Raw genomic sequence first — 72,089 nt, 5'->3', positions numbered from 1 at the left:
TGCTGTGCAGATAGACTGACCTAATGTTGAGCTGTAGATCTGTACCTCACTCTGCAGTCTGTACTCGCCTATCAAAATCAGCTCCCTGTGCTGTGCAGTGAGATAGACTGACCTAATGTTGAGCTGTAGATCTGTACCTCACTCTGCAGTCTGTACTCGCCTATCAAAATCAGCTCCCTGTGCTGTGCAGTGAGATAGACTGACCTAATGTTGAGCTGTAGATCTGTACCTCACTCTGCAGTCTGTACTCGCCTATCAAAATCAGCTCCCTGTGCTGTGCAGTAGAGACCTAATGTTGAGCTGTAGATCTGTAATCACTCTGCAGCTGTAGATCAAAATCAGCTCCCTGTGCTGCAGTGAGATAGACTGACCTAATGTTGAGCTGTAGATCTGTACCTCACTCTGCAGTCTGTACTCGCCTATCAAAATCAGCTCCCTGTGCTGTGCTGTGAGATAGACTGACCTAATGTTGAGCTGTAGATCTGTACCTCACTCTGCAGTCTGTACGCGCCTATCAAAATCAGCTCCCTGTGCTGTGCTGTGAGATAGACTGACCTAATGTTGAGCTGTAGATCTGTACCTCACTCTGCAGTCTGTACTCGCCTATCAAAATCAGCTCCCTGTGCTGTGCAGTAGACTGACCTAATGTTGAGCTGTAGATATGTACCTCACTCTGCAGTCTGTACGCGCCTATCAAAATCAGCTCCCTGTGCTGTGAGATAGACTGACCTAATGTTGAGCTGTAGATCTGTACCTCACTCTGCAGTCTGTACGCGCCTATCAAAATCAGCTCCCTGTGCTGTGAGATAGACTGACCTAATGTTGAGCTGTAGATCTGTACCTCACTCTGCAGTCTGTACTCGCCTATCAAAATCAGCTACCTGTGCTGTGCAGTAGACTGACCTAATGTTGAGCTGTAGATCTGTACCTCACTCTGCAGTCTGTACTCGCCTATCAAAATCAGCTCCCTGTGCTGTGCAGTGAGATAGACTGACCTAATGTTGAGCTGTAGATCTGTACCTCACTCTGCAGTCTGTACGCACCTATCAAAATCAGCTCCCTGTGCTGTGAGATAGACTGACATAATGTTGAGCTGTAGATATGTACCTCACTCTGCAGTCTGTACTCACATATCAAAATCAGCTCCCTGTGCTGTGAGATAGACTGACCTAATGTTGAGCTGTAGATCTGTACCTCACTCTGCAGTCTGTACGCGCCTATCAAAATCAGCTCCCTGTGCTGTGCAGTGAGATAGACTGACCTAATGTTGAGCTGTAGATCTGTACCTCACTCTGCAGTCTGTACGCGCCTATCAAAATCAGCTCCCTGTGCTGTGCTGTGAGATAGACTGACCTAATGTTGAGCTGTAGATCTGTACCTCACTCTGCAGTCTGTACTCGCCTATCAAAATCAGCTCCCTGTGCTGTGCTGTGAGATAGACTGGCCTAATGTTGAGCTGTAGATCTGTACCTCACTCTGCAGTCTGTACTCGCCTATCCAAATCAGCTCCCTGTGCTGTGCAGTAGATTGACCTAATGTTGAGCTGTAGATCTGTACCTCACTCTGCAGTCTGTACTCGCCTATCAAAATAAGCTCCCTGTGCTGTGCAGTGAGATAGACTGACCTAATGTTGAGCTGTAGATCTGTACCTCACTCTGCAGTCTGTACTCGCCTATCGAAATCAGCTCCCTGTGCTGTGCAGTGAGATAGACTGACCTAATGTTGAGCTGTAGATCTGTACCTCACTCTGCAGTCTGTACTCGCCTATCAAAATCAGCTCCCTGTGCTGTGCAGTAGACTGACCTAATGTTGAGCTGTAGATATGTACCTCACTCTGCAGTCTGTACGCGCCAATCAAAATCAGCTCCCTGTGCTGTGAGATAGACTGACCTAATGTTGAGCTGTAGATCTGTACCTCACTCTGCAGTCTGTACGCGCCTATCAAAATCAGCTCCCTGTGCTGTGAGATAGACTGACCTAATGTTGAGCTGTAGATCTGTACCTCACTCTGCAGTCTGTACTCGCCTATCAAAATCAGCTCCCTGTGCTGTGAGATAGACTGACCTAATGTTGAGCTGTAGATATGTACCTCACTCTGCAGTCTGTACTCGCCTATCAAAATCAGCTCCCTGTGCTGTGCAGTAGACTGACCTAATGTTGAGCTGTAGATCTGTACCTCACTCTGCAGTCTGTACTCGCCTATCAAAATCAGCTCCCTGTGCTGTGCAGTGAGATAGACTGACCTAATGTTGAGCTGTAGATCTGTACCTCACTCTGCAGTCTGTGCACCTATCAAAATCAGCTCCCTGTGCTGTGAGATAGACTGACATAATGTTGAGCTGTAGATATGTACCTCACTCTGCAGTCTGTACTCACATATCAAAATCAGCTCCCTGTGCTGTGAGATAGACTGACCTAATGTTGAGCTGTAGATCTGTACCTCACTCTGCAGTCTACGCCTATCAAAATCAGCTCCCTGTGCTGTGCAGTGAGATAGACTGACCTAATGTTGAGCTGTAGATCTGTACCTCACTCTGCAGTCTGTACTCGCCTATCAAAATCAGCTCCCTGTGCTGTGCTGTGAGATAGACTGACCTAATGTTGAGCTGTAGATCTGTACCTCACTCTGCAGTCTGTACTCGCCTATCAAAATCAGCTCCCTGTGCTGTGCAGTAGATTGACCTAATGTTGAGCTGTAGATCTGTACCTCACTCTGCAGTCTGTACTCGCCTATCAAAATCAGCTCCCTGTGCTGTGCAGTGAGATAGACTGACCTAATGTTGAGCTGTAGATCTGTACCTCACTCTGCAGTCTGTACTCGCCTATCAAAATCAGCTCCTGTGCTGTGCAGTGAGATAGACTGACCTAATGTTGAGCTGTAGATCTGTACCTCACTCTGCAGTCTGTACTCGCCTATCAAAATCAGCTCCTGTGCTGTGCAGATAGACTGACCTAATGTTGAGCTGTAGATATGTACCTCACTCTGCAGTCTGTACGCGCCTATCAAAATCAGCTCCCTGTGCTGTGAGATAGACTGACCTAATGTTGAGCTGTAGATCTGTACCTCACTCTGCAGTCTGTACGCGCCTATCAAAATCAGCTCCCTGTGCTGTGAGATAGACTGACCTAATGTTGAGCTGTAGATCTGTACCTCACTCTGCAGTCTGTACTCGCCTATCAAAATCAGCTCCCTGTGCTGTGAGATAGACTGACCTAATGTTGAGCTGTAGATATGTACCTCACTCTGCAGTCTGTACTCGCCTATCAAAATCAGCTCCCTGTGCTGTGAGATAGACTGACCTAATGTTGAGCTGTAGATCTGTACCTCACTCTGCAGTCTGTACTCGCCTATCAAAATCAGCTCCCTGTGCTGTGAGATAGACTGACCTAATGTTGAGCTGTAGATCTGTACCTCACTCTGCAGTCTGTACACGCCTATCAAAATCATCTCCCTGTGCCGTGCTGTGAGATAGACTGACCTAATGTTGAGCTGTAGATCTGTACCTCACTCTGCAGTCTGTACGCGCCTATCAAAATCAGCTCCTGTGCAGTGAGATAGACTGACCTAATGTTGAGCTGTAGATCTGTACCTCACTCTGCAGTCTGTACTCGCCTATCAAAATCAGCTCCCTGTGCTGTGCAGTGAGATAGACTGACCTAATGTTGAGCTGTAGATCTGTACCTCACTCTGCAGTCTGTACGCGCCTATCAAAATCAGCTCCCTGTGCTGTGCAGTGAGATAGACTGACCTAATGTTGAGCTGTAGATCTGTACCTCACTCTGCAGTCTGTACACGCCTATCAAAATCAGCTCCCTGTGCTGTGCTGTGAGATAGACTGACCTAATGTTGAGCTGTAGATCTGTACCTCACTCTGCAGTCTGTACGCGCCTATCAAAATCAGCTCCCTGTGCAGTGAGATAGACTGACCTAATGTTGAGCTGTAGATCTGTACCTCACTCTGCAGTCTGTACTCGCCTATCAAAATCAGCTCCCTGTGCTGTGCAGTTAGATAGACTGACCTAATGTTGAGCTGTAGATCTGTACCTCACTCTGCAGTCTGTACGCCTATCAAAATCAGCTCCTGTGCTGTGCAGTGAGATAGACTGACCTAATGTTGAGCTGTAGATCTGTACCTCACTCTGCAGTCTGTACGCGCCTATCAAAATCAGCTCCCTGTGCTGTGCAGTGAGATAGACTGACCTAATGTTGAGCTGTAGATCTGTACCTCACTCTGCAGTCTGTACGCGCCTATCAAAATCAGCTCCCTGTGCTGTGCTGTGAGATAGACTGACCTAATGTTGAGCTGTAGATCTGTACCTCACTCTGCAGTCTGTACTCGCCTATCAAAATCAGCTCCCTGTGCTGTGAGATAGACTGACCTAATGTTGAGCTGTAGATCTGTACCTCACTCTGCAGTCTGTACTCGCCTATCAAAATCAGCTCCCTGTGCTGTGCAGTAGACTGACCTAATGTTGAGCTGTAGATCTGTACCTCACTCTGCAGTCTGTACTCGCCTATCAAAATCAGCTCCCTGTGCTGTGCAGTTAGATAGACTGACCTAATGTTGAGCTGTAGATATGTACCTCACTCTGCAGTCTGTACTCGCCTATCAAAATCAGCTCCCTGTGCTGTGCAGTAGACTGACCTAATGTTGAGCTGTAGATATGTACCTCACTCTGCAGTCTGTACGCGCCTATCAAAATCAGCTCCCTGTGCTGTGCAGTGAGATAGACTGACCTAATGTTGAGCTGTAGATCTGTACCTCATTCTGCAGTCTGTACGCGCCTATCAAAATCAGCTCCCTGTGCTGTGCTGTGAGATAGACTGACCTAATGTTGAGCTGTAGATCTGTACCTCACTCTGCAGTCTGTACTCGCCTATCAAAATCAGCTCCCTGTGCTGTGAGATAGACTGACCTAATGTTGAGCTGTAGATCTGTAACTCACTCTGCACTCTGTACTCGCCTATCAAAATCAGCTCCCTGTGCTGTGCAGTAGACTGACCTAATGTTGAGCTGTAGATATGTACCTCACTCTGCAGTCTGTACGCGCCTATCAAAATCAGCTCCCTGTGCTGTGCAGTGAGATAGACTGACCTAATGTTGAGCTGTAGATCTGTACCTCACTCTGCAGTCTGTACGTGCCTATCAAAATCAGCTCCCTGTGCTGTGCTGTGAGATAGACTGACCTAATGTTGAGCTGTAGATCTGTACCTCACTCTGCAGTCTGTACTCGCCTATCAAAATCAGCTTCCTGTGCTGTGAGATAGACTGACCTAATGTTGAGCTGTAGATCTGTACCTCACTCTGCAGTCTGTACTCGCCTATCAAAATCAGCTCCCTGTGCTGTGCTGTGAGATAGACTGACCTAATGTTGAGCTGTAGATCTGTACCTCACTCTGCAGTCTGTACTCGCCTATCAAAATCAGCTCCCTGTGCTGTGCAGTAGACTGACCTAATGTTGAGCTGTAGATCTGTACCTCACTCTGCAGTCTGTACTCTCCTATCAAAATCAGCTCCCTGTGCTGTGCAGTGAGATAGACTGACCTAATGTTGAGCTGTAGATCTGTACCTCACTCTGCAGTCTGTACTCGCCTATCAAAATCAGCTCCCTGTGCTGTGCAGTTAGATAGACTGACCTAATGTTGAGCTGTAGATCTGTACCTCACTCTGCAGTCTGTACGCGCCTTTCAAAATCAGCTCCCTGTGCTCTGCAGTGAGATAGACTGACCTAATGTTAAGTTGTATATCTGTACCTCACTCTGCAGTCTGTACGCGCCTTTCAAAATCAGCTCCCTGTGCTGTGAGATAGACTGACCTAATGTTGAGCTGTAGATCTGTACCTCACTCTGCAGTCTGTACGCGCCTATCAAAATCAGCTCCCTGTGCTGTGAGATAGACTGACCTAATGTTGAGCTGTAGATCTGTACCTCACTCTGCAGTCTGTACGCGCCTATCAAAATCAACTCCCTGTGCTGTAAGACAGACTGACCTAATGTTGAGCTGTAGATCTGTACCTCACTCTGCAGTCTGTACGCGCCTATCAAAATCAGCTCCCTGTGCTGTGAGATAGACTGACCTAATGTTGAGCTGTAGATCTGTACCTCACTCTGCAGTCTGTACGCGCCTATCAAAATCAGCTCCCTGTGCTGTGAGATAGACTGACCTAATGTTGAGCTGTAGATCTGTACCTCACTCTGCAGTCTGTACTCGCCTATCAAAATCAGCTCCCTGTGCTGTGCAGTGAGATAGACTGACCTAATGTTGAGCTGTAGATCTGTACCTCACTCTGCAGTCTGTAGCCTATCAAAATCAGCTCCCTGTGCTGTGAGATAGACTGACCTAATGTTGAGCTGTAGATCTGTACCTCACTCCTCAAAATCAGCTCCCTGTGCTGTGAGATAGACTGACCTAATGTTGAGCTGTAGATCTGTACCTCACTCTGCAGTCTGTCAAAATCAGCTCCCTGTGCTGTGAGATAGACAAAATAGATCTGCTCACCTGCAGTCTGTGCCTATCAAAATCAACTCCCTGTGTGTAAGACAGACTGACCTAATGTTGAGCTGTAGATCTGTACCTCACTCTGCAGTCTGTACTCGCCTATCAAAATCAGCTCCCTGTGCTGTGCAGTGAGATAGACTGACCTAATGTTGAGCTGTAGATCTGTACCTCACTCTGCAGTCTGTACGCCTATCAAAATCAGCTCCCTGTGCTGTGAGATAGACTGACCTAATGTTGAGCTGTAGATCTGTACCTCACTCTGCAGTCTGTAGCCTTTCAAAATCAGCTCCTGTGCTGTGAGATAGACTGACCTAATGTTGAGCTGTAGATCTGTACCTCACTCTGCAGTCTGTACGCGCCTATCAAAATCAGCTCCCTGTGCTGTGAGATAGACTGACCTAATGTTGAGCTGTAGATCTGTACCTCACTCTGCAGTCTGTACGCGCCTATCAAAATCAACTCCCTGTGCTGTAAGACAGACTGACCTAATGTTGAGCTGTAGATCTGTACCTCACTCTGCAGTCTGTACTCGCCTATCAAAATCAGCTCCCTGTGCTGTGCAGTAGACTGACCTAATGTTGATCTGTAGATCTGTACCTCACTCTGCAGTCTGTACTCGCCTATCAAAATCAGCTCCCTGTGCTGTGCAGTGAGATAGACTGACCTAATGTTGAGCTGTAGATCTGTACCTCACTCTGCAGTCTGTACTCGCCTATCAAAATCAGCTCCCTGTGCTGTGAGATAGACTGACCTAATGTTGAGCTGTAGATCTGTACCTCACTCTGCAGTCTGTACGCGCCTATCAAAATCAGCTCCCTGTGCTGTGCAGTGAGATAGACTGACCTAATGTTAAGCTGTATATCTGTACCTCACTCTGCAGTCTGTACGCGCCTTTCAAAATCAGCTCCCTGTGCTGTGAGATAGACTGACCTAATGTTGAGCTGTAGATATGTACCTCACTCTGCAGTCTGTACGCGCCTATCAAAATCAGCTCCCTGTGCTGTAAGACAGACTGACCTAATGTTGAGCTGTAGATCTGTACCTCACTCTGCAGTCTGTACGCGCCTATCAAAATCAACTCCCTGTGCTGTGAGATAGACTGACCTAATGTTGAGCTGTAGATCTGTACCTCAGTCTGCAGTCTGTACGCGCCTATCAAAATCAGCTCCCTGTGCTGTAAGACAGACTGACCTAATGTTGAGCTGTAGATATGTACCTCACTCTGCAGTCTGTACACGCCTATCAAAATCAACTCCCTGTGCTGTAAGACAGACTGACCTAATGTTGAGCTGTAGATCTGGATTTTACAAATAAAAATAAAACCTGGATCTACCATCAGGGCAAGTGCTGCTTCATTGATTAGATTGAGAGAAGGGAGTATAACATATTAGTGCATATTAGTAGTGCATATTTTGTACTCCCTGTTTTAGGCACTCCCATATGATTATTAAGACAGAATGTCTACTGATACAATAATGTTGTGGTGATTGAAAGAGTGTGCTAAAAGAATATATCCAGCATCATAATTTCCAAATCACTCATGTCTTGATCATTCTTGTGTCACAATCTTATTGCCATCAGTTGATATTCTAGTGAAGAGAGATCCTACAGACCTTTTGACCTGAGTAAAGTGATGATTTTCAATCCACAGAGACAATACTTACATTCTGATGTTCTTTTTGTGGGAGAATAAAGAGAAAGTGAGAGAAAAAAGATGAGACTGAACCCAGCATTTCTAGACTGCTTTAGAATAATGAAGTATTCTCAGTATTCAAGGGGGTGAAAATTTTGGATGCACCACATTATTGTTTAAGTACGTCAGACAGACTGCAGGTAGAGTGCCTGGCTTTGTGCTGTGAGACAGTGAAGGAATGCGTACCAAATGGCACCCTATTCCCTTATAGTGCCAGATCTGGTCAAAAGTAGTGCACTATAAAGGGAAAAAAGTGCCATTTGGGACGTAACCAAGGTCTTGCCATAAGTGAGTTGAAGGGGGAGGGGATGTCTTGAAGGTTCAATCACATACCACAAGAGGGAGACAATACCACAGAAATGCATTGCTTAACCCTCACACATTTTTTTATCACTTTGGAATCTGTACATTTCATCATGATACCCTGTACAATGTTAGGATATATTTAGGATATATTAGGATATATTAACAAACCTTTCTAGAATTTTTATTTTATTTTTTAAATTCAGGATGACTTTCGAACCAATATTGAATTGTATGATCAATCGGGTGAAAAACATACTGTATTTAGAGTAAAAATACTGAAAGGAAACTCCAGCAGTGACCCTGCTCTAAGAGGGCTCTGCAGTGTGAGGTAGTTGGTTGTATTGTTTCGCATAATAAACAGCCTGGAGATAACTGTACAACCTTCTAGCTTTCCCTGCGGTGTCACCAATACATCATCAAATGGACCCCTTCTCTCGACTCCCCTGTGGTAAGTATGAAGAGTCGACTAAAGACCCCACAACAGTTCTGGACATTTAGACAGAGTGGGCCATTTAGAAAGTGTCAGCTCTACGCTACGATGCTCCATTAATCTTGCTTTTTAGTCCAGGACTAGGTTGAAACTGTGTCCAGGAAACCGCCCCGTAAAATACATTTACTATGTATTGCTCTGTCAATTTATAATGAATAATGTATAATAATGTGTAAAACCACTGAGTAAGAAATGTGAAATAGGGCTGTGTCCAAATGGCAGCCCCCAGGTGGTGAAGGTAGGAAAAACACCTCCTCTTCGCTGATCCTCAACACAGGGGCCCCACAAGGGTGCGTGCTCAGCCCCTTCCTGTATGCCCTGTTCACCCATGACTGTGTGGCCATGCACACATCCAACTCAATCATCAAGTTTGCAGACGAGACAACAGTAGTAGGCTTGATTACCAACAATGACGAGACAGCCTACAGGGAAGAGGTGAGGGCTCTGGGAGAGTGGTGCCAGGAAAATAACCTCTCACCCAACGTCCACAAAACAAAGTAGCTGATTGTGGACTTCAGGAAACAGCAGAGGGAGCACCCCCTTATCCACATCGACAGGACCACAGTGGAGAAGGTGGAAAGCTTCAAGTTCCTCGGCGTACACATCATGGACAAACTGAAATGGTCCAACCACACAGACAGTGTGATGAAGAAGGCGCAGCAGCGCCTCTGAAGAAATTTGGCTTGGCACCTAATGCTAAATAGCCATCACTAGCCAGCTTCCACCCGGTTACTCAACCCTGCACATTAGAGGCTGATGCCTGTATACATAGACTTGAAATCACTGGCCACTTCAATAATGGAACAGTAGTCACTTTAATAACGTTTACATATTTTGCATTACTCATCTCACATGTACAGTGGGGAGAACAAGTATTTGATACACTGCCGATTTTGCAGGTTTTCCTTACTTACAAAGCATGTAGAGGTCTGTAATTTTTATCATAGGTACACTTCAACGGTGAGAGACGGAATCTAAAACAAAAATCCAGAAAATCACATTGTATGATTTTTAAGTAATTAATTCAAATTTTATTGCATGAGATAAGTATTTGATACATCAGAAAAGCAGAACTTTTTCTTTTTTTAATATTTGGTACAGAAACCTCTGTTTGCAATTACAGAGATCATACGTTTCCTGTAGTTCTTGACCAGGTTTGCACACACTGCAGGAGGGATTTTGGCCCACTCAGTGAGTTTCCCCTGACTAAATAAAAGTTCAATCAAAAAATGGGCAAACACCCTGGATTATATAGCCTTTGAATTAAATGGACAGGTGACAGGTTTCTACTGTGATCTCATAAATTCGCCATCTTCCCGAGAGTCTGATGTTCTGTGTGGTTGCAGGAAGTACAGCTATTAGTACCAATATGTCCGAAAGCATGGGAGCTTGTGTTTGAGCTCCCCCACCATACTGCCTTCCCCCTCTCCTCCTCCTTGCCGTACAACCCCCCTCCACTCCCCCTAAGTCCCCCCAGTGTGTCTGGCTAGTGGCTCAGACAGTCACTATCCGCATTGCGTTACAGTGCTCGAGTAAGGAGGGGAAAAGAACATATATCATTAATCTGTGCCTGCCACTGTTTTTTCTTTAAGCACTCAAATAAATACTTGCTTGACCTCTCCTCCAACAGGATAAATATACCCAGCATGGCACTAGTGACAACTATTGTCTGCTATTTTGGAATATTGTGCCATTCATAGGTTTGTGGGGGCACTTTATTATTTTTGACTTTCTGACATTCCTTTCTGCCGTCAACCATTGATGTTTCATTCTTGATATAACCAATTGTCTCATATGACTTTATCTTGATTGTGTTATATTCATATACAACTTGTGTTGGTTTACAATTGCTACACAACTGTGGCGTGGAATAAGTGAATCAAGTAACATGAAAATAACAGTGAATCTGTTCATGTGTGCATTTAAGATAAACGTGTCCATGACAAGTAGAAATGATCAAAGAAGACATGGCAGTTATATGCATATTATAATTGGGATTCTAACTGTAAAATATTTATATTAAGAGATATTTATAAGAGGAAGATTCTTAGGGACATATTTGCTTCAGAGGTACTGAGTGTTGTTTAGATGTAGAGATGATGATAGATGTATGTTGTTTAGATGCCCAGTGTATAATAGTGAGGAGGGTGGCGGTCGAACAGAATGTGAGGTTAAATCACCTTTGGGTTGATGTGGCTTTGATCCTCATGCTGTGTGAATACCACAGCCTCAGTCTCTGTCTGCTCCTGCCACTGCCACCTTCCCCCACTCCCTCCCTCCAGCTCTCACACACATTTACTCTCTTTCCCAGATGCACGAGCACAGCAGTGTACGAGCACACACACCACACATGCAAGTGTGCGCACGCACATACGTACACATGCGCGCACACAGACTGCAAGATGGGCGAGACAAGTCGTCACGCCTGAAAACAACACAAGGGTGAGAGTATGAGCGAGAAAGAGAGAGAGAAAGTGAGAGGGAGGAAAAGGGAATAGATGGAGATGAGGGGAAAGGGGGTGAGAGACAGAGCAGGGGAGGCGGGGACAGAGCAGTGAGAATGTCAGCAGGCAAGAGAGAAAGATGGACTGTAAGCTTGCATATGTGTTTTGTGTGTGTTTGTGTGTGTGCAATGTATATAGGTGACACAGATTTATGAGGGGAGGAGGTCAGAGATGGCGGCGCTGGCTGGTGTTTGTGGTAGGGGGTTGTGGAAGTATAGCTGTAAGTACAGCAGCAATGGCATCAATGCGATTGTCTGTGTGTACCTGTCTCACACAATGGCTGCTTGGACTCTAATCGCCCGGAGAATTAGAGATCCGACTTGGCAAATGGAGACAGCCATTAACAGAGCCAGGGACAGAGCCTGTGAGAGGGATAGGAGAAGGAAAGAGAGACAAAAAAAAGAGAGAGAAAACTGGAGGAGTAGAACGGGCACCTTTTTCAAAAAGGAAGACAGTGAAGATGGAGCAGGATAGGGTTTATTGTGCTTTATTTCCTTTACCGATGGAATAATTGTCCTTTTTCTCAGTGGGGTAATAGATCAATAACTAATCGAGAGTGTGTGTGTCTGTGTGTGCTACTGTGCTACTGTGCATGTTTGCATGTGTGTGTGTGCACGCTCTTGTGTATGTATGTACAGTATGTGCATCCATTTGTGTGCATGTATGTGCACACAGTCATGTGTGTGAGTGTGTGTTTACACAAGGAACACAAATTCTACACCAGCTAACGCCGAAATGGTGAGTGGATACACTCGAGCAAACAGGCAACCGAAAAGAGAGAAGCTATCTATCTGACCTCTTTGGCTAGCCGCCGTTATTATCTTAACATTTCTTCTTTCACATTCATCCTGTTTCTTTTTGCGTGGTGTTTCTACTCCCTCTCTCTCTGGTTTTCTTCATCCACCTTCCTCTTGTGCTCTCATGCTTTGGAGAGAAAGGAGGAGCTCATAAATCTGGGACAGGGAAAACCAGAGGGACAAGAGGAAATTGAAGGGGTCTAATTTCAGACAGTACATGCTACATGCACCTTCGTTGTGTTGGATTTATTTGCATTACATGTATGTATTTCGTTGCATGAGCAGCAAACTAAGCGCTTTGGTAGTATCTCAGTAGTTTTAAGCCTTTTTTTACTTTTAAGAAAGCATATGTTTAGTTATGTTTCACTGTTGTCTAATATAGACTAGTGTAGAAATGTGTCTGTAAATCAATAATATTTCTACAAAATGTATATTTAAACTCGAATATGTGTGTGGGTGCGCAGACCCACGAACCACTGCGGCCCCCCATGAGTTACATTTTTTTGTGGCCCCCTCCCCATCAAAGTTGCCCATCCCTGGTTTAGACAATAGTATGTCAGTCTGTTTCAACAGTAACTTTTTCTCTGTCTGTCTACCACTAGGGGGTAACTATAGGAATGAAATGCATATACAATATCTTCATGTCTTGAAAGATTCAAATGAAAACACAAGAATAGTACAGGGCATCAATACCATCCAATGATTTCTTACCCCTGTCTTTTTTCATCTTTCAGGTAACATCTCTGGCAAGTTTGGAGGTTTAGAGATGAGCCATTATGAGGTGGAGCCGTTCACCAACCCAACACACAACACAATTATATGGTATCCAAACTAGTGGCAGATTGACTCTTTCTTTCAGGGATCGTCATAAGTAAGTTTCCCACTAACTGCTGTTCGCCGTTTCGCTACAAAAGCCTTTATACACCTCCCACTATCATTGTTGTGTTGTACTTTTATCCTCAAATAGATTCACATAAGTATATTTAGAGACTTGACTTATATCTAAGCATGTTTTGTTGTCCCTGAGACCCTTAACCTGTGATTACTTTAAGGTCACAGGTGAGGTCCTTGGGAACAAGGCTGCATGCAAGTTCATCAGAATTTGGGTGAATAAAAAAAATATTAGGTAGAAAGATGTAATCGGGATCAAGAAGATGTCACTGGATGAACAGCCAAGGAAACACAGAAATATCACCACCTAAAGCATCAGTTACCCTACTGGAAATATCACCACCTAAAGCACCAGTTACCCTACTGGAAATATCACCACCTAAAGCACCAGTTATCCTACTGGAAATATCACCACCTAAAGCACCAGTTACCCTACTGGAAATACCACCACCTAAAGCACCAGTTACAATACTGGAAATATCACCACCTAAAGCACCAGTTACCCTACTGGAAATATCACCACCTAAAGCACCAGTTATCCTACTAGAAATATCACCACCTAAAGCACCAGTTACCCTACTGGAAATACCACCACCTAAAGCACCAGTTACAATACATGAAATATCACCACCTAAAGCACCAGTTACCCTACTGGAAATATCACCACCTAAAGCACCAGTTACTCTACTGGAAATATCACCACCTAAAGCACCAGTTACCCTACTGGAAATACCACCACCTAAAGCACCAGTTACAATACTGGAAATATCACAACCTAAAGCACCAGTTACCCACTGGAATCTTACACAAAATAAACACATTCTGTTTGCAATTCTAACATGTTCCATCTTATGTGAAATTACTTGATTACCTGTTTCCTATGCATTTGTTATGTGTTTTGGAACTACAAAGGCACTCCAAACAACCTTTTAAGGTGTTTATGAAATCATGTTTTATGTTACAATTCGATTTGTGTTACAATACATTTTGTTATTGTGAAATTAATGTATATTCATACATTTTTAGCATGTACATTTCTGGTAGGGGACCCTCACAAAAGTGTCTTTAATAGAATAATAATATTATTTTTATTCACAAATGATAAGGCTAAACTCCAATGTATTGATAAAGGAAATACACATTTTCTTGGAAAAAATGTATAAGGGAAGACATTGACATTGTAAATAAGGACACTAAAAGTATGTCACACAAGCATATAACAAAGGTGTATGGGAGTATAACGAACTCATCGCAGCTCGGCCACGAAAATGGAAGAGGCAATTTCTCAAAATATAAAGCAATGAATTGGTTTGTCTGCCACCAATGAAAAACCATGCATGGCTTAAAATGACTAGTATAAATAGTAAAAAGAATCAGTTTCACTTAAGGTCGAGAGGTTTGATAACTACACCGCATATAATTCTAGATATTTGGGAACAGATTTTTTATGTCCCAATACCATGGCATCGGGTTTATGAACTGATTTACAAAACAACAATTGAAGCATAAATCCATTATTTTTTATTTAATGTTATTATGTAAAATTCTCACCACAAAAAGAATGATCAATATATGGGGCATTGAACAGTCAGTCCTGTGCAGACTCTGCCACGAAGAAACAGAATTAATAGATCATCTCTTTTGGTACTACCCTTCGGTGGCTCGCTTTTGGAGTCAGGTCCACAAGTGGTTGTTAATAAGTCTGTGCTCAGATTGACCTACAAACAGTACTGTTAGGAGATTTGAAAAACCACGATCAATTAATGGGAAATATGATAATACCCTAAAGTAAAGTATTTATTTTTAGGAGAATCTCGGTAGAAATGGAACAAATAGAAAGGTTCAAGACCCTCATAAAACATCACAGTAAAATAGGAGAATGTATGCAAAAGGAAATAGTCAAATGTTAGTGTATTGGGAAAGGTGGCTTAGTCTGTGGTTATCTGAGAGTAGGAATTCAGATTTTTTTAAACATTTTTACATTTGACCTTGGAGTCCAGTGTAATTAGGAAAGAAACGTCATACACTGACAAGTACAAAACATTAGTAACACCTTCCTAATGTTAAGTTGCACCCCTTTTTGTCCTTGTGAAACGCTTGACACCTTGTCGAGTCCAATCCCAGAAGAATTGATGCTATTATGAGGACTAAATGGAGTGCAACTCAATATTAGGAAGGTGTTCCTAATGTTTTGTACATTCAGTGTCATATATATATATTTACAAAGTTTAAGTCGGATGTTTACATTCACTTAGGTTGGGAGTCATTAAAATAAGTTTTTCAACCACTCCAAAATTTCTTGTTAACAAACTATAGTTTTGGCAAGTCGGTTAGGACATCTCCTTTGTGCAATACACAAGTCATTTTTCCAACAATTGTTTACAGAGATTATTTCACTTATAATTCACTGTATCACATTTCCAGTGGGTCAGAAGTTTACATACACTAAGTTGCCTGTGCCTTTAAACAGCTTGGAAAAAATGTCATGGCTTTAGAAGCTTCTGATAGACTAATTGACATTATAAGAGTCAATTGGAGGTGTACCTGTGGATTTATTTCAAGGCATTCAAACTCAATGCCTCTTTGCTGAACATTTATTTTTTCATTTTTTTATTTAACCTTTATTTCACCAGGTAGACTAGTTGAGAACAATTTCTCATTTGCAACTGCGACCTGGCCAAGATAAAGCCAAGCAGTTCGACACATACAACACCACAGAGTTACACATGGAATAAACAAACATACAGTCAATAATACAGTAGAAAAAGTCTATATACAGGCAATAAAAAGGCCATGGTGGCGAAGTAATTACAATATAGCAATTAAACACTGGAATGGTAGTTGTGCAGAAGATGAATGTGCAAGTAGAGATATTGGGGTGCAAAGGAGCAAGATAAAAAAATAAATACAGTATGAGAATGAGGTAGTTGGATGGGCTATATACAGATGGGCTATGTACAGGTACAGTGATCTGTGAGCTGCTCTGACAGCTGGTGCTTAAAGCTAGTGAGGGAGATATGAGTCTCCAGCTTCAGTGATTTTTGTAGTTCGTTCCTGTCATTGGTAGCAGAGCTGGAAGGAAAGGCGGCCAAAGGAAGAATTGCCTATGGGGGTGACCAGTGAGATATATCTGTAGCTCGTGCTACGGGTGGGTGCTGCTATGGTGACCAGTGAGCTGAGATAAGGTGGGGCTTTACCTAGCAGATACTTGTAGATGACCTGGAGCCAGTGGGTTTGGCGACGAGTATGAAGCGAGGGCCAGGCAACGAGAGCGTACAGGCCGCAGTGGTGGGTAGTATATGGGGCTTTGGTGACAGAACAGATGGCACTGTGATAGACTGCATCCAATTTGTTGAGTAGAGTGTTGGAGGCTATTTTGTAAATGACATCGCCAAAGACGAGGATCGGTAGGATTGTCAGTTTTACTAGGGTATGTTTGGCAGCATGAGTGAAGGATGCTTTGTTGCGAAATAGGAAGCCAATTCTAGATTTAACTTTTTATGTCTGCAGGGGCAGTATTGAGTAGCTTGGATGAAAAGGTGCCCATTGTAAACGGCCAGCTCCTCAGTCTCAGTTGCTAATATATGCATATTATTATTAGAATTGGATAGAGAACACTCTAAAGTTTCCAAACCTGTCAAAATATTGTCTGTGAGTATAACAGAACTGATATTGCAGGCGAAACACTGAGGAAAATCAAAACAGGAAGTGGCTTCTATTTTGAAAACTCCATGTTCCATAGCCTCCTTTTGCTGGATTTAAAGGGATATGAACCAGATTCAGATCGCTTCCTCAAGGTGTCAACAGTCTTCAGACATAGTTTCAGGCTTTTATTTTGAAAAATGAGCCAGAACGATAACATTGCGTCAAGTGGTCACTTGAGTTTTGCTCGCGCAACAGAATTTGGACAGCCATTGTTTTCCTCTCTCCTACTGTGAAAGACATTTGCGGTTAATATATTATCGATTATATATTTTAAAAACAACCTGAGGATTGATTATAAAAAACGTTTGACATGTTTCTGTGGACATTATGGAAACTATTTGGAATTTTCGTCTGCGTTATCGTGACCGCTCTTTCCTGTGGATTTCTGAACATAACGCGACAAACAAACGGAGGTATTTTGGATGTAAAAATAATCTTTATGGAACAAAATTAACATTTGTTGTGTAACTGGGAGTCTCGTGAGTGAAAACATCTGAAGATCATCAAAGGTAAACAATTCATTTGATTGCTTTTCTGATTTCCGTGACCGAGCTACCTGATGCTAAGTGTACTTAATGTTTTATCGTGCGATCGATAAACTTACACAAACGCTTGGATTGCTTTTGCTGTAAAGCATAATTTCAAAATCTGACACAATAGGTGGGTTAACAAAAGGCTAAACAGTGTTTTCCTATATTGCACTTGTGATTTCATGAATATAAATATTTATAGTAATATTTATTGTATGTAGCGCTATGCTATTCAGCGGTTGTTGATGACACTTATCCCAATATCGGGATTGCAGCCATAACAAGTTAATTTAGGATTGGAGATGTTTGATATGAGTCTGGAAGGAGAGTTTACAGTCTAACCAGACACCTAGGTATTTGTAGTTGTCCACATATTCTAAGTCAGAACCGTCCAGAGTAGTGATGCTGGACGGGCGGGTGTGTGAGGGCAGCGATCTGTTGAAGAGCATTTAGTTTTACTTGCATTTAACAGCAGTTGGAGGAGAGTTGTACGGCATTGAAGCTCGTCTGGAGGTTACCTCTCTGGGATATGTGGGCCCACCTGGCCAAAAGCCAGTGAAAGTGCAGAGCGCCAAATTCAAATAAATTACTATAAAAATCTAACTTTCATGAAATCACATATGTAAGATACCAAATTAAAGCTACACGTGTTGTGAATCCAGCCAACATGTCAAATTTAAAAAATGCATTTCGGCAAAAGCAAACAATGCTATTATCTGAGGGTAGCACCTCCGTAAACAAAGAGAGAACACATATTTCAACCCTGCAGGCGCGACACAAAACGCAGAAATAAAAATATAAATCATGCCTTACCTTTGACGATGTCACGTTCTGACCAGCATTCTATGTTGTGTGTCTGGTTTGTCCATTTCTATGTTTGGCCTGATATGGTTCTCAATCAGAGGCAGGTGTTAGTCATTGTCTCTGATTGGGAACCATATTTAGGTAGCCTGTTTTGTGTTGGGTTTTGTGGGTGATTGTTCCTGTCTTTGTGTTTGTTGCACCAGATAGGACTGTTTTGTTTTTTTCACGTTTCTTGTTTTGTAGATTGTTGTACTTTAGAGAAGAGAGTCGGCCCGAGAATTGAACCCTGTGGCACCCCCATAGCGACTGCCAGAGGTCCGGACAACAGGCCCTCTGATTTGACACACTGAACTCTATCAGAGAAGTAGTTGGTGAACCAGGCGAGGCAATCATTTGAGAAACCAACGCTGTTGAGTCTGCCGATAAGAATGTGGTGATTGACAGAGTCGAAAGCCTTGTCTCTTATCGATGGAGGTTATGATATCATTTAGTACTTTTAGTACTTTTAGTACTTTGAGCATGGCTGAGGTGCACCAGCTCTGAAACCAGATTGCATAGAGGAGAAGGTACGGTGGGATTCGAAATGGTCGGTAATCTGTTTGTTAACTTCGCTTTCGAAGACCTTAGAAAGGCAGGGTAGGATAGGTATTGGTCTGTAGCAGTTTGGGTCTAGAGTGTCTCCCCCTTTGAACAGGGGGATGACCGTGGCAGCTTTCCAATCTTTGGGAATCTCAGACAATATGAAAGAGAGGTTGAACAGGCTAGTAATAGGGGTTGCAACAATTTCGGCAGATCATTTTAGAAAGAAAGGGTCCAGATTTTCTAGCCCGGCTTATTTGTAGGAGTCCAGATTTTGCAGCTCTTTCAGAACATTCGCTGACTGGATTTGGGAGAAGGAGAAATGGGGAAGGCATGGGCGAGTTGCTGTGGGGGGTGCAGTGTTGTTGACTGCGGTAGGGGTAGCCAGGTGGAAAGCAATTATAGTGGCTTTATCGGCGGTGACAGTGTTTCCTATCTTCAGTGGAGTGGGCAGCTGGGAGGAGGTGTTCTTATTCTCTAACCTCTCTTTCATATTGTCTGAGATTCCCAAAGATTGGAAAGCTGCCACGGTCATCCCCCTGTTCAAAGGGGGAGACACTCTAATCCCAAACTGCTACAGGCCTATATCTATCCTACCCTGCCCTTCTAAGGTCTTCGAAAGCGAAGTTAACAAACAGATTACCGACCATTTCGAATCCCACCGTACCTTCTCCTCTATGCAATCTGGTTTCAGAGCTGGTCATCGGTGCACCTCAGCCATGCTCAAAGTACTAAACGATATCTTAACCGCCATCGATAAGAAACAATACTGTGCAGCCGTATTCATTGACCTGGCCAAGGCTTTCGACTCTGTAAATCACCACATCCTCATCGGCAGACTCGACAGCCTTGGTTTCTCAAATGATTGCCTCGCCTGGTTCACCAACTACTTCTCTGATAGAGTTCAGTGTGTCAAATCGGAGGGTCTGTTGTCCGGGCCTCTGGCAGTCTCTATGGGGGTGCTACAGGGTTCAATTCTTGGACCAACTCTCTTCTCTGTATATATCAATGATGTCACTTTTGCTGCTGGTGAGTCTCTGATCCACCTCTACGCAGACGACATCATTCTGTATACTTCTGGCCCTTCTTTGGACACTGTGTTAACAACCCTCCAGGCGAGCTTCAATGCCATACATCTCTCCTTCCGTGGCCTCCAATTGCTCTTAAATACAAGTAAAACTAAATGCATGCTCTTCAACAGATCGCTGCCTGCACCTGCCCACCTGTCCAACATCACTACTCTGGACGGCTCTGACTTAGAATATGTGGACAACTACAAATACCTAGGTGTCTGGTTAGACTGTAAACTCTCCTTCCAGACTCACGTGAAACATCTCCAATCCAAAGTTAAATCTAGAATTGGCTTCCTATTTCGCAAAAAAGCATCCTTCACTCACGCTGCCAAACATACCCTTGTAAAACTGACCATCCTACCAATCCTCGACTTCGGCGATGTCATTTACAAAATAGCCTCCAATACCCTACTCAATAAATTGGATGCAGTCTATCACAGTGCCATCCGTTTTGTCACCAAAGCCCCATATACTACCCACCACTGCGACCTGTACGCTCTTGTTGGCTGGCCCTCGCTTCATACTCGTCGCCAAACCCACTGGCTCCAGGTCATCTACAAGACCCTGCTAGGTAAAGTCCCCCCTTATCTCAGCTCGCTGGTCACCATAGCAGCACCCACCCGTAGCACGCGCTCCAGCAGGTATATCTCTCTGGTCACCCCCAAAACCAATTCTTCCTTTGGCCGCCTATCCTTCCAGTTCTCTGCTGCCATTGACTGGAACGAACTACAAAAATCTCTGAAACTGGAAACACTTATCTCCCTCACTAGCTTTAAGCACCAGCTGTCAGAGCAGCTCACAGGTTACTGCACCTGTACATAGCCAATCTATAATTTAGCCCAAACAACTACCTCTTTCCCTACTGTATTTATTTATTTTACTCCTTTGCACCCAATCTCTACTTTGCACATTCTTCCACTGCAAATCAACCATTCCAGTGTTTTACTTGCTATATTGTATTTACTTCGCCACCATGGCCTTTTTTTGCCTTTACCTCCCTTATCTCACCTCACTTGCTCATATTGTATATAGACTTATTTTTCTACTGTATTATTGACTGTATGTTTGTTTCACTCCATGTGTAACTCTGTGTTGTTGTATGTGTCGAACTGCTTTGCTTTATCTTGGCCAGGTCGCAATTGTAAATGAGAACTTGTTCTCAACTTGCCTACCTGGTTAAATAAAGATTAAATAAAAAATATGAAAAATAAAAATACCGCTCAAGAAGGAGGCGTGTTCTGTCTCCTGGAGATGAACGTACTTTGGTGTGAAAAGTGCAAATCAATCCCAGAACAACAGCAAAGGACCTTGAGGGGGAAACAGATACAAAAGTATCTATATCCACAGTAAAACGAGTCCTATATCGACATAACCTGAAAGGCCGCTCAGCAAGGAAGAAGCCACTGCTCCAAAACCGCCCTAAAAAAAGCCAAACTACAGTTTGCAATTACACATGGAGACAAAGATCGTACTTTTTGGAGAAATGTCCTCTGGTCTGATGAAACAAAAATAGAACTGTTTGGCCATAATGACCGTCGTTATGTTTGGAGGAAAAAGGGGGTGGCTTGCAAGCCGAAGAACACCATCCCAACCGTGAAGCACGGGGGTGGCAGCATCATGTTGTGGGGGTGCTTTGCAGGGGGGACTGGTGCACTTCACAAAATAGATGGCTTCATGAGGCAGGAAAATTATGTGGATATATTGAAGCAACATCTCAAGACATCAGTCAGGAAGTTAAAGCTTGGTCGCAAATGGGTCTTCCAAATGGACAATGACCCTAAGTATTATTCCAAAGTTGAGGCAAAATTGCTTAAGGACAACAAAGTCAAGGTATTGGAGTGGCCATCACAAAGCTCTGACCTCAATCCTATAGAAATGTTGTGGGCAGAACTGAAAAGGTGTGTGCGAGCAAGGAGGCCTACAACCCTGACTCAGTTACACCAATTCTGTCAGGAGGAATGGGCCAAAATTCACTCTACTTATTGTGGGAAGCTTTTGGAAGGCTACCCAAAGTGTTTGACCCAAGTTAAACAATTTAAAGGCAATGCTACCACATACTAATTGAGTTTATGTAAACTTCTGACCCACTGGGAATGTGATGAAAGAAATAAAAGCTGTAATATATCATTCTCTACTATTATTCTGACATTTCACATTCTTAAAATAAAGTAACTGAGCTAAGACAGGGAATTGTTACAAGGATTAAACGTCAGGAATTGTGAAAAACTGAATTTAATTTAAATGTATTTGGCTAAGGTTTATGTACATTTTTGACTTCAACTGTACAGTATATATTAAATTTTAATGTTTTCCACCAAGTTTTCTAAACAGGGGAGAAGGGGGTAGGGGCATAGTAATTTATGTATATATATATATATATATATAGTACCAGTCAAACGTTTGGACACACCGACTCATTCAAGGGTTTTTCTTTATTTTTTACAATTTTTTACAATGTAGAATAATAGTAAAGACATCAAAACTATGAAATAACACATAGTAAAAAGTGTTAAACAAATGTTAAACAAATCAAATATATTTTAGTCACACTTCGCCTTGATGACAGCTTGCACACTCTTGGCATTCTCTCAACCAGCTTCATGGGGTAGTCACCTGGAATGCATTTCATTTAACATGTGTGCCTTGTTAAAAGTTCATTTGTGGAATTTCTTTCCTTCTTAATGCGTTTGAGCCAATCAGTTGTGTGACAAGTTAGGGGTCGTATACAGAAGATAGCTCTCCCTATTTGGTAAAAGACCAAGTCCATATCATGGCAAAAACAGAAATAAGCACAGAGAAATGACAGTCTATCATTACTTAAAGACATAAAGGTCAGTCAATCTGAAAATTTTAAAGAACTTTGAAAGTTTCTTCAAGTGCAGTTGCAAAAACCATCAAGCAATATGATGAAACTCGCTCTCATGAGGACCGCCATAGGAAAGGAAAACCCAGAAAGGAAAACCCAGAGCTAGAGTTACCAGCCTCAGAAATTGCAGCCCAAATAAATGCTTCACAGAGTTCAAGTAACAGACACGTCTCAACATCAACTGTTCAGAGGAGATTGTGTTAATCAGGCCTTCATGGTCGAATTGTTGCAAAGAAACCACTACTAAAGGACACCAATAATAAGAAGAGACTTGCTTAGGCCAAGATATACGAGCAATGGACATTAGACAAGTGGAAATCTGTTCCAACCCCCGTATCTCTGTGAGATGCAGAGTAGGTGAACGGATGATTTCCGAATGTGTGGTTCCCACTGTGAAGCATGGAGGAGGAGGTGTGATGGTGCTTTGCTGGTGACACTGTCTGTGATTTATTTTGAATTCAAGGCACACTGAACCAACATGGCTACCACAGCATTCTGCAGCGATACACCATCCCATATTTTTTGCACTTAGTGGGACTATCATTTGTTTTTCAACAGGACAATGACCCAAAACACACCTCCAGGCTGTGTAAGGGCTATTTGACCAAGAAGGAGAGTGAGGGAGTGCTGCATTAGATGACCTGGCATCCACAATCACCCGACCTCAACCCAATTGAGATGGTTTGGGATGAGTTGGACCGCAGAGTGAAGGAAAAGCAGCCAACAAGTGCACAACATATGTGGGAACGCCTTCAAGACTGTTGGAAATGCATTCCAGGGGAAGCTGGTTGAGAGAATGCTATGAGTGTGCAAAGCTGTCATCAAAGTATTGATTTGTTTAACACTTGTTTTGTTTACTACATGATTCCATATGTGTAAGTTTATAGTTTTGATGTCTTCATTATTATTTTACACTGTAGAAAATAGTCAAATAACGAAAAACTCTTGAATGAGTAGGTGTGTACAAACGTTTGACTGGTATTGTATATACATGTACAGTGCCTACGGAAAGTAATCAGACCCCTTTAATTTTTCCACATTTTGTTGTGTTACAGCCTTCTTCTAAAATGGATTTAAATTACAACTCAGCAATCTACACACAATAAATACCTCATAATGACAAAGCAAAAACAGGTTTTTTGTCATTTTCTTCAAATGTATTAAAAATAAAAACTCAAACACCTTATTTACGTAAGTATTCAGACCCTTTGCTATTTGACTCGGAACTGAGCTCAGGTGCATCCTGTTTCCATTGATCATCCTTGAGATGTTTCTACAACTTGATTGGAGTCCAACTGTGGTAAATTCAATTGATTGGACATGATTTGGAAAGGCACACACCTGTCTATATAAGGTCCCACAGTTGAAAGTGCATGTCAGAGCAAAAACCAAGCCATGATCTGGTGAAGGGTACCAAAACATTTCGGCAGAATTGCAGGTCCCCAAGAACACAGTGGCTTCCATCATTCTGAAATGGAATACATTTGGAACCACCAAAACTTTTCCTAGAAGTGGCCGCTCGTCCAAACTGAGCAATCGGGAGAGAAGGCCCTTGGTCAGGGAGGTGATCAAGAACCCGATGGTCACTCTGACCGAGCTCTAAAGTTCCTCTGTGGAGATGGGAGAACATTCTAGAAGGACAACCATCTCTGCAGCACTCCCCCAATTAGGCCTTTATGGTAGAGTGGCCAGACGGAAGCCACTCCTCCGTAAAAGGCACATGACAGCCCGCTTGGAGTTTGCCAAAAGACTCAAATGTATAAAAAATACAAAACTGAAATATCACATTCACATAAGTATTCAGACCCTTTATTCAGTACTTTGTTGAAGCACCTTAAGCAGCGATTACAGCCTCGAGTCTTCTTGGGTATGATGCTACAAGCTTGGCAAACCTGTATTTGGGGAGTTTCTTCCATTATTCTCTGCAGATCCTGTCAAGCTCTGTCAGGTTCAATGGGGAGCATCGCTACACAGCTATATTCAGGTCTCTCCAGAGATGTTCAATGGGGAGCAAGTCCGGGCTCAGGCTGGGCCACTCAAGGACATTCAGAGACATCTGGAGAACCCAGCGGTTGTGGGCGGCCCAGTTGCAGTACCAGGCGGTGATACAGCCCAACAGGATGCTCTCAATTGTACATCTGTAAAAGAGTATGTTTTTAGGTGACAAGACAAATTTCATCAGCCTCCTGAGGTTAAAGAGACACTGTTGCGCCTTCTTCACCACACTGTCTGTGTGGGTAGACAATTTCAGTTTGGCCGCCGTTTTACGGTCTCCTAACCAATTGTGCTATTATGTGTTTTTTTTTGCAATATTTGTAAATTCTTTTGTACATAGTGTTTCTGCAACTGTACATTACGGAAGAAAAGAGATTCTGGATATCAAGACATTTGTAAACAACAGCTGGTGCACAAAATCTAAGGAAGTCTCTATATATTGTGATAAACTGCAGGCCACACTACTTGCCTAGAGAGTTCTCAGCTATACTTTACGTGGCTGTTTATTTACCACCACAGACAGATGCTGGGACTAAGACCCCACTCAGTTACCTGTATAAGGAAATAAGCAAACAGGAAACCACTCACCCAGAGGTGGCGCTCCTAGTGGCTGGAGACTTTAATGCACGGAAACTAAAATCAGTTCTACCAAATCTCTATAAACATGTTAAATGTGCAACCAGAGGGAAAATAAATCTAGATCACCTGTATTCCACACACAGAGATGCGTACAAAGCTCTCCCTCGCCCTCCATTTGGTAAATCCGACCACAACTCTATCCTCCTGATTCCTGCTTACAAGCAAAAATTAAAGCAGGAAGCACCAGTATCTCGGTCTATAAAAAAATGGTCAGATGAAGCAGATGCTAAACTACAGGACTGCTTTGCTATCACAGACTGGAACATGTTCCGGGATTTTTCCAATGACATTGAGGAATACACCACATCAGTCACTGGGTTGATCAATAAATGCATTGAGGACGTCGTCCCCACAGTGACTGTAGGTACATACCCCAACCAGAAGCCATCGATTACAGGCAACATTCGCACTGAGCTAAAGGGTGGAGCTGACGCTTTCAAGGTGCGGGACTCTAATCCGGAAGCTTACAAGAAATCCTGCTATGCTCTGCGACGAACCATCAAACAGGCAAAGCGTCAATACAGGGCTAAGATTGAATCATACTACACCGGCTCCGATGCTCGTCGGATGTGGCAGGGCTTGCAAACTATTACAGACTACAAAGGGAAGCACAGCCGAGAGCTGCCCAGTGACACGAGCCTACCAGACGAGCTAAATCACTTCTATGCTCACTTCGAGGCAAGCAAAACTGACGCATTCATGAGAGCATCAGCTGTTCCCCGGATGACTGTGTGATCACGCTCTCCGTAGCCGACGTGAGTAAGATCTTTAAACAGGTCAACATACACAAGGCTGCGGGACCAGACGGATTACCAGGATGTGTGCTCGGGGCATGTGCTGACCAACTGGCAGGTGACTTCACTGACATTTTCAACATGTCCCTGATTGAGTCTGTAATACCAACATGCTTCAAGCAGACCACCATAGTCCCTGTACCCAAGAACACGAAGGGAACCTGCTTAAATGACTACAGACCCATAGCACTCACGTCCGTAGCCATGAAGTGCTTTGAAAGGCTGGTAATGGCTCACATCAACACCATTATCCCAGAAACCCTAGACCCACTCCAATTTGCATACCGCCCAAATAGATCCACAGATGATGCAATCTCTATTGCACTCCACACTGCCCTTTCCCACCTGGACAAAATGAACACCTATGTGAGAATGCTGTTCATTGACTACAGCTCAGCGTTTAGCACCATAGTACCCTCAAAGCTCATCACCAAGCTAAGGATCCTGGGACTAAACACCTCCCTCTGCAACTGTATCCTGGACTTCCTGACAGGCCGCCCCCAGGTGGTGAGGGTAGGTAGCAACACATCTGCCATGCAGATCCTCAACACTGGAGCTCCCCAGGGGTACGTGCTCGGTCCCCTCCTGTACTCCCTGTTCACCCACGACCCAAGTCTAGGACAAAAAGGCTTCTCAACAGTTTTTACCCCCAAGCCATAAGACTCCTGAACATCTAACCAAATGGTTAACCGGGCTATCTGCATCGTGTCCCACCACCCGCCAACCCCTCTTTTTACGCTTCTGCTACTCTCTGTTCATCATATATGCATAGTCACTTTAACGATACCTACATGTACATACTACCTCAATAAGTCTGACTAACAGGTGTCTGTATATAGCCTTGCTACTCTTTTTTCAAATGTCTTTTTGCTGTTGTTTTATTTCTTTACTTACCTACACACACACACTTTTTTTTTTTTTAGAGCCTGTAAGTAAGCATTTCACTGTAACCTGTTGTATTCGGCTCACGTGACAAATAAACTTTGATTTAATTTGATATTTTCCTGACACCACACTCCGAGAGCCCTCACCTCCTCCCTGTAGGCTGTCTCGTCATTCTTGGTAATCAAGCCTACTACTGTTGTGTCGCTTGCAAACTTGATGATTGAGTTGGAGGCGTGTATGGCCACGCAGTCATGGTCGAACAGGGAGTACATGAGGGGGATGAGCACACACCCTTGTGGGGCCCCAGTGTTGAGCAAAGGGGAGATGTTGTTTCCTACCTTCACCACCTGGGGGCGGCCCGTCAGGAAGTCCAGGATCCAAAACACAGGGTGGGGTTGAGACCCAGGGCCTCAAATTTAATGATGAGCTTGGAGGGTACTATGGTGTTGAATGCTATAGTCAATGAACAGCATTCTTACATAGGTGTTCCTCTTGTCCAGATGGGACAGGGCAGTGTGCAGTGTGATGGCGATTGCATCGTCTGTGGACCTATTGGAGCGGTAAGCAAATTGAAGTGGGTCTAGGGTGACTGGTAAGGTGGAGGTGATATGATCCTTGACTAGTCTCTCAAAGCACTTCATGATGACAGAAGTGAGTGCTACGGGGAGATAGTCATTTAGTTCAGTTACCTTAGCTTTCTTGTGAACAGGAACAATGGTGGCCATCTTGAAGCATGTGGGGACAGCAGACTGGAATATGTCAGTAACCACACCAGCCAGCTGGTCTGTCCATGCTCTGAGGATGCGTCTAGGCATGCCGTCTGGGCCAGCAGCTTTGCCAGGGTTAACACGTTCAAATGTCTTACTCACGTCGACCATGGAGAATGAGTGCCCACAGTCCTTGGCAGCGGCCCGCGTCGGTGACACTGTATTATCCTCAAAGCGGGCAAAGAAGGTATTAAGTTTGTCTGGAGGCAAGACGTCCGTGTCCTGACGTGGCTGGTTTTTCATTTGTAGTCCGTGATTATCTGCCACATACATCTCGTGTCTGAGCCGTTGAATTGCGACTCCACTTTGTCTCTATACCGACATTTTTCTTGTTTGATTGCCTTGCGGAGGGAATAACTACACTGTTTATATTCGGCCATTTTCCCAGTCACCTTTCCATGGTTAAATGCGGTGGTTCGCGCTTTCAGTTTAGAAGGAATGCTGCCATCTATCCACGGTTTCCGGTTAGGGTAAGTTTTAATAGTCACAGTAGGTAAAACATCTCCTATACACTTCCTTATAAACTCACTCACCAAATCAGCGTATATGGCGGTATTATTCTCAGAGCCTACCCGGAACAAATCCCGGTCCACGTGATCAAAATTGATTGTGAGGTATTCAAGGTCAGGTGAACAAAAGTACTTGAGTTCCTGTATGTTGTTACAATTACACCATGAGTCGTTAATCATGCAACATACACCCCCGCCCCTTCTTCTTCCCGGAGAGATATTTATTCCTGTAGGAGTGACGCACTGAGAAGCCAGGTGGCTGTATCGACTCCGACAGCATATCCCAAGAGAGCCATGTTTCCGTGATACGGAGTATGTTACAATATCTGATGTCTCTCTGGAAAGCAAACCTTGCCCTGATTTCGTCTACCTTGTTATCTAGGGACTGGACATTAGCGAGTAATATATTCGGGAGCAGTGGGTTGTGTGCACGCCTCTAAAGTCTGACCAGAAGACCGCTCCGTCTTCCTCTTGTCTGGTGGCATTGTTTTGGGTTTGCTACGGTTTTCTAGCTGTGAAGGAGAGTCGGACCAAAATGCGGCGTGTAGATTGCGATCCATGTTAAATAAACTGAAGCAACACGAATCCAAATACAAACACTACAAAAACAATAAACGTAACGAAAACCAAAACAGCCTAATACTGGTGCAAACAACTACATGACAGACATAAGGACAATAAGGACAATCACCCACGAAACACTCAAAGAATATGGCTGCCTAAATATGGTTCCCAATCAGAGACAACGATAAACACCTGCCTCTGATTGAGAACCACTTCAGACAGCCATAGACTTAACTAGAACACCCCACTAAGCTACAATCCCAATACCAACACACCACATACAAAAACCCATGCCACACCCTGGCCTGACCAAATAAATGAAGATAAACACAAAATACTTCGACCAGGGCGTAACAGGGTTGGCCTCTGGAATTAGTTAAAATGCCCTCGGTGGTGCGGACAAAGGATCCGCTTCAGGAAAGTTGTATTCCTGGTCGTTGTGCTGGTAAGTTGACGTCACTCTGATATCCTATAGTTTTTGAAGAAAAAGAAACGCACACCTATTAAGACGAGGTAGAAAACTTGAAAATAAAAGAGAGCCGCACACTCTAGGAGCTCAGATGCAAAAATGTAATTACCAACGTTTCGACAGCCAAGCTGTCTTCATCAGGGTATAATCACAAACACTGCGGGATGACTCGTTTATATAGTGTCAAAAGACACAGGTGTCTGTAATCATGGCCAAGAGTGGCCTAATATCATTGGTTAATAATCTAATATTAAAATGTCATACAAAGAACAGCATACAAACAACAAATGGATAGCATACGATCATAGATGAATTTGACTACACAAGCTTACAAACAATTACAATGGCAAAGTCACAATAATCACAAGAATGGCTTCAGATCAAAGTCTACGTTGAGACCGAACAAGGGAAGGAGGGGGAACAAGGGTCTTTAAGTTAAAGATCCAGGCAGCCTCTCGTTTTAACAATAAATTATCAAGGTCACGCCCTCTCCTAGGGAGGGTGACATGTTCGATGCCAATATAATGCAGAGACGAAATAGAGTGGTCTGCCTCCAAGAAGTGGGCCGCAACTGGGTAAGTAAAGTTTTTACACCTAATGGTGCTACGATGCTCTGAGATACGTACTTTTAATTTGCGCTTTGTTTTACCTACATATTTTTTTACCATAGTTCTTCCCAGCTAAAAATGTAAGAAAAAACTAAATACTGCAAAGTTTCCCAAGGACTAGAAGCAAGACAGCCCTCTCTGTCTTTTCTGCACGGAGGTGCAAGGTGTACGATCGCCCATCCCCATGAGCGTGTCACCCTGTAGAAACATCCCTTTCTAGGGAGTTTTTCCTAGCCACCGTGCTTCTACACCTGCATTGCTTGCTGTTTGGGGTTTTAGGCTGGGTTTCTGTACAGCACTTTGAGATATCAGCTGATGTACGAAGGGCTATATAAATAAATTTGATTTGATTTGATCTCAAGGATGATCAATGGAAACAGTATGCACCTGGGCTCAATTTCAAGTTATGTTGAGTCAATTTCGAGTTATGTTGGCTGACAATTTGTTAGCTACGCTGTCATTACGAACCACATAGCATATCGTTACAGCAGAATCCCAGCTAGCAATGAGGAATCGGCCCAGAAGCGGCCCTCTTCTGGGAGGCCGGAACTGATTGAATTCGCCAAGAATCGGGTGTTGGACTCGGCCCGGAATCAAAATGAATGACTGCCCAGAATCAGCCCAAGTACATCGGGCCGTTTCCTCTACCCAAATTCAGCTAACATCTTACCAGAATCTCCCCAGAAGCGGTCCGATGCAAATTTAAATAAATGTATACAAAATTACCCAATTTAGTCATTTTAAATACTACTGTTATACATACAAAGTATACCCATCCACAAAAAAACTGAAGAAACACCATACACCTGGTGACCGTGTCAGCGAGCCTGCGCCTGGCCCGCAGGACCTCCCCTAACTCGGACGATGCTGTGTCAATTGTGCATCGCCTCATGGGTCTCCTGGTTGTGGCAAGCACGGGACTCGAGACAGCATCTGTAGCAACGCAGTTTGTGCTGCGATGCAGTGTCTTAGACTGCTTGCGCTACTCCGGAGTGTAATGAACACAAAGGGAGACAGAGAGCTGGTTTCAAGCGCAGGGCGCAGCAGGTGTTTATTGGTAAAGGACCACATGAGGAGGCAGGTAGCTGGGTCCAGGGGCAGGCAGAAGGTCATACACAGGGGGTCCAAAAAGGCAATAGTACAGGCATGGAAAAGGCTTGTAACGTCATCCGGGAGATCGGGCAATAGGTTGATAACAGGTAATACGATAAAGTACAGGCAGGGAATAGGCAAAAGGCATTATTAGTGAGGCAGGCAGAAACTATCATACACAGGAGGAGTAAATCACGGGAAAAACAGAGCTCCGAATAGAAGTGTGTCACAAAACAAACAATACCTCACAATGACGGGGATGCAAAGAACTGAACTATATAATGTGTGATAATGACATACAAGTGTGTGAACAGGTAATCAAAATTCAGGTGATTGGGATCTGGAGAGTGAGCTGCGTTCAGGGGATCTATGTGCTTGAGAGTGTGAGCTGGAAAGTGGACTGGAAAGTGAGCTGTGTCCAGGGGATCTACGTGTTTGAGAGTGAGTTGGAAGCAGATGTTACAGGGAGGCTCCATCCACAAAGTTTTTAATGCTTATCAATTGCCTTGCACAAAGTATAAAAATGCTACAATACTACACAGGACTCTTAAAGAATTTCATTTAAATGTTAATTGTATTTTTTGATCACAGAAACAATTAGAAAACATGGAAAAATAAATAATGAAATGTTAATTATTTAAAGCAGCCCTCATCTGCCAGAGAGTGGTCCCAATCCGCCGAGCCCCAAGAAATACATTTGGGCCAGTAAACTCTCACCGGAATCAGCCCGGGCCCCAAATAATACATTTGGGCCAGATAACTCACACCGGAATCGGACCGAGCTCAATCCCTGCATCCTAGCCATAAGTAATACTGACGTCTGCCGAGTCTGACTCTCAGCCGAGTTCCCCGACTCTACCCAACGTTTATTGACAAGATTATTCCCGTCATTCTTAGCTTAGCTAAATGGTATAGTCGTTGTGCATTCTCAATGGACATTCGGGTCACGTCATTCTTAGCTTAGCTAAATGGTATAGTCGTTGTGCATTCTCAATGGACATTCGGGTCCTTTCGTAAATTCGCTCTGACTATCTACAGTACTCTGATTTCAGATCACTCTCCTCTGAGTGTCATGAATTTATGAGCGCTCAACCCCCATTGAATATGGCTGGTGTCAGTAAACTTCAAAAGAGCATCATTTACAGTCACAGTTACAGTCACCAACGCTCTGGAAAACTGCCTAACCAGCTCTGCTAGGGCGAGTAAAATGGTCAGAGTGGTCTCATTTGTGTCTGGAAGTAGCTAGCAAGCTAGCCAACGTTAGCTTGGGTGCTTGACTGTCATAAGATCAGAAAGCCAAAGGCTGGAGTGTCCAGTGTGCTCTCCGAGAGCGAAAGTTCTGAATTTACAAACAGACAATCTGACTACGCTCTGAATTTACAAGCGCACTCTGGCACTCCAGATTGAATTTAAGAACACACCCAAAGTTGTAAAATGTTTAGCTAGTCATTTGTTATGCTAACTAGCTAGCAAGAGGTTGCATAGCAACAGCATCAACTTCCGGTAGACAAGTGAAGAGACAGTATGCTCAACTGAAAGCATACTGTTTGTTTACAGTATACTAAAATTAACTACATAGTATATACTCATTAAGTGTGCAGTATACGTATGTTAGTATGGGTATTCACACGCAGCTCTGGTTAACTCTGCCAGGAGGCTGAAACTTGGCTGCAAGTGGCTCTTCCAGCAAGACACTAACCCCAAGAACACATCATAATCTACAAATAAATGATTAATTGACCACAAAACCAATATTTTGCAATGGCCATCTCAGTCTCTTGACTTGAACCCCATTGAAAACCTGTGGTTTGAATTGAAGAGGGCAGTCCATAAACACAGACAAAGGATATCAAAGATCTGGAAAGATTCTGAATGGAGGAATGGTCTAAGATCCCTCCCGATGTGTTCTCCAATCTCATAAAACATATTACAAAAAGGCTCAGTGTCGTTATCCTCGCAAGGTGAGGTATTGAAAACAGGGATGACAATAATTTTGAGCCCTATCTTTAAAAATATATATATTACTTGTTAAACTAAATGTATTTCTCTGAACAATAAAACAACATCATTTTCAAATGTTTTTGAGCATACAATAGCTCAGTATTTCGAGCTAGCAGTATATCGCTGCAGCTGTACATAGTCTATCGGTAAATAGCCCACCCAATTTTACCTACCTCATCCCCATACTGTTTACATTTATTTACTTTTCTGCTCTTTTGCACACCAATATGTCTACAATGTACATGACCATCTGATAATTTATCACTCCAGTATTAATCTGCAAAATTGTAATTATTCGCCTACCTCCTCATGCCTTTTGCACACAATGTATATAGACTCTCTTTTTTTTCCTGTGTTACTGACTTGTTAATTGTTTACTCCATGTGTAACTCTGTGTTGTCTGTTCACACTGCTATGCTTTATCTTGGCCAGGTCGCAGTTGCAAATGAGAACTTGTTCTCAACTAGCCTACCTGGTTATAATTAGTCTCTAATTACTCTTATTTTCTCTAACTCACAAACTAATTCTAAAATCTTTAAGGAGAGCAAGGTATTTTGTTTAATTTCAAAAGAGCATAACATTTTATAAAAGCAGAATATTTCAGTCACCTTACATTATTCAGCCTTGCAGGCAGCTTGGTGGTTTTCCTGGACCTCTGCTAGTGGTGGTGCATCCTGGGACAGTTGATATTGATTGTGCCATTTGCTGAGGAGACAGACCGAGACACATTAGTACCCAGCTCACCCCTGCTGAAAAACACATTAACTGCCTGCATTGGGAGCCCTGTCTCGTAACCATGGAAAAGCATGCAGGGAGCAGGTAGGGGTATTAGGGGGCAGCGGGTTCAACACACAGTCTCTCTGGGATTGTCTCTCAAGCTCTCTCCCTGTTTCTCTCCAAATCCCACACAGAGGCACGTACAGGGTCATGCGCATGTGCACACACACACATACAATTTGTATATATTTTTCTTATTCAGGGTGCTTCCATCACTCATATGTTACCACATACCTCTTATCTCCCTTAATCTCCATACATCAATCTTTTTCCTGTCTATGGAGACATGAGAACAAAATATAGAGGTAGGGAAAATAAAGGGGTAGCAAATCAAGTTGTGCGAAAATAATAAAAGTAGTGCTTGATATACTGTATATTTTCATTATTTCTACAGTTATAGATCTATGCCATATTATTTTATACAGAAGCTGTAAAAGTTCTCAGCCATACTGTAGTGATCCTCCCTAATGAGCCACCTAGCAATTCCCACCAAGTGGGTTAACCCTATTGGCGTGATGCGTAGGGGGCTTGCTTTTCACGCCAGTGACACCTGTTCACGACCCACTCCCTCCATTTGCTACATTGGTGTCAGAAGTGGGATGGTGGACATGAGGCCATCGAAACGCACGGCCGGACGTGTGAGGGGACTGAGGTGGTCAAAGCACGGGACGAGCCTTCCCATTCCGAGGGGGTAGTGTAGCGATCCTCGCGAACAATTCCTAAGTGGGTTAACCCTATTGGTGCGATGCATATAGGGTGTTTTCTTTTCACGCCAGCACCACAGGTTTATGTCTCTGTCCCTCCGTTTGCTACTCTCACTAATCTTTTAATTAATGTTATTATCTAAAAGTTTGCAGTTTCAAGCTAACAGTCTCAAGAACACAGGTACATCTAACAATTAATAACTAATTAATTGATGAGATATACATTTTCATGATCCAAAGACCTATAGATCTAGCAGGGTTGGCTGCTGTTGGCACTGTACAAAACATTCACTCTCCATCATGGAGAGATCATCAGTAAGAGAGGAGAGAACTCGGCGGAAGTGGACGCTGATGTGTAAGAATTTGTTCTTAACTGACTTGCCTAGTTAAATAAAGGTAAAAAAAAATATTTTAAAAAGTGATACAAATATAACATGTTGCAATTCTGGTGGTAACCAATACGCCACCTATTTGGAATGCCCAACAAGGGTGAAAGAGAATGAGGTGACCGATGTTAGGGCATTTAAAAGGGTTGAGTGTTCAAATGCTGCTCCTAAATAGTCCATGGTGGTGGATAGGCATTCACTGAAGGCTGCAGGGGTTGCCGTTCAACAGCAGAACCCAGATATGTTAAAGGTACAGAAGGTGGACTTTGTGGCCTTTATAGCTATGGTGATTAATGGCACTGCCAAGGTGGAGAGGAAGTCCTGGAAAATAGACATCGTTGTGGATGCGGCGGAATGTTTCCTGGGACTGAAAGACTTCTTGGCAGATGGCAGAGGAGTTGCATGGAGTATTGTCACAAGCCTCTCAGGTGAGAATTAAACATGAATACATTATTTAACCTTTATTAAACTAGGCTAGTCAGAAGAAGGGCGATATGGGGATTTGAAGGATAGAAGAAGTGGGTGTTTGGGGTTTTTGGTTTTGTCAATGTGGTTTTTATTGTTTTATTTTGGGTGGCTTTAAGTTTGTTTTCCCTATCATTGTATGGGTTTTATTTTTACCTTGTTTTTTTCAACGTCGTCCAGTTGGTGGCGGTAATACATATTTTGGGGTTGTATAGCATGTCCAGATAATCTAGAAGAAGCCCAAGCGTTTTCCCAGGCTTCCAAAGGAAATCATTCTGAGATATGATGCTATTATGCTTCTTTTTTTATTTTATAATAATTGCTCAAGGAAAGAACAGGGGTCGTAGACAACATCTTATTTATTTCAGGGAGCGGAAATGAAAAACGTTGTTCCACTTCCCCTTTAGTCGATAGGAAATCAGCTTTCACCCGCCACAACGTCCGGTTGAAATTCAAATCGCTAGCTAGCTAAAAAAATTACAACAAATGCCGATTAAACATCTGGCGACTTTCATGACAAACAATATCTGATAGAAGTGTAGACAGCACCAGCTACGCAAGAATTGTACCAAGGTGAGGCGTGTGCTATTTTCATTAAACTAGTTTAGCCTGCTTGAGATCCGGGGCTGCCTTAAGCGATCGAGCTAATGCTAGCTACCTAGCTGGATATGCTACGTAGTTTTCTAGCTTATTTTAAAGTAAATTTACTTAGGTAGCTAGTTCACCCCGGTCGTAGAAGATGAATGTGATGTTGCTTCGAACATCTGGTAAAGTTGGCTAACTAGCTACTAGTAACCAAAACAGTCACTGAATCAGGATACTAGCTAGATTTCAGTGTCGCGTCAATGCATCAACTTTAGTTTACTTATGGAGGAGAAGACTGTCATATCAGATTTTGTTTGTGCACCTTTCCATATACATAATTGCAACGTGACCTTTCCATATACATAATTGCAACGTGACCTATCACAAAATGAAGAAACTGCAATTAGTAAACCATCTATGTTTACAATGTGCTTATTACAAGACACGTTAGGCTGGACACATTACATTTTTAACAATACTTTTTCTGATAAAACTAGTTCATTGCATCCGCCATGGAGCCCAGTTTCATAATATTACAAATATGTTCCAGCTGTCTGCCGTAGTTTTGAAGTAATAAACAGGCCTTATTTTGGTGCATTTTCCCGGCTCCTAATAGTTATATTGAGCACCGTGGCACCAACTCGCCTTCCGACCGTTCTACTCACATTGTTCTAAGTCACGCCGCCTGCTTCGCTGTTGTTGGCAATGCCCACGTTGGTAGTTAAAATGTACACCACAACACATTACTCATGTAACTACTTCCTTGTTATGCAGACATACTCAAACTTGGCACCATCGAGGTGCGGATGTTTACTTTCTACACAAGTTATTTTTCAGTTTCGTCCTAAGAACAGATTGTAGTGGGAAAATAAAAAGGGATACATACATGGAATTATAAGCCTCACTCCAGTCAGAAGAGACCCGGCGAATGTTCAATTCCATTCATATGCTAGTGTTCCAGCTTAGCTAACGTTCTTTTGCCATGTTTCATCCTTGGGGGAATTTTGACTCATTCTATTGTCCAGCCTAGACATGCTAGCTACACTTTCTCGTGCCCACATATGCCAGTTTTATGAAGGGGTGTGTGCACAAAGAACATTTAGTTTTGTATTGTAACCTTCTCGATATGACCTTTACAGTGGGAAGCCCTAAGTAGTTCACAAGACCTCCTAGGAAGTGAGCTGGAAGGAAAGAAAGAAGGAGCCAGGTTGCAAGAAAACAGATGAAAGAAGAAGCAACAATGTCGGTAGAAGGGGCAACCATGTCAGAAGAGGGGGCAACAATGTTGGATGAAGGGGCAACGGCGTCGGAAGAAGGGGAAGGGGCAACGGCGTCGGGGGAAGGGGCTTCGGAAGAAGGGGCAATGGCTTCGGAAGAAGGGGCAATGGATGCCACTGGTAGTGAAGAGGAGTCCGATGAAGCCTTGTCTAATGGCAGCCCCATACCACCTAATAGGGGAAGGGGTAGGCCCAAAGGATCAGGCTCCAAGAAACCTAAGATACTGAGGGTACTAGACAAGCAGCCACGGGGCAGGCCACGTAAAGTGGTTGACCCTAATGCTGTTTCAGCAGAGACAACTGCACCTTTGAAGCGTGGCCGGCCCAAAAAAGTTCAGCAAAAAAAAAAAATGGGTAGGCCGAGGAAGTACCTGCTGTCACCCGAGGAGGAAGAGGAAAGAAAGATACTGAAAAGCCAACCTAAGGGACCTAGAGTGTGGAAGCCGCTCGGAAGGCCGCGCATCCATCCCCGCGGGGATCCCCCCGCCACACCCACCTCTGCCGAGCCACGGAGAAGAGGCCGTCCACTCAAGGCATCAACAGGTAGAGGTGCCCACTTACGGAAGAACCCGCCTCCAACTTCTAAAGTCTCAAAGCCCCCCGCTGAAGATGATTCCCCGCGAAAGAGTGGCCGCCCCTTAGGCTCCTTCAAAGCCAAGAGAGCAGCAGAGACTGATAGGTCCAACAGTTCACCCTCAGCCAAACAGGGTTGCACTGTTTCTCCAATAGTAAGGCTTTACCGCTGCTCCAACGGTAAAGCAAATGTGTTCGATGAAGCTGCCTTCCAAGCCCAGAGGCAAAAAGGCAGGAGAAAGACTGTGAACGTTGATTATACAGCTTATGATTCAGAGGAGGAAAATGAAGATACACAGAGAAATGAGGATGAAGTCTTTTCTCTAGTAGAAGATGACGAAGAAGAGGAAATTAAACCACGCGATGGTCATGGCAAGGTTAGTAACCCTGGTAAGGTAGTGGCAGCTATTAAGAAAAAAGAAGTGGTTGTTCCTAAGAGGGGGGGCAGAAAACCTGGCTCAATCAAAAAGGTTGTAAAGTAAAAGGAACCTGGGCGGAGCAGACTGAACGAGTATCAATAGCATCTTGTAAGATGTTTTTTTAAACATTTTATTATCTCTTACCCAACTCTTTCTTGTTTTCTCAACTAACCTATGTGTCTGTTTGCTCTTGCTGTTATTTTTTATGCTTTGATGCCTTCGTGGAAACCATGTGGAAAAAACAAGTACTTTTTGTACTTCCTTGGTCATCCATAGCTTGAACGATGTGAAGACCATTTCATTGACCGTTGTTAATCTTGTATTGGTCTGTTCAGACTTATCCCATTTAGATTTTTTACTGGTACTGTCATTGATACAGTTTCTAATTCCATACACATTCTATAGTTGATGATATTCTCATTGAGGTTTGTTAATCTTGTATTGGTCTGTGCAGATTTGTCCAAATAAGCTCAAATGGTTTAAATCAATTGAATTAGTTAAGTATTTTGTTTTTCGTTTTTTCTCTCCTTAATTAAGCTCTGTAGTTTTCGAATTGCTAATGTCTTCTAATTTTATTTGCCTTAATTGCCAAAGCTTTGAATGTAACAACTTCCCCTTCCCAGCTATCTTTGTTTCGATACAGATGTTGTTAGTAATCCCTATCATGGCACCCTTTTACCTATAAAGTGCACTACTTTTGACCAAAGCCCCATGGACCCTGGTCAAAAGTAATGCACTATAAGGGGAATATGGTGCCGTTTGGGACGGTACCATAATCGTAGTTGTTTTCTTTCACTTGGTTCATTGCATACTTCACCTTGTGGAGTCAAGACGGTAACTGTAAACTTCCAATCCATCATCCTTAAGATTTCTCTTAGAAGATGTATGGTTATTGACTATTGTGATGGTTTTGTTTGCCAGTATCATCCTTGTAATTCACTCAACATCACTCCTCACAGTTCTTTTTAAGACTTTTTATGTCAGCTCTTTTTACTTGTTTTTTATCACTTGGCTTTCATCTGAAGTGGATGCTTGGTTTCACAGACTCTGGGTGATGTGTGTAAATGTTCAGATTGTATGTTAAACATGTCTTCATCTAGCCTGGTATTTGTTAATTTAATTAATTATGTGCTGGACCATGATATCAACAGTTCATACTGCATTACAACTTTGTAAATTATGTAATATAAAAATAGTAATTGAGGTACACAACAGAATCTATCATTTGTATGAATTCATGTTCCTGTGACCAAAGCTTGTTAGTTTCATGTTTTCAACTTGGTCTGTTCTTATGCTATGTTGCTTGGATTAATACAATGTTCTTCAAGATGCAGTTAGAACTATAGAGATACATACTGTAAGTTTTACCTATGTATTTATCTCTGTGATCAGAAACAGGTCTGTGAAACCTCCCCAACGTTCATTTGAGGGTAATGTGAATTTCAGTTTTTTTAGAGAGAGCAAATATTTAGAAAGTTTAATGTAATAAAGTGAAATGTCAAACTTTGTTTTTGTTGATGTTTTTTCATCTCAATAAAACCTCAAATATGACTTAATTTGTCTTTATTTGGTATTATTGTAAAACTTAATTGTTTGAAAAGCAGAATGTGGTGAATAAATGGAAGATTTGATAGAAACATTTATTCCTGGCTGGTCAGGATCAAAAAGTCAGTGGTGGAATGTTCACACCGTTTATTGGACCGAGCTCAATCCATAAGTAATACTGACGTCTGCAGAGTCTGACTCTCAGCCGAGTTCCCCGACTCTACCCAACGTTTATTGACAAGATTATTCCGTCATTCTTAGTTTAGCTAAATGGTATATTCGTTGTGCATTCTCAATGGACATTTGGGTCTTTTCGTAAATTCGCTCTGGCTATCTACAGTACTCTGATTTCAGAGCACTCTCCTCTGGGTGTAATGAATTTATGAGCGCTCAACCCCCATTGAATATGGCTGGTGTCAGTAAACTTCAGCAAAAGAGCGTCATTTACAGTTACAGTCCCCAACACTCTGAAAAACTGCCTAACCAGCTCTGCTAGGGCGAGTAAAATAGTCAGAGTGGTCTCATTTGTGTCTGGAAGTAGCTAGCAAGCTAGCCAACGCTAGCTTGGGTGCTTGACTGCCAGAAGATCAGAAAGCCAAAGGCTGGAGTGTCCAGTGTGCGCTCCGAGAGCGAAAGCTCTGAATTTACAAACAGACAATCTGACTACGCTCTGAATTTACAAGCGCACTCTGGCACTCCAGATTGAATTTAAGAACACACCCAAAGTTGGAAAATGTTTAGCTAGTCATTTGTTATGCTAACTAGCTAGCAAGAGGTTGCATAGCAACAGCATCAACTACCGGTAGACAAGTGAAGAGAGAGTACGCTCAACTGAAAGCATACTGTTCGTTTACAGTATACTAAAATTAACTATGTAGTATATACTCATTAAGTGTGCAGTATACGTATGTTAGTATGGGTATTCGCACGCAGCTCTGGTTGCCTCTGCCAGGAGGCTGAAACTTGGCTGCAAGTGGCTCTTCCAGCAAGACACTAACCCCAAGAACACATAATCTACAAATAAATGATTAATTGACCACAAAACCAATATTTTGCAATGGCCATCTCAGTCTCTTGACTTGAACCCCATTGAAAAGCAGTGGTTTGAATTGAAGAGGGCAGTCCATAAACACAGACAAAGGATATCAAGGATCTGGAAAGATTCTGAATGGAGGAATGGTCTAAGATCCCTCCCGATGTGTTCTCCAATCTCATAAAACATATTAGAAAAGGGCTCAGTGTCGTTATCCTCGCAAGGTGAGGTATTGAAAACAGGGATGACAATAATTTTGAGCCCTATCTTTAAAAATATATATATATTACTTGTTAAACCAAATGTATTTCTCTGAACAATAAGACAACATAATTTTCAAATGTTTTTGAGCATACAATAGCTCAGTATTTTTATTATTTATTTTATAGTCTTTTTTTGCTCATCTTTATCAAGTGTGCCAATAATTTTGGACCTGACGGTACGTATCAAAATAATTTTTCTGAAAACAAAAATAAATTACATAAAAAGAAATCTCTTGTGCCATAAATTGTGCTAATATATTGTACACAAATGAATTGAATAAAATTAAAATTAGTCTCTAATTACTCTTATTTTCTCTAACTCACAAACTAATTCTAAAATCTTTAAGGAGAGCAAGGTATTTTGTTTCATTTCAAAAAAGCATAACATTTTATAAAAGCAGAATATTTCAGTCACCTTACATTATTCAGCCTTGCAGGCAGCTTGGTGGTTTTCCTGGCCCTCTGCTAGTGGTGGTGCATCCTGGGACAGTTGATATTGATTGTGCCATTTGCTGAGGAGACAGACCGAGACACATTAGTACCCAGCTCACCCCTGCTGAAAAACACATTAACTGCCTGCATTGGGAGCCCTGTCTCGTAACCATGGCAAAGCATGCAGGGAGCAGGTAGGGGTATTAGGGGCAGTGGGTTCAACACAGTCTGTCTGGGATTGTCTCTCAAGCTCTCTCCCTGTTTCTCTCCAAATCCCACACAGAGGCACGTACAGGGTCATGCGCACAAACACACATACAATTTGTATATATATTTTTTATTCAGGCTGCTTCCATCACTCATATGTTACCACATACCTCTTATCTCCCTTAATCTCCATACATCAATCTTTTTCCTGTCTATGGAGACATGAGAATAAAATATAGAAGTAGGGAAAAGAAAGGGGTAGCAAATCAAGTTGTGCGAAAATAACAAAAGTAGTACTTGATATACTGTATATTTTCATTATTTCTACAGTTATAGATCTATGCCATATTATTTTCTACAGAAGCTGTAAAAGTTCTCAGCTATACTGTAGTGATCCTCCTCCCTAATGAGCCACCTTACAATTCCCACCAAGTGGGTTAACCCTATTGGTGTGATGCGTAGGGGGCTTGCTTTTCACGCCAGTGACACCCGTTCACGACCCACTCCCTCCATTCGCTACATTGGTGTCAGAAATGGGATGGTGGACATGAGGCCATCGAAACGCACGGCCGGACGTGTGAGGGCACTGAGGTGGTCAAAGCACGGGACAAGCCTTCCCATTCCGAGGGGGTAGTGTAGCGATCCTCGCTAACAATTCCTAAGTGGGTTAACCCTATTGGTGCGATGCATATAGGGTGTTTTCTTTTCACGCCAGCACCACAGGTTTATGTCTCTGTCCCTCCGTTTGCTACTCTCACTGATCTTTTAATTAATGTTATTATCTAAAAGTTTGCAGTTTCAAGCTAACAGTCTCAAGAACACAGGTACATCTAGCAATTAATAACTAATTAATTGATGAGATATACATTTTCATGATCCAAAGACCAATAGATCTAGCAGGGTTGGCTGCTGTTGGCACTGTACAAAACATTCACTCTCCATCATGGACAGATCATCAGTAAGAGAGGAGAGAACTCGGCGGAAGTGGACGCTGATGTGGAGCGTGAATATAATGGCGGGGAATCAAGGAGAATTGGAATGTTGTCCAAAAGAATATAAAACGGAGAAAAGAAGCAGACAGTGATGAGAATGTCCCTTCTTATCTTGTAGGAGTACGTTTTGTTTAATTAGCAGCTGATTGGATTGCCAATTTTGAAGAATCTATTTGAGATGTCAAAACTGGTGGAGAGAGTGCTGGGTAAAGTGAAGGCTGTGAAGATCACTGGAGGTGAGCTTGTTTGGATTCTTTGTTCTTCTGAGTTTTAGAAGGAATGTAATCTCACCCGAGTTTGATGTGTCCTGTGTGTCTCTTCGGAACAGGGCACCCCTCACGGGGGTAATATCTGGCGTTTCACTGGAAGTCGATGTTGCAGAGATTAGTAATATTCCTGGAGGGATTGATACCTGTCGGATGAATTGTGGGGTGTATGAAGAAAAAGTGTTATTTTTGGAATCTCTCCCTACTCAAGTGCATTTGGGATATACAAACTACAGAGAGAGCATTTGTTCCAAGACCAATGCAGTGTGATCACTGTAAAGCTTTTGGACATGTTTCAAGTGTTTACAGAAGGGAGAAGCCGAGATGTCCAAGTTGTGGAAAAGATCATATCATGTGTTCTTAAAGTGGCGGCAGGGTAGCCTAGTGGTTAGAGCGTTGGACTAGTAACCGGAAGGTTGCAAGTTCAAACCCCCGAGCTGACAAGGTACAAATCTGTCGTTCTGCCCCTGAACAGGCAGTTAACCCACTGTTCCTAGGCCGTCATTGAAAATAAGAATTTGTTCTTAACTGACTTGCCTAGTTAAATAAAGGTAAAATAAAAAGTGATGAAAATATGACATGTTGCAATTGGGGTGGTAACCAAACTACAGAGAGAGCATTTGTACCTATTTGGAATGCCCAACGAGGGTGAAAGAGAATGAGGTGACTGATGTTAGGGCATTTAAGGGTTGAGGGTTCAAATGCTGTTCCTGAATAGTCCATGGTGGTGGATAGGCATTCACTGAAGGCTGCAGGGGTTGCTGTTCAACGGCAGAACCCAGATATGTTAAAGGTACAGAAGGTGGCCTTTATAGCTATGGTGATTAATGGCACTGCCAAGGTGGAGAGGAAGTCCTGGAAAATAGACATCATTGTGGATGCGGCGGAATGTTTCCTGGGACTGAAAGACTTCTTGGCAGAGGAGTTGCATGGAGTATTGTCACAAGCCTCTCGGTGAGAATTAAACATGAATACATTATTTAACCTTTATTAAACTAGGCTAGTCAGAAGAAGGGCGATATGGGGATTTGAAGGATAGAAGAAGTGGGTGTTTGGGGTTTTTGGTTTTGTCAATGTGGTTTTTATTGTTTTATTTTGGGTGGCTTTAAGTTTGTTTTCCCTATCATGTATGGGTTTTATTTTTACCTTGTTTTTTTCAACGTCGTCCACTTGGTGGCGGTAATACATATTTTGGGGTTGTATAGCATGTCCAGATCATTCAGAAGAAGCCCAAGCGTTTTCCCAGGCTTTCAAAGGAAATCATTCTGAGATATGATGCTATTATGCTTCTTTTTTTATTTTATTGCTTCTTATATTATTTTATTTTATAATAATTGCTCAAGGAAAGAACAGGGGTCGTAGACAACATCTTATTTATTTCAGGGAGCGGAAATGAAAAACGTTGTTCCACTTCCCCTTTAGTCGATAGGAAATCAACTTTCACCCGCCACAACGTTGTGTCCGGTTGAAATTCAAATCGCTAGCTAGCTAAAAAATTACAACAAATGCCGATTAAACATCTGGCGACTTTCATGACAAACGATATCTAATAGAAGTGTAGACAGCACCAGCTACGCAAGGATTGTACCAAGGTGAGGCGTGTGCTATTTTCATTAAACTAGTTCAGCCTGCTTGAGATCTGGGGCTGTCGTAAGCGATCGAGCTAATGCTAGCTACCTAGCTGGATATGCTACGTAGTTTGCTAGCTTACTTTAAAGTAAATTTACTTAGGTAGCTAGTTCACCCCGGTCGTAGAAGATGAATGTGATGTTGCTTCGAACATCTGGTAAAGTTGGCTAACTAGCTACTAGTAACCAAAACAGTCACTGAATCAGGATACTAGCTAGCTAGATTTCAGTGTCGCGTCAATGCATCAACTTTAGTTTACTTATGGAGGAGAAGACTGTCATATCAGATTTTGTTTATTGTGCACCTTTCTATATACATAATTGCAACGTCACCTATCACAAAATGAAGAAACTGCAATTAGTAAACAATGTGCATATTACAAGACACGTTAGGCTGGACACATTACATTTTTAACAATACTTTTTCTGATAAAAACTAGTTCATTGCATCCGCCATGGAGCCCAGTTTCATAATATCACAAATATGTCCCAGCTGTCTGCCGTAGTTTTGAAGTAATCACGAAAAAACAGGCCTTATTTTGGGGCATTTTCCCGGCTCCTAATAGTTATATTGAGCACCGTGGCACCAACTCGCCTTCCGACCGTTCTACTCACATTGTTCTAAGTCACGCCGCCTGCTTCGCTGTTGGCAATGCCCACCACAACACATTACTCATGGAACTACTTCCTTTCTTATACAGACATACTCACACTTGGCACCATCGAGGTGCGGATGTTTACTTTCTACACAAGTTATCCTACGAACAGATTGTAGTGGTAAAATAAAAAGGGATACATAAATGGAATTATAAGCGTCACTCCAGTCAGAAGAGACCCTGCGAATGTTCAATTCCATTCATATGCTAGTGTTCCAGCTTAGCTAACGTTCTTTTGCCATGTTTCATCCGTGGGGGAATTTTGACTCATTCTATTGTCCAGCCTAGACATGCTAGCTACACTTTCTCATGCCCACGTAGGCCAGTTTTATGAAGGGGTGCGTGCACAAAGAACATTTTGTTTTGTATTGTAACCTTCTCGATATGACCTTTACAGTGGGAAGCCCTAAGTAGCTCACAAGACCTCCTAGGAAGTGAGCTGGAAGGAAAGAAAGAAGGAGCCAGGTTGCAAGAAAACAGATGAGCGAAGAAGGGGCAACAATGTCGGAAGAAGGGGAAGGGGCAACGGCTTCGGAAGAAGGGGAAGGGGCAACGGCTTCGGAAGAAGGGGAAGGGGCAACGGCTTCAGAAGAAGGGGAAGGGGCAACAATGTCGGAAGAAGGGGAAGGGGCAACGGCTTCAGAAGAAGGGGAAGAGGCAACAATGTCGGAAGAAGGGGAAGGGGCAACGGCGTCGGAAGAAGGGGAAGGGGCTTCGGGGGAAGGGGCAATGGCATCGGAAGAAGGGGCGATGGATGCCACTGGTAGTGAAGAGGAGTCCGATGAAGCCTTGTCTAATGGCAGCCCCATACCACCTAATAGGGGAAGGGGTAGGCCCAAAGGATCAGGCTCCAAGAAACCTAAGATACTGAGGGTACTAGACAAGCAGCCACGACGGGGCAGGCCACGTAAAGTGGTTGACCCTAATGCTGTTTTAGCAGAGACAACTGCACCTTTGAAGCGTGGCCGGCCCAAAAAAGTTGAGCAAAAACTGTCACCCGAGGAGGAAGAGGAGAGAAAGATACTGAAAAGCCAACCTAAGGGACCTAGAGTGTGGAAGCCGCTCGGAAGGCCGCGCATCTATCCCCGCGGGGATCCCCCCGCCACACCCACCTCTGCCGAGCCACGGAGAAGAGGCCGTCCACTCAAGGCATCAACAGGTAGAGGTGCCCACTTACGGAAGAACCCGCCTCCAACTTCTAAAGTCTCAAAGCCCCCCGCTAAAGATGATTCCCGCGAAAGAGTGGCCGCCCCTTAGGCTCCTTCAAAGCCAAGAGAGCAGCAGAGACGGATAGGTCCAACAGTTCACCCTCAGCCAAACAGGGTTGCACTGTTTCTCCAATAGTAAGGCTTTACCGCTGCTCCAACGGTAAAGCAAATGTGTTCGATGAAGCTGCCTTCCAAGCCCAGAGGCAAAAAAGGCAGGAGAAAGACTGTGAACGTTGATTATACAGCTTATGATTCAGAGGAGGAAAATGAAGATACACAGAGAAATGAGGATGAAGTCTTTTCTCTAGTAGAAGATGACGAAGAAGAGGAAATTAAACCACGCGATGGTCATGGCAAGGTTAGTAACCCTGGTAAGGTAGTGGCAGCTATTAAGAAAAAAGAAGGGGTTGTTCCTGAGAGGGGGGGGCAGAAAACCTGGCTCAATCAAAAAGGTTGTAAAGTAAAAGGAACCTGGGCGGAGCAGACTGAACGAGTATCAAGAGCATCTTGTAAGATGTTTTTTAAACATTTTATTATCTCTTACCCAACTCTTTCTTGTTTTCTCAACTAACCTATGTGTCTGTTTGCTCTTGCTGTTATTTTTTATGCTTTGATGCCTTCGTGGAAACCATGTGGAAAAAACAAGTACTTTTTGTACTTCCTTGGTCATCCATAGCTTGAATGATGTGAAGACCATTTCATTGACCGTTGTTAATCTTGTATTGGTCTGTTCAGACTTATCCCATTTAGATTTTTTACTGGTACTGTCATTGATACAGTTTCTAATTCCATACACATCCTATAGTTGATGATATTCTCATTGAGGTTTGTTAATCTTGTATTGGTCTGTGCAGATTTGTCCAAATAAGCTCAAATGGTTTAAATCAATTGAATTAGGTAAGTATTTTGTTTTTCGTTTTTTCTCTCCTTAATTAAGCTCTGTAGTTTTCGAATTGCTAATGTCTTCTAATTTTATTTGCCTTAATTGCCAAAGCTTTGAATGTAACAACTTCCCCCTTCCCAGCTATCTTTGTTTCGATACAGATGTTGTTAGTATCCCTATCATGGCACCCTTTTACCTATAAAGTGCACTACTTTTGACCAAAGCCCCATGGACCCTGGTCAAAAGTAATGCACTATAAGGGGAATATGGTGCCGTTTGGGACGGTACCATAATCGTAGTTGTTTTCTTTCACTTGGTTCATTGCATACTTCACCTTGTGGAGTCAAGACGGTAACTGTAAACTTCCAATCCATCATCCTTAAGATTTCTCTTAGAAGATGTATGGTTATTGACTATTGTGATGGTTTTGTTTGCCAGTATCATCCTTGTAATTCACTCAACATCACTCCTCACAGTTCTTTTTAAGACTTTTTATGTCAGCTCTTTTTACTTGTTTTTTATCACTTGGCTTTCATCTGAAGTGGATGCTTGGTTTCACAGACTCTGGGTGATGTGTGTAAATGTTCAGATTGTATGTTAAACATGTCTTCATCTAGCCTGGTATTTGTTAATTTAATTAATTATGTGCTGGACCATGATATCAACAGTTCATACTGCATTACAACTTTGTAAATTATGTAATATAAAAATAGTAATTGAGGTACACAACAGAATCTATCATTTGTATGAATTCATGTTCCTGTGACCAAAGCTTGTTAGTTTCATGTTTTCAACTTGGTCTGTTCTTATGCTATGTTGCTTGGATTAATACAATGTTCTTCAAGATGCAGTTAGAACTATAGAGATACATACTGTAAGTTTTACCTATGTATTTATCTCTGTGATCAGAAACAGGTCTGTGAAACCTCCCCAACGTTCATTTGAGGGTAATGTGAATTTCAGTTTTTTTAGAGAGAGCAAATATTTAGAAAGTTTAATGTAATAAAGTGAAATGTCAAACTTTGTTTTTGTTGATGTTTTTTCATCTCAATAAAACCTCAAATATGACTTAATTTGTCTTTATTTGGTATTATTGTAAAACTTAATTGTTTGAAAAGCAGAATGTGGTGAATAAATGGAAGATTTGATAGAAACATTTATTCCTGGCTGGTCAGGATCAAAAAGTCAGTGGTGGAATGTTCACACCGTTTATTGGACCGAGCTCAATCCATAAGTAATACTGACGTCTGCAGAGTCTGACTCTCAGCCGAGTTCCCCGACTCTACCCAACGTTTATTGACAAGATTATTCCCGTCATTCTTAGTTTAGCTAAATGGTATATTCGTTGTGCATTCTCAATGGACATTTGGGTCTTTTCGTAAATTCGCTCTGGCTATCTACAGTACTCTGATTTCAGAGCACTCTCCTCTGGGTGTAATGAATTTATGAGCGCTCAACCCCCATTGAATATGGCTGGTGTCAGTAAACTTCAGCAAAAGAGCGTCATTTACAGTTACAGTCCCCAACACTCTGAAAAACTGCCTAACCAGCTCTGCTAGGCGAGTAAAATAGTCAGAGTGGTCTCATTTGTGTCTGGAAGTAGCTAGCAAGCTAGCCAACGCTAGCTTGGGTGCTTGACTGCCAGAAGATCAGAAAGCCAAAGGCTGGAGTGTCCAGTGTGCGCTCCGAGAGCGAAAGCTCTGAATTTACAAACAGACAATCTGACTACGCTCTGAATTTACAAGCGCACTCTGGCACTCCAGATTGAATTTAAGAACACACCCAAAGTTGGAAAATGTTTAGCTAGTCATTTGTTATGCTAACTAGCTAGCAAGAGGTTGCATAGCAACAGCATCAACTACCGGTAGACAAGTGAAGAGAGAGTACGCTCAACTGAAAGCATACTGTTCGTTTACAGTATACTAAAATTAACTATGTAGTATATACTCATTAAGTGTGCAGTATACGTATGTTAGTATGGGTATTCGCACGCAGCTCTGGTTGCCTCTGCCAGGAGGCTGAAACTTGGCTGCAAGTGGCTCTTCCAGCAAGACACTAACCCCAAGAACACATAATCTACAAATAAATGATTAATTGACCACAAAACCAATATTTTGCAATGGCCATCTCAGTCTCTTGACTTGAACCCCATTGAAAAGCAGTGGTTTGAATTGAAGAGGGCAGTCCATAAACACAGACAAAGGATATCAAGGATCTGGAAAGATTCTGAATGGAGGAATGGTCTAAGATCCCTCCCGATGTGTTCTCCAATCTCATAAAACATATTAGAAAAGGGCTCAGTGTCGTTATCCTCGCAAGGTGAGGTATTGAAAACAGGGATGACAATAATTTTGAGCCCTATCTTTAAAAATATATATATATTACTTGTTAAACCAAATGTATTTCTCTGAACAATAAGACAACATAATTTTCAAATGTTTTTGAGCATACAATAGCTCAGTATTTTTATTATTTATTTTATAGTCTTTTTTTGCTCATCTTTATCAAGTGTGCCAATAATTTTGGACCTGACGGTACGTATCAAAATAATTTTTCTGAAAACAAAAATAAATTACATAAAAAGAAATCTCTTGTGCCATAAATTGTGCTAATATATTGTACACAAATGAATTGAATAAAATTAAAATTAGTCTCTAATTACTCTTATTTTCTCTAACTCACAAACTAATTCTAAAATCTTTAAGGAGAGCAAGGTATTTTGTTTCATTTCAAAAAAGCATAACATTTTATAAAAGCAGAATATTTCAGTCACCTTACATTATTCAGCCTTGCAGGCAGCTTGGTGGTTTTCCTGGCCCTCTGCTAGTGGTGGTGCATCCTGGGACAGTTGATATTGATTGTGCCATTTGCTGAGGAGACAGACCGAGACACATTAGTACCCAGCTCACCCCTGCTGAAAAACACATTAACTGCCTGCATTGGGAGCCCTGTCTCGTAACCATGGCAAAGCATGCAGGGAGCAGGTAGGGGTATTAGGGGGCAGTGGGTTCAACACAGTCTGTCTGGGATTGTCTCTCAAGCTCTCTCCCTGTTTCTCTCCAAATCCCACACAGAGGCACGTACAGGGTCATGCGCACAAACACACATACAATTTGTATATATATTTTTTATTCAGGCTGCTTCCATCACTCATATGTTACCACATACCTCTTATCTCCCTTAATCTCCATACATCAATCTTTTTCCTGTCTATGGAGACATGAGAATAAAATATAGAAGTAGGGAAAAGAAAGGGGTAGCAAATCAAGTTGTGCGAAAATAACAAAAGTAGTACTTGATATACTGTATATTTTCATTATTTCTACAGTTATAGATCTATGCCATATTATTTTCTACAGAAGCTGTAAAAGTTCTCAGCTATACTGTAGTGATCCTCCTCCCTAATGAGCCACCTTACAATTCCCACCAAGTGGGTTAACCCTATTGGTGTGATGCGTAGGGGGCTTGCTTTTCACGCCAGTGACACCCGTTCACGACCCACTCCCTCCATTCGCTACATTGGTGTCAGAAATGGGATGGTGGACATGAGGCCATCGAAACGCACGGCCGGACGTGTGAGGGCACTGAGGTGGTCAAAGCACGGGACAAGCCTTCCCATTCCGAGGGGGTAGTGTAGCGATCCTCGCTAACAATTCCTAAGTGGGTTAACCCTATTGGTGCGATGCATATAGGGTGTTTTCTTTTCACGCCAGCACCACAGGTTTATGTCTCTGTCCCTCCGTTTGCTACTCTCACTGATCTTTTAATTAATGTTATTATCTAAAAGTTTGCAGTTTCAAGCTAACAGTCTCAAGAACACAGGTACATCTAGCAATTAATAACTAATTAATTGATGAGATATACATTTTCATGATCCAAAGACCAATAGATCTAGCAGGGTTGGCTGCTGTTGGCACTGTACAAAACATTCACTCTCCATCATGGACAGATCATCAGTAAGAGAGGAGAGAACTCGGCGGAAGTGGACGCTGATGTGGAGCGTGAATATAATGGCGGGGGAATCAAGGAGAATTGGAATGTTGTCCAAAAGAATATAAAACGGAGAAAAGAAGCAGACAGTGATGAGAATGTCCCTTCTTATCTTGTAGGAGTACGTTTTGTTTAATTAGCAGCTGATTGGATTGCCAATTTTGAAGAATCTATTTGAGATGTCAAAACTGGTGGAGAGAGTGCTGGGTAAAGTGAAGGCTGTGAAGATCACTGGAGGTGAGCTTGTTTGGATTCTTTGTTCTTCTGAGTTTTAGAAGGAATGTAATCTCACCCGAGTTTGATGTGTCCTGTGTGTCTCTTCGGAACAGGGCACCCCTCACGGGGGTAATATCTGGCGTTTCACTGGAAGTCGATGTTGCAGAGATTAGTAATATTCCTGGAGGGATTGATACCTGTCGGATGAATTGTGGGGTGTATGAAGAAAAAGTGTTATTTTTGGAATCTCTCCCTACTCAAGTGCATTTGGGATATACAAACTACAGAGAGAGCATTTGTTCCAAGACCAATGCAGTGTGATCACTGTAAAGCTTTTGGACATGTTTCAAGTGTTTACAGAAGGGAGAAGCCGAGATGTCCAAGTTGTGGAAAAGATCATATCATGTGTTCTTAAAGTGGCGGCGGCAGGGTAGCCTAGTGGTTAGAGCGTTGGACTAGTAACCGGAAGGTTGCAAGTTCAAACCCCGAGCTGACAAGGTACAAATCTGTCGTTCTGCCCCTGAACAGGCAGTTAACCCACTGTTCCTAGGCCTTCATTGAAAATAAGAATTTGTTCTTAACTGACTTGCCTAGTTAAATAAAGGTAAAATAAAAAGTGATGAAAATATGACATGTTGCAATTGGGGTGGTAACCAATACGCCACCTATTTGGAATGCCCAACGAGGGTGAAAGAGAATGAGGTGACTGATGTTAGGGCATTTAAGGGTTGAGGGTTCAAATGCTGTTCCTGAATAGTCCATGGTGGTGGATAGGCATTCACTGAAGGCTGCAGGGGTTGCTGTTCAACGGCAGAACCCAGATATGTTAAAGGTACAGAAGGTGGCCTTTATAGCTATGGTGATTAATGGCACTGCCAAGGTGGAGAGGAAGTCCTGGAAAATAGACATCATTGTGGATGCGGCGGAATGTTTCCTGGGACTGAAAGACTTCTTGGCAGAGGAGTTGCATGGAGTATTGTCACAAGCCTCTCGGTGAGAATTAAACATGAATACATTATTTAACCTTTATTAAACTAGGCTAGTCAGAAGAAGGGCGATATGGGGATTTGAAGGATAGAAGAAGTGGGTGTTTGGGGTTTTTGGTTTTGTCAATGTGGTTTTTATTGTTTTATTTTGGGTGGCTTTAAGTTTGTTTTCCCTATCATGTATGGGTTTTATTTTTACCTTGTTTTTTTCAACGTCGTCCACTTGGTGGCGGTAATACATATTTTGGGGTTGTATAGCATGTCCAGATCATTCAGAAGAAGCCCAAGCGTTTTCCCAGGCTTTCAAAGGAAATCATTCTGAGATATGATGCTATTATGCTTCTTTTTTATTTTATTGCTTCTTATATTATTTTATTTTATAATAATTGCTCAAGGAAAGAACAGGGGTCGTAGACAACATCTTATTTATTTCAGGGAGCGGAAATGAAAAACGTTGTTCCACTTCCCCTTTAGTCGATAGGAAATCAACTTTCACCCGCCACAACGTTGTGTCCGGTTGAAATTCAAATCGCTAGCTAGCTAAAAAATTACAACAAATGCCGATTAAACATCTGGCGACTTTCATGACAAACGATATCTAATAGAAGTGTAGACAGCACCAGCTACGCAAGGATTGTACCAAGGTGAGGCGTGTGCTATTTTCATTAAACTAGTTCAGCCTGCTTGAGATCTGGGGCTGTCGTAAGCGATCGAGCTAATGCTAGCTACCTAGCTGGATATGCTACGTAGTTTGCTAGCTTACTTTAAAGTAAATTTACTTAGGTAGCTAGTTCACCCCGGTCGTAGAAGATGAATGTGATGTTGCTTCGAACATCTGGTAAAGTTGGCTAACTAGCTACTAGTAACCAAAACAGTCACTGAATCAGGATACTAGCTAGCTAGATTTCAGTGTCGCGTCAATGCATCAACTTTAGTTTACTTATGGAGGAGAAGACTGTCATATCAGATTTTGTTTATTGTGCACCTTTCTATATACATAATTGCAACGTCACCTATCACAAAATGAAGAAACTGCAATTAGTAAACAATGTGCATATTACAAGACACGTTAGGCTGGACACATTACATTTTTAACAATACTTTTTCTGATAAAAACTAGTTCATTGCATCCGCCATGGAGCCCAGTTTCATAATATCACAAATATGTCCCAGCTGTCTGCCGTAGTTTTGAAGTAATCACGAAAAAACAGGCCTTATTTTGGGGCATTTTCCCGGCTCCTAATAGTTATATTGAGCACCGTGGCACCAACTCGCCTTCCGACCGTTCTACTCACATTGTTCTAAGTCACGCCGCCTGCTTCGCTGTTGGCAATGCCCACCACAACACATTACTCATGGAACTACTTCCTTTCTTATACAGACATACTCACACTTGGCACCATCGAGGTGCGGATGTTTACTTTCTACACAAGTTATCCTACGAACAGATTGTAGTGGTAAAATAAAAAGGGATACATAAATGGAATTATAAGCGTCACTCCAGTCAGAAGAGACCCTGCGAATGTTCAATTCCATTCATATGCTAGTGTTCCAGCTTAGCTAACGTTCTTTTGCCATGTTTCATCCGTGGGGGAATTTTGACTCATTCTATTGTCCAGCCTAGACATGCTAGCTACACTTTCTCATGCCCACGTAGGCCAGTTTTATGAAGGGGTGCGTGCACAAAGAACATTTTGTTTTGTATTGTAACCTTCTCGATATGACCTTTACAGTGGGAAGCCCTAAGTAGCTCACAAGACCTCCTAGGAAGTGAGCTGGAAGGAAAGAAAGAAGGAGCAACAATGTCGGAAGAAGGGGAAGGGGCAACGGCTTCGGAAGAAGGGGAAGGGGCAACGGCTTCAGAAGAAGGGGAAGGGGCAACGGCTTCAGAAGAAGGGGAAGGGGCAACGGCTTCAGAAGAAGGGGAAGGGGCAACAATGTCGGAAGAAGGGGAAGGGGCAACGGCGTCGGAAGAAGGGGAAGGGGCTTCGGGGGAAGGGGCAATGGCATCGGAAGAAGGGGCGATGGATGCCACTGGTAGTGAAGAGGAGTCCGATGAAGCCTTGTCTAATGGCAGCCCCATACCACCTAATAGGGGAAGGGGTAGGCCCAAAGGATCAGGCTCCAAGAAACCTAAGATACTGAGGGTACTAGACAAGCAGCCACGACGGGGCAGGCCACGTAAAGTGGTTGACCCTAATGCTGTTTTAGCAGAGACAACTGCACCTTTGAAGCGTGGCCGGCCCAAAAAAGTTGAGCAAAAACTGTCACCCGAGGAGGAAGAGGAGAGAAAGATACTGAAAAGCCAACCTAAGGGACCTAGAGTGTGGAAGCCGCTCGGAAGGCCGCGCATCTATCCCCGCGGGGATCCCCCCGCCACACCCACCTCTGCCGAGCCACGGAGAAGAGGCCGTCCACTCAAGGCATCAACAGGTAGAGGTGCCCACTTACGGAAGAACCCGCCTCCAACTTCTAAAGTCTCAAAGCCCCCCGCTAAAGATGATTCCCCGCGAAAGAGTGGCCGCCCCTTAGGCTCCTTCAAAGCCAAGAGAGCAGCAGAGACGGATAGGTCCAACAGTTCACCCTCAGCCAAACAGGGTTGCACTGTTTCTCCAATAGTAAGGCTTTACCGCTGCTCCAACGGTAAAGCAAATGTGTTCGATGAAGCTGCCTTCCAAGCCCAGAGGCAAAAAGGCAGGAGAAAGACTGTGAACGTTGATTATACAGCTTATGATTCAGAGGAGGAAAATGAAGATACACAGAGAAATGAGGATGAAGTCTTTTCTCTAGTAGAAGATGACGAAGAAGAGGAAATTAAACCACGCGATGGTCATGGCAAGGTTAGTAACCCTGGTAAGGTAGTGGCAGCTATTAAGAAAAAAGAAGGGGTTGTTCCTGAGAGGGGGGGCAGAAAACCTGGCTCAATCAAAAAGGTTGTAAAGTAAAAGGAACCTGGGCGGAGCAGACTGAACGAGTATCAAGAGCATCTTGTAAGATGTTTTTTAAACATTTTATTATCTCTTACCCAACTCTTTCTTGTTTTCTCAACTAACCTATGTGTCTGTTTGCTCTTGCTGTTATTTTTTATGCTTTGATGCCTTCGTGGAAACCATGTGGAAAAAACAAGTACTTTTTGTACTTCCTTGGTCATCCATAGCTTGAATGATGTGAAGACCATTTCATTGACCGTTGTTAATCTTGTATTGGTCTGTTCAGACTTATCCCATTTAGATTTTTTACTGGTACTGTCATTGATACAGTTTCTAATTCCATACACATCCTATAGTTGATGATATTCTCATTGAGGTTTGTTAATCTTGTATTGGTCTGTGCAGATTTGTCCAAATAAGCTCAAATGGTCTAAATTAATTGAATTAGGTAAGTATTTTGTTTTTCGTTTTTTATCTCTCCTTAATTAAGCTCTGTAGTTTTCGAATTGCTAATGTCTTCTAATTGTATTTGCCTTAATTGCCAAAGCTTTGAATGTAACAACTTCCCCTTCCCAGCTATCTTTGTTTCGATACAGATGTTGTTAGTATCCCTATCATGGCACCCTTTTACCTATAAAGTGCACTACTTTTGACCAAAGCCCCATGGACCCTGGTCAAAAGTAATGCACTATAAGGGGAATATGGTGCCGTTTGGGACGGTACCATAATCGTAGTTGTTTTCTTTCACTTGGTTCATTGCATACTTCACCTTGTGGAGTCAAGACGGTAACTGTAAACTTCCAATCCATCATCCTTAAGATTTCTCTTAGAAGATGTATGGTTATTGACTATTGTGATGGTTTTGTTTGCCAGTATCATCCTTGTAATTCACTCAACATCACTCCTCACAGTTCTTTTTAAGACTTTTTATGTCAGCTCTTTTTACTTGTTTTTTATCACTTGGCTTTCATCTGAAGTGGATGCTTGGTTTCACAGACTCTGGGTGATGTGTGTAAATGTTCAGATTGTATGTTAAACATGTCTTCATCTAGCCTGGTATTTGTTAATTTAATTAATTATGTGCTGGACCATGATATCAACAGTTCATACTGCATTACAACTTTGTAAATTATGTAATATAAAAATAGTAATTGAGGTACACAACAGAATCTATCATTTGTATGAATTCATGTTCCTGTGACCAAAGCTTGTTAGTTTCATGTTTTCAACTTGGTCTGTTCTTATGCTATGTTGCTTGGATTAATACAATGTTCTTCAAGATGCAGTTAGAACTATAGAGATACATACTGTAAGTTTTACCTATGTATTTATCTCTGTGATCAGAAACAGGTCTGTGAAACCTCCCCAACGTTCATTTGAGGGTAATGTGAATTTCAGTTTTTTTAGAGAGAGCAAATATTTAGAAAGTTTAATGTAATAAAGTGAAATGTCAAACTTTGTTTTTGTTGATGTTTTTTCATCTCAATAAAACCTCAAATATGACTTAATTTGTCTTTATTTGGTATTATTGTAAAACTTAATTGTTTGAAAAGCAGAATGTGGTGAATAAATGGAAGATTTGATAGAAACATTTATTCCTGGCTGGTCAGGATCAAAAAGTCAGTGGTGGAATGTTCACACCGTTTATTGGACCGAGCTCAATCCATAAGTAATACTGACGTCTGCAGAGTCTGACTCTCAGCCGAGTTCCCCGACTCTACCCAACGTTTATTGACAAGATTATTCCCGTCATTCTTAGTTTAGCTAAATGGTATATTCGTTGTGCATTCTCAATGGACATTTGGGTCTTTTCGTAAATTCGCTCTGGCTATCTACAGTACTCTGATTTCAGAGCACTCTCCTCTGGGTGTAATGAATTTATGAGCGCTCAACCCCCCATTGAATATGGCTGGTGTCAGTAAACTTCAGCAAAAGAGCGTCATTTACAGTTACAGTCCCCAACACTCTGAAAAACTGCCTAACCAGCTCTGCTAGGGCGAGTAAAATAGTCAGAGTGGTCTCATTTGTGTCTGGAAGTAGCTAGCAAGCTAGCCAACGCTAGCTTGGGTGCTTGACTGCCAGAAGATCAGAAAGCCAAAGGCTGGAGTGTCCAGTGTGCGCTCCGAGAGCGAAAGCTCTGAATTTACAAACAGACAATCTGACTACGCTCTGAATTTACAAGCGCACTCTGGCACTCCAGATTGAATTTAAGAACACACCCAAAGTTGGAAAATGTTTAGCTAGTCATTTGTTATGCTAACTAGCTAGCAAGAGGTTGCATAGCAACAGCATCAACTACCGGTAGACAAGTGAAGAGAGAGTACGCTCAACTGAAAGCATACTGTTCGTTTACAGTATACTAAAATTAACTATGTAGTATATACTCATTAAGTGTGCAGTATACGTATGTTAGTATGGGTATTCGCACGCAGCTCTGGTTGCCTCTGCCAGGAGGCTGAAACTTGGCTGCAAGTGGCTCTTCCAGCAAGACACTAACCCCAAGAACACATAATCTACAAATAAATGATTAATTGACCACAAAACCAATATTTTGCAATGGCCATCTCAGTCTCTTGACTTGAACCCCATTGAAAAGCAGTGGTTTGAATTGAAGAGGGCAGTCCATAAACACAGACAAAGGATATCAAGGATCTGGAAAGATTCTGAATGGAGGAATGGTCTAAGATCCCTCCCGATGTGTTCTCCAATCTCATAAAACATATTAGAAAAGGGCTCAGTGTCGTTATCCTCGCAAGGTGAGGTATTGAAAACAGGGATGACAATAATTTTGAGCCCTATCTTTAAAAATATATATATATTACTTGTTAAACCAAATGTATTTCTCTGAATAATAAGACAACATCATTTTCAAATGTTTTTGAGCATACAATAGCTCAGTATTTTTATTATTTATTTTATAGTCTTTTTTTGCTCATCTTTATCAAGTGTGCCAATAATTTTGGACCTGACGGTACGTATCAAAATATTTTTTCTGAAAACAAAAATAAATTACATAAAAAGAAATCTCTTGTGCCATAAATTGTGCTAATATATTGTACACAAATGAATTGAATAAAATTAAAATTAGTCTCTAATTACTCTTATTTTCTCTAACTCACAAACTAATTCTAAAATCTTTAAGGAGAGCAAGGTATTTTGTTTCATTTCAAAAAAGCATAACATTTTATAAAAGCAGAATATTTCAGTCACCTTACATTATTCAGCCTTGCAGGCAGCTTGGTGGTTTTCCTGGCCCTCTGCTAGTGGTGGTGCATCCTGGGACAGTTGATATTGATTGTGCCATTTGCTGAGGAGACAGACCGAGACACATTAGTACCCAGCTCACCCCTGCTGAAAAACACATTAACTGCCTGCATTGGGAGCCCTGTCTCGTAACCATGGCAAAGCATGCAGGGAGCAGGTAGGGGTATTAGGGGGCAGTGGGTTCAACACAGTCTGTCTGGGATTGTCTCTCAAGCTCTCTCCCTGTTTCTCTCCAAATCCCACACAGAGGCACGTACAGGGTCATGCGCACAAACACACATACAATTTGTATATATATTTTTTATTCAGGCTGCTTCCATCACTCATATGTTACCACATACCTCTTATCTCCCTTAATCTCCATACATCAATCTTTTTCCTGTCTATGGAGACATGAGAATAAAATATAGAAGTAGGGAAAAGAAAGGGGTAGCAAATCAAGTTGTGCGAAAATAACAAAAGTAGTACTTGATATACTGTATATTTTCATTATTTCTACAGTTATAGATCTATGCCATATTATTTTCTACAGAAGCTGTAAAAGTTCTCAGCTATACTGTAGTGATCCTCCTCCCTAATGAGCCACCTTACAATTCCCACCAAGTGGGTTAACCCTATTGGTGTGATGCGTAGGGGCTTGCTTTTCACGCCAGTGACACCCGTTCACGACCCACTCCCTCCATTCGCTACATTGGTGTCAGAAATGGGATGGTGGACATGAGGCCATCGAAACGCACGGCCGGACGTGTGAGGGCACTGAGGTGGTCAAAGCACGGGACAAGCCTTCCCATTCCGAGGGGTAGTGTAGCGATCCTCGCTAACAATTCCTAAGTGGGTTAACCCTATTGGTGCGATGCATATAGGGTGTTTTCTTTTCACGCCAGCACCACAGGTTTATGTCTCTGTCCCTCCGTTTGCTACTCTCACTGATCTTTTAATTAATGTTATTATCTAAAAGTTTGCAGTTTCAAGCTAACAGTCTCAAGAACACAGGTACATCTAGCAATTAATAACTAATTAATTGATGAGATATACATTTTCATGATCCAAAGACCAATAGATCTAGCAGGGTTGGCTGCTGTTGGCACTGTACAAAACATTCACTCTCCATCATGGACAGATCATCAGTAAGAGAGGAGAGAACTCGGCGGAAGTGGACGCTGATGTGGAGCGTGAATATAATGGCGGGGGAATCAAGGAGAATTGGAATGTTGTCCAAAAGAATATAAAACGGAGAAAAGAAGCAGACAGTGATGAGAATGTCCCTTCTTATCTTGTAGGAGTACGTTTTGTTTAATTAGCAGCTGATTGGATTGCCAATTTTGAAGAATCTATTTGAGATGTCAAAACTGGTGGAGAGAGTGCTGGGTAAAGTGAAGGCTGTGAAGATCACTGGAGGTGAGCTTGTTTGGATTCTTTGTTCTTCTGAGTTTTAGAAGGAATGTAATCTCACCCGAGTTTGATGTGTCCTGTGTGTCTCTTCGGAACAGGGCACCCCTCACGGGGGTAATATCTGGCGTTTCACTGGAAGTCGATGTTGCAGAGATTAGTAATATTCCTGGAGGGATTGATACCTGTCGGATGAATTGTGGGGTGTATGAAGAAAAAGTGTTATTTTTGGAATCTCTCCCTACTCAAGTGCATTTGGGATATACAAACTACAGAGAGAGCATTTGTTCCAAGACCAATGCAGTGTGATCACTGTAAAGCTTTTGGACATGTTTCAAGTGTTTACAGAAGGGAGAAGCCGAGATGTCCAAGTTGTGGAAAAGATCATATCATGTGTTCTTAAAGTGGCGGCGGCAGGGTAGCCTAGTGGTTAGAGCGTTGGACTAGTAACCGGAAGGTTGCAAGTTCAAACCCCGAGCTGACAAGGTACAAATCTGTCGTTCTGCCCCTGAACAGGCAGTTAACCCACTGTTCCTAGGCCTTCATTGAAAATAAGAATTTGTTCTTAACTGACTTGCCTAGTTAAATAAAGGTAAAATAAAAAGTGATGAAAATATGACATGTTGCAATTGGGGTGGTAACCAAACTACGCATTTGTACCTATTTGGAATGCCCAACGAGGGTGAAAGAGAATGAGGTGACTGATGTTAGGGCATTTAAGGGTTGAGGGTTCAAATGCTGTTCCTGAATAGTCCATGGTGGTGGATAGGCATTCACTGAAGGCTGCAGGGGTTGCTGTTCAACGGCAGAACCCAGATATGTTAAAGGTACAGAAGGTGGCCTTTATAGCTATGGTGATTAATGGCACTGCCAAGGTGGAGAGGAAGTCCTGGAAAATAGACATCATTGTGGATGCGGCGGAATGTTTCCTGGGACTGAAAGACTTCTTGGCAGAGGAGTTGCATGGAGTATTGTCACAAGCCTCTCGGTGAGAATTAAACATGAATACATTATTTAACCTTTATTAAACTAGGCTAGTCAGAAGAAGGGCGATATGGGGATTTGAAGGATAGAAGAAGTGGGTGTTTGGGGTTTTTGGTTTTGTCAATGTGGTTTTTATTGTTTTATTTTGGGTGGCTTTAAGTTTGTTTTCCTATCATGTATGGGTTTTATTTTTACCTTGTTTTTTTCAACGTCGTCCACTTGGTGGCGGTAATACATATTTTGGGGTTGTATAGCATGTCCAGATCATTCAGAAGAAGCCCAAGCGTTTTCCCAGGCTTTCAAAGGAAATCATTCTGAGATATGATGCTATTATGCTTCTTTTTTATTTTATTGCTTCTTATATTATTTTATTTTATAATAATTGCTCAAGGAAAGAACAGGGGTCGTAGACAACATCTTATTTATTTCAGGGAGCGGAAATGAAAAACGTTGTTCCACTTCCCCTTTAGTCGATAGGAAATCAACTTTCACCCGCCACAACGTTGTGTCCGGTTGAAATTCAAATCGCTAGCTAGCTAAAAAATTACAACAAATGCCGATTAAACATCTGGCGACTTTCATGACAAACGATATCTAATAGAAGTGTAGACAGCACCAGCTACGCAAGGATTGTACCAAGGTGAGGCGTGTGCTATTTTCATTAAACTAGTTCAGCCTGCTTGAGATCTGGGGCTGTCGTAAGCGATCGAGCTAATGCTAGCTACCTAGCTGGATATGCTACGTAGTTTGCTAGCTTACTTTAAAGTAAATTTACTTAGGTAGCTAGTTCACCCCGGTCGTAGAAGATGAATGTGATGTTGCTTCGAACATCTGGTAAAGTTGGCTAACTAGCTACTAGTAACCAAAACAGTCACTGAATCAGGATACTAGCTAGCTAGATTTCAGTGTCGCGTCAATGCATCAACTTTAGTTTACTTATGGAGGAGAAGACTGTCATATCAGATTTTGTTTATTGTGCACCTTTCTATATACATAATTGCAACGTCACCTATCACAAAATGAAGAAACTGCAATTAGTAAACAATGTGCATATTACAAGACACGTTAGGCTGGACACATTACATTTTTAACAATACTTTTTCTGATAAAAACTAGTTCATTGCATCCGCCATGGAGCCCAGTTTCATAATATCACAAATATGTCCCAGCTGTCTGCCGTAGTTTTGAAGTAATCACGAAAAAACAGGCCTTATTTTGGGGCATTTTCCCGGCTCCTAATAGTTATATTGAGCACCGTGGCACCAACTCGCCTTCCGACCGTTCTACTCACATTGTTCTAAGTCACGCCGCCTGCTTCGCTGTTGGCAATGCCCACCACAACACATTACTCATGGAACTACTTCCTTTCTTATACAGACATACTCACACTTGGCACCATCGAGGTGCGGATGTTTACTTTCTACACAAGTTATCCTACGAACAGATTGTAGTGGTAAAATAAAAAGGGATACATAAATGGAATTATAAGCGTCACTCCAGTCAGAAGAGACCCTGCGAATGTTCAATTCCATTCATATGCTAGTGTTCCAGCTTAGCTAACGTTCTTTTGCCATGTTTCATCCGTGGGGGAATTTTGACTCATTCTATTGTCCAGCCTAGACATGCTAGCTACACTTTCTCATGCCCACGTAGGCCAGTTTTATGAAGGGGTGCGTGCACAAAGAACATTTTGTTTTGTATTGTAACCTTCTCGATATGACCTTTACAGTGGGAAGCCCTAAGTAGCTCACAAGACCTCCTAGGAAGTGAGCTGGAAGGAAAGAAAGAAGGAGCCAGGTTGCAAGAAAACAGATGAACGAAGAAGGGGCAACAATGTGGGAAGAAGGGGAAGGGGCAACGGCTTCGGAAGAAGGGGAAGGGGCAACGGCTTCGGAAGAAGGGGAAGGGGCAACGGCTTCAGAAGAAGGGGAAGGGGCAACGGCTTCAGAAGAAGGGGAAGGGGCAACAATGTCGGAAGAAGGGGAAGGGGCAACGGCCGGGGGGAAGGGGCAATGGCATCGGAAGAAGGGGCGATGGATGCCACTGGTAGTGAAGAGGAGTCCGATGAAGCCTTGTCTAATGGCAGCCCCATACCACCTAATAGGGGAAGGGGTAGGCCCAAAGGATCAGGCTCCAAGAAACCTAAGATACTGAGGGTACTAGACAAGCAGCCACGACGGGGCAGGCCACGTAAAGTGGTTGACCCTAATGCTGTTTTAGCAGAGACAACTGCACCTTTGAAGCGTGGCCGGCCCAAAAAGTTGAGCAAAAACTGTCACCCGAGGAGGAAGAGGAGAGAAAGATACTGAAAAGCCAACCTAAGGGACCTAGAGTGTGGAAGCCGCTCGGAAGGCCGCGCATCTATCCCCGCGGGGATCCCCCCGCCACACCCACCTCTGCCGAGCCACGGAGAAGAGGCCGTCCACTCAAGGCATCAACAGGTAGAGGTGCCCACTTGCGGAAGAACCCGCCTCCAACTTCTAAAGTCTCAAAGCCCCCCGCTAAAGATGATTCCCCGCGAAAGAGTGGCCGCCCCTTAGGCTCCTTCAAAGCCAAGAGAGCAGCAGAGACGGATAGGTCCAACAGTTCACCCTCAGCCAAACAGGGTTGCACTGTTTCTCCACAGTAAGGCTTTACCGCTGCTCCAACGGTAAAGCAAATGTGTTCGATGAAGCTGCCTTCCAAGCCCAGAGGCAAAAAGGCAGGAGAAAGACTGTGAACGTTGATTATACAGCTTATGATTCAGAGGAGGAAAATGAAGATACACAGAGAAATGAGGATGAAGTCTTTTCTCTAGTAGAAGATGACGAAGAAGAGGAAATTAAACCACGCGATGGTCATGGCAAGGTTAGTAACCCTGGTAAGGTAGTGGCAGCTATTAAGAAAAAAGAAGTGGTTGTTCCTAAGAGGGGGGGCAGAAAACCTGGCTCAATCAAAAAGGTTGTAAAGTAAAAGGAACCTGGGCGGAGCAGACTGAACGAGTATCAATAGCATCTTGTAAGATGTTTTTTTAAACATTTTATTATCTCTTACCCAACTCTTTCTTGTTTTCTCAACTAACCTATGTGTCTGTTTGCTCTTGCTGTTATTTTTTATGCTTTGATGCCTTCGTGGAAACCATGTGGAAAAAACAAGTACTTTTTGTACTTCCTTGGTCATCCATAGCTTGAATGATGTGAAGACCATTTCATTGACCGTTGTTAATCTTGTATTGGTCTGTTCAGACTTATCCCATTTAGATTTTTTACTGGTACTGTCATTGATACAGTTTCTAATTCCATACACATCCTATAGTTGATGATATTCTCATTGAGGTTTGTTAATCTTGTATTGGTCTGTGCAGATTTGTCCAAATAAGCTCAAATGGTTTAAATCAATTGAATTAGGTAAGTATTTTGTTTTTCGTTTTTTATCTCTCCTTAATTAAGCTCTGTAGTTTTCGAATTGCTAATGTCTTCTAATTTTATTTGCCTTAATTGCCAAAGCTTTGAATGTAACAACTTCCCCCTCCCAGCTATCTTTGTTTCGATATAGATGTTGTTAGTTTCACTATCATGGCACCCTTTTACCTATAAAGTGCACTACTTTTGACCAAAGCCCCATGGACCCTGGTCAAAAGTAATGCACTATAAGGGGAATATGGTGCCATTTGGGACGGTACCATAATCGTAGTTGTTTTCTTTCACTTGGTTCATTGCATACTTCACCTTGTGGAGTCAAGACGGTAACTGTAAACTTCCAATCCATCATCCTTAAGATTTCTCTTAGAAGATGTATGGTTATTGACTATTGTGATGGTTTTGTTTGCCAGTATCATCCTTGTAATTCACTCAACATCACTCCTCACAGTTCTTTTTAAGACTTTTTATGTCAGCTCTTTTTACTTGTTTTTTTATCACTTGGCTTTCATCTGAAGTGGATGCTTGGTTTCACAGACTCTGGGTGATGTGTGTAAATGTTCAGATTGTATGTTAAACATGTCTTCATCTAGCCTGGTATTTGTTAATTTAATTAATTATGTGCTGGACCATGATATCAACAGTTCATACTGCATTACAACTTTGTAAATTATGTAATATAAAAATAGTAATTGAGGTACACAACAGAATCTATCATTTGTATGAATTCATGTTCCTGTGACCAAAGCTTGTTAGTTTCATGTTTTCAACTTGGTCTGTTCTTATGCTATGTTGCTTGGATTAATACAATGTTCTTCAAGATGCAGTTAGAACTATAGAGATACATACTGTAAGTTTTACCTATGTATTTATCTCTGTGATCAGAAACAGGTCTGTGAAACCTCCCCAACGTTCATTTGAGGGTAATGTGAATTTCAGTTTTTTTAGAGAGAGCAAATATTTAGAAAGTTTAATGTAATAAAGTGAAATGTCAAACTTTGTTTTTGTTGATGTTTTTTCATCTCAATAAAACCTCAAATATGACTTAATTTGTCTTTATTTGGTATTATTGTAAAACTTAATTGTTTGAAAAGCAGAATGTGGTGAATAAATGGAAGATTTGATAGAAACATTTATTCCTGGCTGGTCAGGATCAAAAAAGTCAGTGGTGGAATGTTCACACCGTTTATTGGACCGAGCTCAATCCATAAGTAATACTGACGTCTGCAGAGTCTGACTCTCAGCCGAGTTCCCCGACTCTACCCAACGTTTATTGACAAGATTATTCCCGTCATTCTTAGTTTAGCTAAATGGTATATTCGTTGTGCATTCTCAATGGACATTTGGGTCTTTTCGTAAATTCGCTCTGGCTATCTACAGTACTCTGATTTCAGAGCACTCTCCTCTGGGTGTAATGAATTTATGAGCGCTCAACCCCCATTGAATATGGCTGGTGTCAGTAAACTTCAGCAAAAGAGCGTCATTTACAGTTACAGTCCCCAACACTCTGAAAAACTGCCTAACCAGCTCTGCTAGGGCGAGTAAAATAGTCAGAGTGGTCTCATTTGTGTCTGGAAGTAGCTAGCAAGCTAGCCAACGCTAGCTTGGGTGCTTGACTGCCAGAAGATCAGAAAGCCAAAGGCTGGAGTGTCCAGTGTGCGCTCCGAGAGCGAAAGCTCTGAATTTACAAACAGACAATCTGACTACGCTCTGAATTTACAAGCGCACTCTGGCACTCCAGATTGAATTTAAGAACACACCCAAAGTTGGAAAATGTTTAGCTAGTCATTTGTTATGCTAACTAGCTAGCAAGAGGTTGCATAGCAACAGCATCAACTACCGGTAGACAAGTGAAGAGAGAGTACGCTCAACTGAAAGCATACTGTTCGTTTACAGTATACTAAAATTAACTATGTAGTATATACTCATTAAGTGTGCAGTATACGTATGTTAGTATGGGTATTCGCACGCAGCTCTGGTTGCCTCTGCCAGGAGGCTGAAACTTGGCTGCAAGTGGCTCTTCCAGCAAGACACTAACCCCAAGAACACATAATCTACAAATAAATGATTAATTGACCACAAAACCAATATTTTGCAATGGCCATCTCAGTCTCTTGACTTGAACCCCATTGAAAAGCAGTGGTTTGAATTGAAGAGGGCAGTCCATAAACACAGACAAAGGATATCAAGGATCTGGAAAGATTCTGAATGGAGGAATGGTCTAAGATCCCTCCCGATGTGTTCTCCAATCTCATAAAACATATTAGAAAAGGGCTCAGTGTCGTTATCCTCGCAAGGTGAGGTATTGAAAACAGGGATGACAATAATTTTGAGCCCTATCTTTAAAAATATATATATATTACTTGTTAAACCAAATGTATTTCTCTGAACAATAAGACAACATCATTTTCAAATGTTTTTGAGCATACAATAGCTCAGTATTTTTATTATTTATTTTATAGTCTTTTTTGCTCATCTTTATCAAGTGTGCCAATAATTTTGGACCTGACGGTACGTATCAAAATATTTTTTCTGAAAACAAAAATAAATTACATAAAAAGAAATCTCTTGTGCCATAAATTGTGCTAATATATTGTACACAAATGAATTGAATAAAATTAAAATTAGTCTCTAATTACTCTTATTTTCTCTAACTCACAAACTAATTCTAAAATCTTTAAGGAGAGCAAGGTATTTTGTTTCATTTCAAAAAAGCATAACATTTTATAAAAGCAGAATATTTCAGTCACCTTACATTATTCAGCCTTGCAGGCAGCTTGGTGGTTTTCCTGGCCCTCTGCTAGTGGTGGTGCATCCTGGGACAGTTGATATTGATTGTGCCATTTGCTGAGGAGACAGACCGAGACACATTAGTACCCAGCTCACCCCTGCTGAAAAACACATTAACTGCCTGCATTGGGAGCCCTGTCTCGTAACCATGGCAAAGCATGCAGGGAGCAGGTAGGGGTATTAGGGGGCAGTGGGTTCAACACAGTCTGTCTGGGATTGTCTCTCAAGCTCTCTCCCTGTTTCTCTCCAAATCCCACACAGAGGCACGTACAGGGTCATGCGCACAAACACACATACAATTTGTATATATATTTTTTATTCAGGCTGCTTCCATCACTCATATGTTACCACATACCTCTTATCTCCCTTAATCTCCATACATCAATCTTTTTCCTGTCTATGGAGACATGAGAATAAAATATAGAAGTAGGGAAAAGAAAGGGGTAGCAAATCAAGTTGTGCGAAAATAACAAAAGTAGTACTTGATATACTGTATATTTTCATTATTTCTACAGTTATAGATCTATGCCATATTATTTTCTACAGAAGCTGTAAAAGTTCTCAGCTATACTGTAGTGATCCTCCTCCCTAATGAGCCACCTTACAATTCCCACCAAGTGGGTTAACCCTATTGGTGTGATGCGTAGGGGGCTTGCTTTTCACGCCAGTGACACCCGTTCACGACCCACTCCCTCCATTCGCTACACTGGTGTCAGAAATGGGATGGTGGACATGAGGCCATCGAAACGCACGGCCGGACGTGTGAGGGCACTGAGGTGGTCAAAGCACGGGACAAGCCTTCCCATTCCGAGGGGGTAGTGTAGCGATCCTCGCTAACAATTCCTAAGTGGGTTAACCCTATTGGTGCGATGCATATAGGGTGTTTTCTTTTCACGCCAGCACCACAGGTTTATGTCTCTGTCCCTCCGTTTGCTACTCTCACTGATCTTTTAATTAATGTTATTATCTAAAAGTTTGCAGTTTCAAGCTAACAGTCTCAAGAACACAGGTACATCTAGCAATTAATAACTAATTAATTGATGAGATATACATTTTCATGATCCAAAGACCAATAGATCTAGCAGGGTTGGCTGCTGTTGGCACTGTACAAAACATTCACTCTCCATCATGGACAGATCATCAGTAAGAGAGGAGAGAACTCGGCGGAAGTGGACGCTGATGTGGAGCGTGAATATAATGGCGGGGGAATCAAGGAGAATTGGAATGTTGTCCAAAAGAATATAAAACGGAGAAAAGAAGCAGACAGTGATGAGAATGTCCCTTCTTATCTTGTAGGAGTATGTTTTGTTTAATTAGCAGCTGATTGGATTGCCAATTTTGAAGAATCCATTTGAGATGTCAAAACTGGTGGAGAGTGTGCTGGGTAAAGTGAAGGCTGTGAAGATCACTGGAGGTGAGCTTGTTTGGATTCTTTGTTCTTCTGAGTTTTAGAAGGAATGTGTCTCACCCGAGTTTGATGTGTCCTGTGTGTCTCTTCGGAACAGGGCACCCCTCACGGGGGTAATATCTGGCGTTTCACTGGAAGTCGATGTTGCAGAGATTAGTAATATTCCTGGAGGGATTGATACCTGTCGGATGAATTGTGGGGTGTATGAAGAAAAAGTGTTATTTTTGGAATCTCTCCCTACTCAAGTGCATTTGGGATATACAAACTACAGAGAGAGCATTTGTTCCAAGACCAATGCAGTGTGATCACTGTAAAGCTTTTGGACATGTTTCAAGTGTTTACAGAAGGGAGAAGCCGAGATGTCCAAGTTGTGGAAAAGATCATATCATGTGTTTTTAAAGTGGCGGCGGCAGGGTAGAGCGTTGGACTAGTAACCGGAAGGTTGCAAGTTCAAACCCCCGAGCTGACAAGGTACAAATCTGTCGTTCTGCCCCTGAACAGGCAGTTAACCCACTGTTCCTAGGCCGTCATTGAAAATAAGAATTTGTTCTTAACTGACTTGCCTAGTTAAATAAAGGTAAAATAAAAAAATAAAAAGTGATGAAAATATGACATGTTGCAATTGGGGTGGTAACCAATACGCCACCTATTTGGAATGCCCAACGAGGGTGAAAGAGAATGAGGTGACTGATGTTAGGGCATTTAAGGGTTGAGGGTTCAAATGCTGTTCCTGAATAGTCCATGGTGGTGGATAGGCATTCACTGAAGGCTGCAGGGGTTGCTGTTCAACGGCAGAACCCAGATATGTTAAAGGTACAGAAGGTGGCCTTTATAGCTATGGTGATTAATGGCACTGCCAAGGTGGAGAGGAAGTCCTGGAAAATAGACATCATTGTGGATGCGGCGGAATGTTTCCTGGGACTGAAAGACTTCTTGGCAGAGGAGTTGCATGGAGTATTGTCACAAGCCTCTCGGTGAGAATTAAACATGAATACATTATTTAACCTTTATTAAACTAGGCTAGTCAGAAGAAGGGCGATATGGGGATTTGAAGGATAGAAGAAGTGGGTGTTTGGGGTTTTTGGTTTTGTCAATGTGGTTTTTATTGTTTTATTTTGGGTGGCTTTAAGTTTGTTTTCCCTATCATGTATGGGTTTTATTTTTACCTTGTTTTTTTCAACGTCGTCCACTTGGTGGCGGTAATACATATTTTGGGGTTGTATAGCATGTCCAGATCATTCAGAAGAAGCCCAAGCGTTTTCCCAGGCTTTCAAAGGAAATCATTCTGAGATATGATGCTATTATGCTTCTTTTTTATTTTATTGCTTCTTATATTATTTTATTTTATAATAATTGCTCAAAGGAAAGAACAGGGGTCGTAGACAACATCTTATTTATTTCAGGGAGCGGAAATGAAAAACGTTGTTCCACTTCCCCTTTAGTCGATAGGAAATCAACTTTCACCCGCCACAACGTTGTGTCCGGTTGAAATTCAAATCGCTAGCTAGCTAAAAAATTACAACAAATGCCGATTAAACATCTGGCGACTTTCATGACAAACGATATCTAATAGAAGTGTAGACAGCACCAGCTACGCAAGGATTGTACCAAGGTGAGGCGTGTGCTATTTTCATTAAACTAGTTCAGCCTGCTTGAGATCTGGGGCTGTCGTAAGCGATCGAGCTAATGCTAGCTACCTAGCTGGATATGCTACGTAGTTTGCTAGCTTACTTTAAAGTAAATTTACTTAGGTAGCTAGTTCACCCCGGTCGTAGAAGATGAATGTGATGTTGCTTCGAACATCTGGTAAAGTTGGCTAACTAGCTACTAGTAACCAAAACAGTCACTGAATCAGGATACTAGCTAGCTAGATTTCAGTGTCGCGTCAATGCATCAACTTTAGTTTACTTATGGAGGAGAAGACTGTCATATCAGATTTTGTTTATTGTGCACCTTTCTATATACATAATTGCAACGTCACCTATCACAAAATGAAGAAACTGCAATTAGTAAACAATGTGCATATTACAAGACACGTTAGGCTGGACACATTACATTTTTAACAATACTTTTTCTGATAAAAACTAGTTCATTGCATCCGCCATGGAGCCCAGTTTCATAATATCACAAATATGTCCCAGCTGTCTGCCGTAGTTTTGAAGTAATCACGAAAAAACAGGCCTTATTTTGGGGCATTTTCCCGGCTCCTAATAGTTATATTGAGCACCGTGGCACCAACTCGCCTTCCGACCGTTCTACTCACATTGTTCTAAGTCACGCCGCCTGCTTCGCTGTTGGCAATGCCCACCACAACACATTACTCATGGAACTACTTCCTTTCTTATACAGACATACTCACACTTGGCACCATCGAGGTGCGGATGTTTACTTTCTACACAAGTTATCCTACGAACAGATTGTAGTGGTAAAATAAAAAGGGATACATAAATGGAATTATAAGCGTCACTCCAGTCAGAAGAGACCCTGCGAATGTTCAATTCCATTCATATGCTAGTGTTCCAGCTTAGCTAACGTTCTTTTGCCATGTTTCATCCGTGGGGGAATTTTGACTCATTCTATTGTCCAGCCTAGACATGCTAGCTACACTTTCTCATGCCCACGTAGGCCAGTTTTATGAAGGGGTGCGTGCACAAAGAACATTTTGTTTTGTATTGTAACCTTCTCGATATGACCTTTACAGTGGGAAGCCCTAAGTAGCTCACAAGACCTCCTAGGAAGTGAGCTGGAAGGAAAGAAAGAAGGAGCCAGGTTGCAAGAAAACAGATGAACGAAGAAGGGGCAACAATGTGGGAAGAAGGGGCAACGGCTTCGGAAGAAGGGGAAGGGGCAACGGCTTCGGAAGAAGGGGAAGGGGCAACGGCTTCAGAAGAAGGGGAAGGGGCAACGGCTTCAGAAGAAGGGGAAGGGGCAACAATGTCGGAAGAAGGGGAAGGGGCAACGGCTTCGGGGGAAGGGGCAATGGCATCGGAAGAAGGGGCGATGGATGCCACTGGTAGTGAAGAGGAGTCCGATGAAGCCTTGTCTAATGGCAGCCCCATACCACCTAATAGGGGAAGGGGTAGGCCCAAAGGATCAGGCTCCAAGAAACCTAAGATACTGAGGGTACTAGACAAGCAGCCACGACGGGGCAGGCCACGTAAAGTGGTTGACCCTAATGCTGTTTTAGCAGAGACAACTGCACCTTTGAAGCGTGGCCGGCCCAAAAAAGTTGAGCAAAAACTGTCACCCGAGGAGGAAGAGGAGAGAAAGATACTGAAAAGCCAACCTAAGGGACCTAGAGTGTGGAAGCCGCTCGGAAGGCCGCGCATCTATCCCCGCGGGGATCCCCCCGCCACACCCACCTCTGCCGAGCC

General features: G+C 42.5%; 2 protein-coding genes and 3 long non-coding RNA genes across 9 annotated transcripts; 4 read left to right on the top strand and 1 right to left on the bottom strand.

Moving 5' to 3' along the window:
- Positions 1 to 22,088: 22,088 nt before the first annotated feature.
- On the bottom strand, positions 22,089 to 69,062 carry LOC115125870 (uncharacterized). 5 transcript variants are annotated; one of them, XR_010463807.1, is made up of 10 exons: positions 68,776 to 69,061; positions 67,273 to 67,364; positions 60,200 to 60,320; positions 58,698 to 58,789; positions 51,643 to 51,763; positions 50,139 to 50,230; positions 43,011 to 43,131; positions 41,504 to 41,600; positions 33,675 to 33,766; positions 22,089 to 24,876 (listed from the first exon to the last, which is right to left on the bottom strand). It is a non-coding gene; the product is annotated as an uncharacterized LOC115125870 (long non-coding RNA). The 5 variants fall into 5 exon arrangements; XR_010463808.1 differs by having other exon boundaries at positions 33,670 to 33,766; positions 41,509 to 41,600; XR_010463806.1 differs by having other exon boundaries at positions 41,509 to 41,600.
- Positions 35,645 to 39,798, top strand: LOC115125869 (chromosomal protein D1-like). The gene is made up of 2 exons (XM_029655445.2): positions 35,645 to 35,966; positions 37,118 to 39,798. Exon 2 carries the CDS (start codon positions 37,201 to 37,203, stop codon positions 38,308 to 38,310), a length of 1,110 nt encoding a protein of 369 aa, XP_029511305.2. The 5' UTR covers positions 35,645 to 35,966; positions 37,118 to 37,200; the 3' UTR covers positions 38,311 to 39,798.
- LOC135571433 (uncharacterized) lies at positions 44,097 to 48,428 on the top strand. Its single transcript, XR_010463805.1, has 2 exons — positions 44,097 to 44,577; positions 45,667 to 48,428. It is a non-coding gene; the product is annotated as an uncharacterized LOC135571433 (long non-coding RNA).
- Positions 53,020 to 56,985, top strand: LOC135571432 (high mobility group protein hmg-12-like). The gene is made up of 2 exons (XM_065017679.1): positions 53,020 to 53,196; positions 54,286 to 56,985. Exon 2 carries the CDS (start codon positions 54,355 to 54,357, stop codon positions 55,495 to 55,497), a length of 1,143 nt encoding a protein of 380 aa, XP_064873751.1. The 5' UTR covers positions 53,020 to 53,196; positions 54,286 to 54,354; the 3' UTR covers positions 55,498 to 56,985.
- LOC115115818 (uncharacterized) lies at positions 61,478 to 65,561 on the top strand. Its single transcript, XR_003861451.2, has 2 exons — positions 61,478 to 61,759; positions 62,849 to 65,561. It is a non-coding gene; the product is annotated as an uncharacterized LOC115115818 (long non-coding RNA).
- Positions 69,063 to 72,089: the final 3,027 nt, after the last annotated feature.

The sequence above is a fragment of the Oncorhynchus nerka genome, linkage group LG4 (genome assembly GCF_034236695.1).
Source record: "Oncorhynchus nerka isolate Pitt River linkage group LG4, Oner_Uvic_2.0, whole genome shotgun sequence".
Lineage (NCBI taxonomy): Eukaryota > Metazoa > Chordata > Actinopteri > Salmoniformes > Salmonidae > Oncorhynchus > Oncorhynchus nerka.
Note: the sequence above shows the minus strand (reverse complement) of the source record. Positions and strands in the feature narration are given on the sequence as shown.

What these genes read in the sequence shown, in the direction of transcription:
- LOC115125869 (XM_029655445.2), top strand. Translation starts at nt 37,201, where the DNA reads ATGAAAGAAGAAGCAACAATGTCGGTAGAAGGGGCAACCATGTCAGAA.
- LOC135571432 (XM_065017679.1), top strand. Translation starts at nt 54,355, where the DNA reads ATGTCGGAAGAAGGGGAAGGGGCAACGGCTTCGGAAGAAGGGGAAGGG.